Raw genomic sequence first — 72,089 nt, forward strand, 5'->3', positions numbered from 1 at the left:
ATGTGGGAGGCTTCGCATAATAGAAGTCCCGATACCGAAAACCTCGACTAGTCCCTTTCTTAGCCGTTGCTACAGCCGCTGCAACCGCCGCGGCAGCCGTCTCTGCGAAAGCCGCATATCGCTCATCAAACTACTTCAATCATAGTGGTCCTGATCGACCCAAACAATTCTGGCGACTCAACCCGCAACAATGCAGCAACCTCATCACGCCGGATCTCGCGAATCCTCGCATCCTGCTCGCTCGTGCTCGTCCGATCGATAACCGGATAACAAGATAGCCACAAGCATCATCCACTACGAACCATGGTACTCATCCCATGACATCCTTCCTCAACATGCTTCGGTGTATGGTACCTGAACCATAGCACCCTTCCTCAACCTGCTCCAATGTATAGCACTCGAACCACAACATCTATCTCAATCTGTTCCGATGTATGGTGCCCTGACCATAACATCACTCTGTATCTGCTCCGATGTATGGTATCCGAACCATAACATCACCCCTCAATCTGTTCCTTAGGACCTTCAAAATGCCCCCTGTATCAAGTATGGGTCCTCTGCTTTCAGTAGTACGGGCCCATACTACCTGCCACATCTACCCATACTTTCCACACGGACCATTCCAGAGTCCCTAAGTAGCTGATAAACCTGCTCTTTCACCAATCTCATCGCGCGTGCTCGCTTTCCAGCGAAATCCTCTACTCTACCAGCGCACTCATCTGGCTAGGTTTACTCCCTAGTCCCTTCCGCTGTCCTCCCACTTCTTTGCTATCAGCTGCTGAAGAGTTCCCAATGATGCCAGCCCTCTACCTCCTGAGTATCGTCATACTCACTTGGTAGCTGACTCCCATCATCGATAACTCCACAAAGCACAAAGCAAGCAGCATTCGAGCATTGAAGCATACATAGGACTCCCCATCTGTGGTAGCTCCACCTTCTCGGCTCATCCTCGGAAGTACCTCTGTACTCCGTAGCTTTACCCCTTGTGCGTTCTAACTAGATACTCTCACTCATCACATACACATAAAAGCATAACGCACATATAACAGCAAACCCTAGACTAAGGCATCACAAATCAGGCCACTCTAGTCCTAAGATGTGAAGTACCTAGCCTGTCTCTAGCATGCAATAATGTCTCATAAAGTGCATAATAGATATTTCATAATACAAAAGCAAGGGTATTTTGGGAAATCACCGTTTGGCTCTGGCTGATTGTACACACTGCTCCTTCTTGCTTTCTCTTTGAACTCTTATTCACTTTTAGAAAACCATTTATTTGGAAAACTTTTTCTTACTTCCTTAGTTTGAGTCCAGATTTACCCGTAGGCGCGTCCGAATCCCTCAAACCAAGGCTCTGATACCAATTTGTAACACCGTGATTTCCAAAAACAAAATTTTCATTTAAATAATCAATTTAATATTAAAAACACTTGCTTAAAATCTTATTTACATTCGAATTTCCAAAACATAGTTTCTTTTTCATTATAATAGAAGACCAGGATCCTCCAAAACATAACTCTTCCTTCGGTGTGTACAATCGAACCGTTGCCATCCCGCGTTACTGTAAGAACCTGAAACAACATAACATAAACAACGTAAGCACGAAGCTTAGTGAGTTCCCCAATATACCTTACGCACATACGCCTTCCGGCCCGGATCTTTCGATCCACATAATATCGCCTTCCGGCCCGGATCTTTCGATCCACATAACATCGCCTTCCGGTCCATGTGTCTCAGGGGACTTCCGTCCCTGCTGGGTAAACCTTCCGGCCTTACCCACGCCGACCTTCCGGTCCATCACACATCATATCGCCTTCCGGCCCATAACATATTCGCCTTCCGGCCCATAACATACATAGCACATATAACATATAACATACCACATATAGCATACATATCACATATCATATCCGACCTTCCGGTCACACAGTCAAACCCTTCCGGGTACAGTATAGTGAGAAGACTCACCTCGCGGTCACTAGAAGATAGCAACTCCTAAAATGCCTTGCACTTGATCCTCCGAGCTGCAAGCTCCCTGTAACATCATATATCCCTTATTTAATACTTCTATCTTCCACGTTAACTGACCCTAAGAATCACACCAGTCAACTCTGGTCAACAGTCCAATGTCAGCTCGACTGGACTCGGCGAGTTCCCTGGCGACTCGGCGAGTCTGGTCGTCCTTCAATCCTCTGAGATTCCCTTTCTACTCGTCGAGTATCCTCTTTGACTCGACGAGTCACTCCTGGAAGAATCGCGGGGCCACCCCGACTCCACTCGCCGAGTCTGAAGAACAACTCGGCGAGTCCCAGTGAATCTTCAAGCTACTCGCCGAGTCTGATCATCCGACTCGGCGAGTCCACGCCATGCAGTCGATCCAACTGCTTCCTGAGATACGTTTTTCCCGAGATACACACTCATGGGACTTCTGGACCTCTAATCATCCTATTACTAAGGTAGAAACCTTTGCATAACAACATAATAATCCATCAAATCTCCAAATGGGTTTCATAAACCCTAAATTCGTGTACACATCAAAATAACAGGAATGATCCGAAACCTTACCTGAAAACATGCTCTCTGCGTCCCCAAACCTCAAAACTCGACCCCCTTGCTCTTCCTTTGGCCGAAATCCGTCCTCTTCTTGCACCACAATTCCTTCAAAGTCAATAATGGCCTCCAAGTTTTGCTCCAAATGCCACAATCGTCTAGGGTTCTCCACAATCGGCCAAAAGACGTGAAATGACGACATAACAACCCTTAAATACGACCCAATACGAAACGGCTAGGGTTTCTGCTGAATTGCGTCGACTCGCCGAGTCCATACCTGGACTCGTCGAGTCCAGTCGCGAACCCGCAACCAACTCTGCGATCCTACTCGGCGAGTCTGGCTCCAACTCGCCGAGTCTCCCCTTTAAAATACCCCAAAATGCAATTTAACCATACTTGAGATTTTGGGCTGTTACACTTCGGATCCAAAATTCGCACTTAGAGAACTTGGCATATAACTTCTCTGACCGTAGGGTTTCCAGGACTCATCGTAAATGATCCCTGTGTTCTTCCTCGCTTCGAGAGTAAACGAGTATGTCATCAATAAAGACGATGACGAACTGATCTAGATATGGACGACACACCCTATTCATCAAGTCCATGAATACTGCGAGAGCGTTAGTCAGTCCAAAGGGCATCACTACGAACTCGAAGTGCCTGTAACGGGTTCGGAAAGCTGTCTTCGGAACATCTTCCTCTAGTACCCGTAACTGGTGATACCCGAACCTAAGATCAATCTTGGAGAAGTAACTCGCTCCTTGTAGTTGGTCGAATAGGTCGTCAATACAAGGGAGAGGATAGCGATTTTTGACCGTGAGTTTGTTGAGTTCCCTATAATCGATGCACATACAAAACGATCCGTGCTTCTTCTTCACGAACAAGATCGGAGCTCCCCAAGGTGAGAAGCTTGGTATTATAAAGCCCTTGCTAAGCAGCTCGTTAAGTTGACCGGATAGCTCTTGCTTCTCAGCAGGCGCTAGACGATAGGGCGACTTAGCTATGGGGGTAGCTCCTGGCACTAGGTCGATTCTGAACTCAACCTGACGTTTGGGAGGTAGACCTGGAAGATCCTCTGGGAAGACGTCAGGGAAATCGCATACAACGGGGATGTCTTTTGAATCTTCCACTTTCTGACTTGTGTCGACGACGTGAGCCAGAAAGGCGCGGTATTCCTTACGCAAATATTTCTGGGCCTGAATACTGGAGATGATACGAAGGCTCATACCGGGTTTATCTCCATAGATCAATAGGGTTTCGTGACTTGGAATTTCAAGCGTATGGCTTTGTCGAAGCATAGGATATCGGCGCGATGAATACTCAACCAGTCTATACCAACAATGACATCGAAATTCTTGATTGAGATTGGTATAAGATCGATTGGAAATGAGTGATCGTCTAACGTGAGGGTACAACCTATGTAGATTTCGTTAGAGCTTTCGGTCTCCCGTTAGCCATTTCTACGATGAATGTTTTTTTAGTGGTTGTGGGGATTGTTTAAGTAGGTGTTTAAAGTTTTGGTTTATGAAGCTTCTTTCTGCACCACTATCGAATAAGACACAGGCGTAAGAGTTGTTTAGAAGAAACGTACCCGTGACTACTGTGGGATCCGCCACTGCTTCAGTGTGACTGATAGCGAGTAATCTTCCAGTTCCCCCAGCATTCCCAGCCTTCAGACAGTTTTTCTTGAAATGGCCAGCTTCACCGCAGCCGTAACAAGTCTGGGTCACTCCCGAACCTGGAACTTGCGAGATAGGTTTGGGCGGGTCCCTACAAAATTGGACAATATGGCCCTTCCGGCCGCAGTTGGAACACTGTAATTCACGGTAGGGGCCGTTGTGGTGGAAAGGGCACTTGGGACACTTGGGTAGGTTCCCAACATAAGCTTTTGTCGGTGCAGGTGCGGCTGGAGTGGTGGCAGCATGGACCGCCACAATTTGCTGGTCCTTGGAGGAGGTTTGAGTTTTCCTGCCTTTCTTCTTATCCATACGCTTCCTCTTTCTGTCAGATGAATCGGGTGGTGCAGTGGTAGCTGGGGTTGCTGTTGCTGGAGTGGAAGAGACTTACTGGCTGATCAGACTCTGGGCCAATTCCTTGGTGCTGTCGAAGGTGGTAGGGCGTGAGGCCAGAACATTTCCTCGATACGGGGGCATTAGACCCCAGATGTATCGTTTGATCTTTTTGCTTTCGGATGGGATCATGTTGGGACACATAGCCGCCAAGTCGCAGAACCTGGCCGTATGAGCTGTTATGTCAGTCCCTTTCATCTTGAGGTTCCAGAGTTCCTCCTCAAGTTTCTGAACTTCGCCCCTAGGGCAGTACTCCCCTCTCATGAGATCTTTTAGAGTGTCCCAGCCCATGGCATTGGCTGTAACCAAGGAGAGTGCACTGACATGGCCGTTCCACCATGTGAAGGACCTATTAGTGAGGGTGGCTGTCACACCCCCGAACCAGACGGCGGAAACGTCCGGGGGCTGTTGTGACTCAATTGAATACCATCACCATGAATATACATGAAACATAACATCATACAATACCAAGCATTGGAATATTACAACTGGTAGCGTTTACATTCAGTACATAGTTTCAAAACATTACATTCTCAAAAGTAGATTGTTCAATACTAGTTAAACACACAATAAGACATCACTGAGTACATTTTTCCTTCGGTTTACCTGTTACCTGAGAATACAAGTATTTTGAAAAACGTCAACATATGAAATGTTGGTGAGTTTATAAGTACTGTTTGAAATATAGTGGTTTGTATTGTTTTGAAAATCACCAGAAAATCCGATATTTTCTGAAAAGAACTTAGTATAAAAAGTGTGAAGATCCGTAAGTATGCTTGTTTGTTTCTATAAATGTAAAAGAACGATTTGTAAAACTTGGTATGTAACTCGTAGGTGTATTAATTGAAAACCCTAGGAAAACCCGATGTTTTCCTACTACTTTGCATCAAATAATTTATATCTTGTTATATCGTTACGACAGGTGTATTCGTTGAGTCCCGGTGACGTTGGATTAATTGTGGATTGTGAATTGTTATAAACACACATTAATGAAAATGACAAGTTTACAACCATACAAACGATCCCTTAGGCGTCGTTCGCACTATTCACTTAATCCAAACACCCGGACTTCATGTAGCCCCACGACCGAGGAGGAAAAGAGGGTGCGAAGCCCCAATATTTTCCGTAAATCGTTCAAGGCTATCGTGAATGCGAAGGGCCCTTAGCCCGACTTGCATTTGGTGAATTCTCGACTTTACTAGCAGCGCTAGAAGGCCCTTGGGGTCCAACAGCACAAAGCCTGTAAAAGTCCTTTTACACGAAATTAGGTCATGTAAGACCCATCTACATGTAAGCGAGTTTCCTTCGGGCCTAAAGATCATGCCATTGGGCTAGCTAGGCCCAACAAACATGATTTGAAACTTTTGGGCCCAAGGACGGTGTATCGATGTATGGTGTATTCTCACGTGTGTATTGACTTCCCGAAATTTCCGTGTGTGTATTGAAGTTTCGTCGTGTTAGTAATTTCGGATTCACTATTGATTCGAGACCGAATCAAGTCGTTTGACAACGATTTTGGTGTTGAAGGTGTATTATAATTTGCCGATAGTCGAGGTGCTAGTATTTCATCATGACGAGTTTATTATTTAAAACATTAGGATGCTTCATTATTGCAGCCCCTTTTCTTTTGGATAATTTACACATTTAACCCTTTATATAAAATAATTTCTATTTTAGTCCTCAAACTATTTTTCTTGACACTTTAGTATCAAAACTTGTAGAAAAGTTATTTTTCAGCCCAAAGTTATTTGAAAAACAGTTTTAGTCCATCAAATAAAGTTTTTCTCGGCTGAAACCCTTATTTTCGCAGTTTTTACACTTTTGCTCCAAAATAGAAAATTTTTGCATTTTTGGTCCCTTTTAAATATGAAAAGCATTTTTAACCCTTGAAATGGACTTGGAGCACTAGTAGTCCCCTGTTTTACAGAAAATCACAGTTTCAGCCCCTCTAATTTGAAAATCTTGCATATTGGGCTTTATTGGGCCGAAAAATTCATTTTTGGCCCATTATGCTTAAAAATTCACATTTTAATCCTTCTAAAGAGTAAGTTTCTGGAAAATACCTCATTGAAACTGTTTTGAATCATTTCATCCATCAGAATTTGTATTTTGTCATTTTGGGCCCTTTAACTTTTTATTTTTAACATTTTGAGTCCAAAAATGGGATTTTTAGCCCAATGAGTTCAATTTAACCAACTTGGTTATTTCTCTAGAAATGTTTTGTGTGTAATAATATGTTGAACACTTGTTTCATACATCCTAATGCAAATCTCAATTTTAAGGACTTTTTGACTAGTTTCAACACCAAAATCACATATAAACATGTAAATAAGCATAGAAATCATACAAAGCATACATATACTCATAGATCTACACATTTGCTTGTATTCCCCCCCCCCACAAAACTTATAAAACCGAAAAATAGGGGGTATGATGCTCACCTTTGGGTGTGGTTTCGGTTTTGGAGAAAAGATGGAAGAAAATGATGTGATTTTCGGCCTAAGCAACCTTTCCTTGGAAGATCTCGAATTTAGAGAGTTTCTAGGAGAGTGATCAAGATTTTTACATGGATTAGAAGAAGATTTTGATAAAACAAAATACCTAGATCATAGATCCAAACTTGATCTTACCTTAGGTGAAGAATTTGTGGAGATATTTTCTTGAATGCTCCTTAGATCTCGAAATTTTTGAAGAAAGAGTGAGGGGATGTTCTTCAAGACATAGAGAGGATGAAAGGAATTTTTGGTGAGTGTATGTGTGTGTGTGTTCGGCCGAGAGTTAGAGAGAGGAAGAAGAAGAGAGACCTTGAAGTGATGTTTGCATGGATATATGGGATAAGTTGCATGGAAGACCTTTGAATAATTATGAGGTGGCAACAAAGGTCAACTCTCCCTTTTCTTTGGGCTTGGGCCGAGATTGGATAGGGGAGAAGAGATTTTTGGGCTTTAATGCCCCTAAGCCCATATTAGAGTTAGGTTTGATGATTGTTGGCCCTATAAAATATAAGTGTGATTTTTATACTTTGTTGGGCTAGTTTAGGTTAATTATGGTTCATAATATTTAATTTATTTCATTCTAGGCCCAATATGGCCCAAAATGTTGAAATAAATGAATGTGGGTCCAATTAGAGCCCATTTAAAGGTTCTAAGCCCATGATAGTCAAATTGGAAGCTTATTGGACCAATGAGTCCAATAAGGAAGTCATAGCCCAAAATGGACCTAACAAGAACTTCTAGGGTTTCCAATTGCTTGTTGACTATTTGTAGTACTTGTATGGTGTATTGGATTGAATTTTTTTTGTTGTCATAGAGTAAGTATCATACATGCTCTTAAGTTTTTTATTCTACATTTTACTTGAGTGTAGTGATTGCAAGACACAAAATTCCTAGTTGTGACAGTGGCGGTTGCGAACTTGATTTTGCTCTCTTCGGGACAAGAGCACATTTCAAAGACAGCTTCGGTTCTTTCAAACCATTGAGACAATGCCAGAATTCCTGCAGTACCATCGAAGAAGGTAGGTTTACAGTTCATGAAGTCCTTATAAGTGCATCCATGCACTCTTTGGTGGACTTCATCAAACCTAGAGTTACCACCGCTTGCATCACCGGAGTTCATTTGAGCCATGGCTGCTGTTACAGCCGTAGTCACCGCCGTTTGGAACAGCACTGGATCGAACTACGGAGGAGGAGGTGGTGGAGGAGCGGTTTGAGTTGCTGGTCTTCCTCTGCTTGGACGCTTTCGTGGAGCCATCTTTCACTGGAAGACAAGAGAAATGATAGCAATAGTAAGAGTCTATTGCGAATATGAATAGAGTGTTTCATGGATTAAATCAACATAATCCAAGATCAGAATGAGAGTCATAGCAATAGAGTAGTCAACTGCCAATATACTGGTATAAATGATGTAATACAAGTTTATGAAAATTGACCTAACAGTAGGTCTTACATCAAACCATCAGGAAAATGTTGGCAGTTTAGAGGTCTAGTTAGGGTACTTTCAAGCTAGGAATGATTACAGACAAGAGATCTACGGAACATAGAGAGTAAAGGGTAGTCCTTTAAACAAAAGAGTGAGGTACTAGACGTCTTCTACTGGCGATGGTTACTTGTTGGGCGAACCCTCAGATCCGCTATCTGACGCATAACTTCATGAAGGTGTCGATCATGAATCCTTTGACATGCTCGGAGTTCCCTAACTTTGGCTTGGGATGCAGCCAGCTGATGCTGCAGAGCGTCATTGGTTCTCCTTGTCCTGTCCATGGCTTCTTCGAGTTGGCGGATGCGAACAGTGTTGAGATTTGTGTTAGCATCCACTTCTACAACTCGACCAATAGCTGCTTGACCCTGCTCGACATTCCTGGCAATCCTTCGGATCATGATGGGCAGAACCCGATCCCCTGATCCTCCTTCGCTTATGTTGTAGAAGTTTCGGTCTCCATTATAAGGTAAAGGCTGGCCCTGTTCCTCGCTCCATCGGTGCAAGGATATGGCCCACATAGGAGTGGGACCCTGAAATGCCGGACGGGGGTTGGGGTTCGGAGCTTCAGGAGGTTGGTTGTTAACTTCCGGTTCGGAGTTGGAGCTATCCGAGAAGCCTTCAGCATGATGATCATCCAAAGGGATCGGGTGCTCATCGTCTGACTCCTCATCGAGCCATCCTCCATTGCCCTGGTTTGGATAGTACGGATCACCGGGATGCTGGAAGCCAGCCATGCTATCTACGTGAGAAAGGGGGATAGAAAGGTTAATAGACATACTACTCTAAGATACTTATAATTTGAATCGTTATTAGTCGACCCAATACTTGCGTAGTGTAGGGTTGTTCACTATTTGGATAAAACCGAATTGTCCAATTGGACAATTTGGATTGGACTATTTGTTTCGGATATTCGGATTTTTGGATTGGTTTTCAACTCAACCGAATTATTATTTTGGATTTCGGATTGGTTCTGGTTTATAAAATAAGAACCGAATAGTCCAAAAAAACCGAATAAACATTTATTATTTATTTATTTATAATATATATCTATAGTTATCTATTAAATTTGTAATTTATTTTTCCAAATAGGTTCAAAACGTTTCTTCGGATAAAAAAACATCAATATGTATTATCTCTCAAAAGTTTTTTATCTATGAAATATTTCTATAAAATATTTAACTATAATATATCTTTTTAGTAGTTGTTTATAAATTTAAAATCACAACTAAATAATTTGTTTTCGCTTCTTGTGTAAAATTGGGTAATTTATAATTATATGTTGTTTTAAAATGCTTCGGTTTTTGAAAACCGAATTATAAAAACCGATCCAACCGAATTGTAATTGGATCGGATCGGATCGGATTTGAATTTAGTTTGGACTATTCGGATATATGTTTTGAAAACCGAAATCAATTTGGATTCACTTGATTGGATCGGATCAAACCAATCCATCCAAACGAACACCCCTAGCGTAGTGCATACCAATTACATGCAACCGAAGCAAGATAGTCCTTCGAATAAGCAACCCTAACTCCAGATCCCCAATCAAACAAGAACAGGAAATGAAGCAAAGGCTATAGATTCTGAGTCTATAGCGCCCTAGTCATATGTAACTGTGGTGTATCTACTTAGCAACTATTGTCCTACCAGTAACGACCCTTTTAGTTATCACATATGTATGTTTTAGAGATACAGAATACTCCAATAGTATTCTTATGGTAACGTCATTGTGGTAGTGTTGGTAAGTTTTAGACTTGTTGCAACACAACAACCAAGCTTAGGCACATGCTAGTCACTGCCAGGAAAATGTAGTTGATCAGGCTACATCCCCCCAAATGTGACTATATGCCTCTAAGCCCAATTGTGTTGTTCAACAATCTTAATACTTTTGTTCTGTTCTAGTGTGATACTGAGTTCTGTGTTTTATAGAGATGTGTGTATATATATACTTAGTTAAATCTTTTAAATACTTAACAGTATATATTCTTGGTCAGAGTGTTTTAGTCCCGAAGTGTTTATAGTTCGTATATCTTTTATAGGTTGATATACTTGATTCACTATAAACAATGCTCTGATACCAATCTGTCACACCCCAAAACCGATGACGGCGGAATACGTTTCGGGGTGGAGGACGACATGTACAGTATCATCACAATTGCATAATAGTAAAAACAAGAAGCATGCAACCATTTCATTTCATAGTAAGTTTAATTACAAGTGTATTCTGTAATGTTCAACAAACACCAAAAGCAATACAAAAATAAGAGATGGATCTTGTATGCTCCACCTTCTCCAAAATGTTGCACCTGTACCTGTCTATCTTTGACCTGATGATACAAGTGATTTTGAAAACGAGTATCATCATAAAGCTGGTGAGTTCATAAGAGTTTAGTGTGAGTTTTTGTATAAAATGCATTAGAACATATAGTGTGAAAAGATGCAATTTACATCAATAAGTAGTAGAAAACCCTAGAAAATCCTATATTTTCCAGAAATTACTTTGTAAATGAAAACCCTTAAGTTGTATGAAATTTTCATCAGTCAAAACCATTTGTTGTAAAAGTATATTAGTGAATCTCCAATAGGTAGTGTGATAGGAAAAGTTATGCCAGTTAGAGTAATAGTGGTGCAGGCTCCTATTTGTAATAGATACTTATTTACTTCGGGATATTAACTTATACTTTAGTTTTAGTATTTTAGTGTGGAGTTAGTGTATTCCTTGTATGCGACTGATAGTGTGAGTAATAGAGAACCCCATGACCTTCCCGGTCATGTACAGTGTAGTGAAGTAGCGTCATCCCTGGGCTTGCATAGCTCGGACTGAAGTTAACAGTCGGGATGTAATAGTGTCTGCCCCGTATAGATCTATACATGTACCGTCATCTTCCTATCGGAAAACTCTGGGTAGAGTATGTAGCGAGTAGAGTATCTTGTAGTGAATTAGTGTGTATCTTCCTGATTAGTGCTTCCTCTTGTATTATAGTGTAGTGGTCTTTTATATAGTTCGTAGTGTGTTCTCTCATTCTTGTATAGTCTCGTAATAGTGTGTATTATAGTATGTAGAGTAGTGACAGTAGCGAGTAGTAGTGGCCTTAACTATACCTATTATAGTTAACTTAGTGTGTATGGTTCTTGTCAATTTAGTATATTAGGCATCGAATGGAATGAAAATACTCGTATCCAACACCAATATATATGATATATAACTAAGAAATCAATGACAGTCAGACGGATAACAACTACCCTAAGCCCACAATCAAACTAGAACAGGAAATAAGGCGAGCTATCGGTCCTAAGTCCTTCAAGTCTTACTTATATAAATATATTAGTGTGGTTACATTTTATAAGAAAATCTATTTAACAAAAATCTTGTCCAAAAAGAACATTTAGAAAATTGTTTATTTATCCAAAATAGTTTTGAAAACGCAAAGTTCTTTTATAAGGCATAGTGGTAAATCACATGTGATTTGAACTACGAATAGTGAATCACATGTGATTAATTTTTATAAACATGTATAATTGACTTGTATCCCCCCCCCCCCTAAAACATATAACAACATTTGAACGGTTCATTTAAGGGTTATGAACTCACCTGAAACCGAGTAAATCGGGTAAATCGGGTGAAAGTGTCGGTTGAGCGTTTGGTACCAAATAAGGACTTGTACACCTTTTAAGACCCTATTAACATGTGGAATATGTGTTTTACAAGAAATTAATCATTTTATGCTTTTTATTAATACATTTAGACATTCTAGCATTGATTCGGGGTCTTAGGGCTTAGAGGTGGTTCTCGGGGATTGTACAAGGCCAAAAAAGAGTTACGGGGGAGTCCAAGAGTTTACTCCCTTGGAGTTTACGGCCCACAGGCCACTCCTTGGGAGTTTACGGCTGTAAGCCCCTAGGCTTGGCCGTGAACTCTTGTTCACTCCCAAAAATGGATGCTAAGGCCCTTAAATCAATCCCATATAATTTCTAGTGAGTGTCTAGGACCAATTTGGGGGTTTAAGCCTTCATTTGGTGTTGTTTGGGGGAGTTTACAGTCCTAGCTTATGCTTGGGCCGTAAACTCTATATTATCCCTCAAAATGTGTTGTTTAATGGCCCTAAGCATTTCCTAAAATCATGTCTTAATTCTAACATTCCTTGGATGAGTTTTTGGGGCCATTTCTCATGGAAAATGGGTGTTTACGGCCTAAGAATATGCTTGGCCCGTAAACTCTCTTTTGTGCCCTAAAAACTTGTGTTTTGATGTCCAAACCCTCTTAGGTAATTTCCTTAATTAGTACATAAGCCGAAAGGAAGGAAAAATGGGACCTTGGCCATGTTTTGGGGTGTTTACGGCCTAAGGAGCTTCTTAGGCTGTAAACTCCTTGTTTACCCCCCAATCATAGGATTTTTGAGTTATAAATACAATGATGTATGTTTAGAACAAGTTAGGAAGGAAAATCTTACGTTTGGAAGCCGGAAATCGCGGTTTTGGAGTCGAAATCGGGTCTAGAGAGAGAAAGTAGTGAGAGAGAGTGTGTAGGTGGTAAAAAGGATGCAAATTGGTATTCATCTCCTTTATATATGCCTCGGGTATTACACCCGGTACACGACTACCTGATGCTAAAGTTTAACGGGGTTTAAACTTTTTACCCGGGTGAAGTGGTTGAAAAGTAATATAACTTTATTTTGTTTAATGAGATTAACATTAACAAGTTATATTTACTTATACTGAATAATAATGACATGAAATATAAATAAATAAATATGTATTTATTGGCGACTCCAAATATTACGGAACTTTTTATAAAGCGATGAATTCCGTTAGTTAAAACGGGATTATGTAACGGAATTTAATTTGGGTTGTAACATTTTCTAAGAACAAATAGAAATAAGTACAAACATTTATATACACAACATATGTATTACTATGTTTAGTACATCATGTATTTATTTAATGATGTTAATTGTGACTTACAGACAAACATAGATAGTTTTTTGTTTATTTTAGATATAGTAACGATTTTTAATGATGCATACATTTTTTTGTAAGTTTATGTTATGAATAAATTAGTTAAAACAAAGCAATCAAAATATAATTAAGTTGTGAAAAAAAAAACGAAACGAAGAAAATGATATTTGACCTTGAAAGCTGAAAAATATGAAAATACCGTAGGTAATCTGTAGCACTACTAGAAAAACAGCCTTTTACGACGCTCATTGCGCGTCGTAAAAGGCTCAGACGACGCGTAAATGCGTGTCAAGGAAGGCCCTGTCATAAAGAGAGACGACGCGCTTTTGCGCGTCGTCTATAGACGACGCGCTTTTGCGCGTCGTCTATAGACGACGCGCATTTACGACGCTCATTTACGACGCGCAATTACGACGCGCGTTTACGACACGCAATGCGTATCAAGGAAGGCCCTGTCATAAAGGAAGATGACACGCATTTGCGTGTCGTAACCTTACGACGCGCGTGTTAATGACACGCAATGCGTATCAAGAAAGCCCCTGTCAAGAAAGGCCATGTCATAAAAGAAGATGACACACATTTTTGCGTATCGTAAATTTAAATGTTTAAAAAAAATAAATTTATATATTTATTAATTTTCAAATTAAATTTGCATTTAATTTCTCATAATAGAAATAAAATAGCATATACAAAAAATACAATCCATTGCATAATATAAAATAAAATTTCATACTCAAATCATAAAAGGTAAGATGAAAAACAAAATCAAAGATATAGTTACACCAAATTCAGAAAACAATTACCCTAGCTACATTTGTTCTATTTGCTATCCCACTCCAATCCACTTCCCTAGCTGCATGTGCTGTCAAACTCCATCTAATTGTCCTTGCACAACCGAACAAACAAACATGACTATCAAAGATATAGTTATGTGAATTTCAGAAAAAAAAATACCCACCTGAACATTTGTAGAGTCTATATCTATTCGTAGTCGTCTGGTACTTCAGCAAACATGTATTACCTTTGAGGATGAAAAACATTAAGGTTGGATCCATGGAAACTAGAAATCAAATTTTCAACTTATGAGAGAAATTAAAAGGTAGAAATTGAAGCTTACCTACCTGTTGTAGCTTCCACATAATACTCCCACATCCATTTCATATAACATTTTGTACACAACTTCATTTGACCACCATATGTCCTATATCCAAACAAATACAACTCATTTAGCTACAACCAATACATATTATCATAGGTGCGTTAAGAAAAGGTATTACAACTCGTCCTAGTGGTTTCATTTTATGTGCAGCCTTGGTCCCTAAGTCATTGAATCATTAAATCTAACTATTCAATTGTTAGTTTTTTAAACATGACCATTTTGCCCTTGGACCAAACTAATAACAAAGCACCATAGGGTCCAAAATGGTGTGTTTTTTATTTGTAAATATAATTAAATATATAGATATGCATATGCATATACATATAGTAAATTACAAATTTGGACCGTATGGTGTGTTTTTTATTAGTTTGCCCCAAGGGCAAAATGGCAATATTTAATAAAATTAACAGCTGAGTAGTTAGATTTAACGATTCAATGACTCAAGGACCAACGCTTCACATAAAATGAAACCACAAGGACGAGCCATGCAACAAAAATCAAAATTGGATTCCACCAAACTACAAGGTCCATTTATGTAATTTACTAAGGTAGAAAAGTTTTTGCAGTATTTATGGATTTCAATTTTTTTTTCCAGGCAACATATTTTTTTACCATAAGAAAACTTACCTGAGCTGAAAAGAATATAGATTTCATCGAGGAATATTTATCAGCTTCAAAGGACTTCTCGTGGACAAGTATTATCTGGATGAGAATAGAAAAACAAGATTAGAAATTTGGGAACTCCTGTTAACAATTTGACAACTTAGCCAAAGATTACAAGAAGCCACTCCAAGTTAACAATTTGAGAACTTAGCCAAAGATTACGAGAGCTTAGCCAAAGATTATATAAGTTTGTGAATCTCTTCTACAGCACATCAGCTGTGCTTTTTCCTTAAAACTATGCTGCTACTTGAGATAATATAGAAAGGAAATGTGATTTGGACATAAGAGAGAGAGAGGGGGGGGAAAGAGAGAGAGAGAGAAACAAGATATGAATAAACTAGTTACTTATACAAAACTGCAATGGATTCCTCCCCTGATGGATTGTTATCCGAACATCAACCAGATCAGTCTGTAATTACAAAAAATAGAAACTATATAAGGATGAATATGCTAAAAGGTAATTTGATTTTGAAAAAGCTAGAGAGAGAGAGAGAGGAATTTCAGTTGGAATGTCACTTGAATCCATTAAAGTACTAGGCGAAGCATCAAAGCATAAGACTAAGTATCAAAGCATAAGACTGGAATTTCAGTCGACAATCAATTTCTCGTCAATCTCCAATTCAACATTCCAAAAGCCAAATTGACGATCCCAATTGCAAATTGAAGCAATTCCGTTTGGTAAAAACACGTTCCAGTAATGAATTTGGCCATGGGATGGGATCGTCAAAATTAGACTAAGTCAAAATAAGTAAAAATTAGACTAAAATTTTGAAGGCGTGCGCTTCTGAAAATCGTTCCGCCTCAACCGATTCCTATACGCTTCACTATTACGAGGCATACATATCAAATCCTACCACAGAGGCGGCGCCTCTAGTTCGATCAGCAGTCGCTTCGCCTCAAGGCGTGCCTTAAGGCGTGCGTTTCTCACGTTTTTTAGAACGATGTCTCTGTCCAAGATACAATAGTTGAGAAAATGACAAACCATCGGTTGAAGCACCTGACTGCAACCTTCAATAACGGAAACACCAATTGAAGCACCTGACTCCCATGTGATCACAAAGAAGTAGCACATTGGTTCTCTTTTTCACAGGGGCACCATCGATCACATGCTCATCAATTTCACCCAAGTTATCATGTAAAGAAGAAGCAATATCAAGAGCATGCTCATTCTTTTTCAAACTATGAATCAACTTCTCTGAAACAACCATAAATTTTCATACTTTTAAAGAAACAAAACCAATTCAATCTTATTATATAAACCATGAATCAAGAATTTACCTGTAAAAGCTACTAGGTTACCATTCTGGTCAAATTTCATCCGGTTTGATACAATCTTAACAATAACGAATGTGTTATTCATTCAAATTTTTTAATAAATCACAAAAATACAGTGTCCTTTAAATCCATCAACCCAAAACTTTGTCAATGTCTTGTCAAAATCTGTAATAACCTACAGTTTAAACAATGAAATAATTGCAAAAAGTTAGATCGATAATCATTAAATCTAGGAAGCGAAAAACGGCCTACATGCATCAGCATTTCAGTATTAGAATAAAGATCAAGAAAACTGGTGACAACTCATGATTGACGCAACATGTATACACCTGCGCCATCTCATTTGAAGTCGGCAAGGCCTGCATGCATCTTGAAAGTAAGTTAATAATCATCCAATTATAGTAAAAAAAATACAAACGATGAATGAAAGTAGGTTGTTATTACCTGTTACTTTTCCTTTATTCTCTGCTTGATGTGCAGCTGCTGATGGCCATGACTCAAAATTAGTCTTGAATGCCACCGTCTCAAAACCTTGAATTAATCGGGTTACAAGGGTGGATTTTGGTCGACCATGAGTAGTGATATACTCCAAGGTTTTTTGGCATAAATAACTAAAACTTCAATTGAAGATTAGAAAAATTCAATTGCATTTCTAAAAAATAAACACTTGAAGATTTAGTCTTGACTTGTTAATACACTTCCAAGCTCATCCGAATTATTAGGGCAAGATTTCCTTCATACTCAACAGAAAGTCCATAGCACTTTTGAACCTACACAAAAAGTAACAAATTTCACTAGAAATGGTATGATAGTTGAGTGGGGCATTTCATCGAACAGTTGGTGGTCATTGAACATGGGATGTATTCCCATGCCCCTTTTTTATGAGGTTGGAGTCTCCATGCATACTCGAGAATTATGTCATTTTTTTAACCATGTGAAATGTGGATATAAAGTTATAATTATAAACACCATTAACATACCCAGTAGCTATTGGCATCATTACGTTAGGAAAACCTGTAACAGGTTGCTACCCACTGCTTGACCCATATGGCATATCATGTGAATGAAGTCGGAATATTGTCTTTTCATGCATCAAATTCAGTACTGATCCATATGTAATCTACCATATATAGAGTTTCAACAAATCAACATTGACGAAAAGAAAAATCAACAAAAGTGTATACCTCAGAATTCAGATCAGTCTTTTGTGCAATATCAGGTGATATAAGTATCAGTTAACATTATCATCCTCTTGAGATTGCTTCTTAACTAGATCATATATTTGCTTCTTGTATCTGCACAAGTATATGATTTTTAAACGTAAGGTACAAAACAAAAGTAAAGATTTTAATGTAAATTTTTTCAAGGAGATTGATTACGTTAGCTCACGTTGTTCAGCTTCAGTTAGCTTGACACCCTCTAATCAATATTGTTCATCTTCTATATCATCTCTGAAATTGCAAAATATATGATGCTGATAAAATACCAAGTTTGAGTCCCAAATACTCTTTGAAATCATTGGCGAGGGAATATATGGCACCGATCAACGTCTCCAATAAAAAAACCCTAGCTAAGACTTAGAGAAATTAGGAGAAGTAAGAGGCTAGGTCGACGATGTCAACGATTGGGGAAGTAGTTAGCGGTCGATGTGGGAAGGGGAAAGAAGTATCGCCGATTAGGGTAAAGAGGGAAGTGAAAGCGGGCTAAGGTAAAGAGGGAAGTGAAAGCGGGCTTTTCTAATTTTTGGGTTTTTCTTTTTCCCGCTTATTACTAAAGAGCGCGTTTCATTAAAAAATATAAAGCGACATGTTTAGATGACGCATGTTTTATAATTAGTGCCCTCCGTGTTTTTTTTCTAACACTTATTCTAGGGCACGCAAAATTGCGCGTTCTAAATCCTTAAAATTTCTAGAGAGCTGACATTATTTTTAGGTCACGTGCTTTTGCGTGTCATAAATCACCGCGTGTCATAAATTGCGCGTCATTAAAGGTCTATTTTCTAGTAGTGTAGGTAAATACATACGGATTAGCTACAGATTACCTTTATCTGTAGTCAATTCGTAGGTATTTACCTACACACCTATGGTTTTTTTTCTATTTTTCTAACAACGTAAAATTTTGAAAACAATTTTTCATTTTTAAAACATACACATACTCATAAAATATTGTCAAAACATATTGTATCATTTGTTATCATCACAAAACATCTCCCCAGAATCTCAAACATAAACTCCATAAGTGTGTACGAATCATGCCGCCGCCTTCCCACGCTCATCACTAGTACCTGAAACACATAACACACAACTATAAACATAAATGCTTAGTGAGTTCCCCAAAATACCACATACAACATATACGCCACTCGAGGCTATAATACGACCTTCCGGTCGATGTGTCTCAGCGGGACCCTCCAGTCCCGTAGATTCATTGGACCCTCCGGCCCGGTCTAAATCGTTGGACCCTCTGGTCCGGTCTGTATCGTTGGACCTTCCGGTCCGGTCTACACAACCATATAGCATACAAATATCACGTAGAACATAGATTCACATAGTCTTATACATAACACTTAAGACCCTCCGGTCCACATAAATACCACTATAAGTAACGTATAGTGAGAAGACTCACCTCGTGTAGCTCGGTAACTCGCAAATCTCGAAAATCTCGGACTTCGTGGGATAAGGCCAAGCCTCCGCCTAATCATATGAAATAAGTACTCGATATCAACACATTTCCCAAGGCTAGACCATCCCTTCTCTTAATACTCTTATGAGGATAAAAGACCATTTTACCCTTCACATGGCTCAAATACCCTAAAGTTGACCAAACCCTAAAAGTCAACAAAAGTCAACCCTTCGGGTTACGCTGCACGTACCAAACATGTACGCTGGGCGTAACCGATAACATCAGAGGATCGGGATATGCCACCCCCTACACTGTGCGTACTGGAATTACGCGCGGCGTAATACCCAGTTTCAGTCCTTCAGCTCTTGGGGTCTTAAACAGTTAAGACCCACGTCCAACTTTTAGGTCTGACCATATCTAACCCTCCAAAACCAGAAAGTCGATGACCTTAAGCCCTTGCATGGCTGAATAAGTCACTAGCACCCAAAACATCTCATTCTCTAACCCTAGAAGGCGTAGAACTTAAGCATGACCTCATATCATCGACCAAAATGGGGACTTTATGGATCTTGAGAAAAATACTACAGAAAAGGGATAGATCTTGGACCATGGAGCACCTTACACTCATAAAGTCTCCACCTTTGGGGTTTTTAACCCTAGAAATGGCACATGCAACCACAACTAAAAAGAAGAGGAAAGTTTTGAACTTTATACCTCTAAATGCAGCTCCTTTCTCTGTAGATCTCAGATCCAAGCTTACACTTCAAGCTTTTAGTCTCCACAAGCTTCTTTCTTCCTTCTTCAATAACACACCAAGGCACTATTAGCTCCAAGAACACACGCACTCACTAAGGATGACGGAAGGCTCTCTCTTAGGGTTTTACTCACTGATACGGAGGCTTAGGAATGAGCCTTAGCATCCTTTAAATAGTGCACAAGTCTTAATATGGTTTTGCATCTGGGCCGGGTACGCCCGACGTAACGATGGGTACGCCCAATGTACCAAGCGACTCCGCGTCCAAAATAAGTGCATGAGTACGCCCAGCGTACTCACTTGCAAGGTTTCCTCCACTCAAGGACCAATCATGACCAATTGACAAAGAATAAGGGTGAAAGAAATGCACCTGAATCTCGGGGTGTTACAATTTTTCAATGATCTAATGTCGTTTTTTTAGTTTAATTTTTTTTCACAACTAACTTATTCTTTGATTGCTCTGTTTCGACCGAGTTATACATAACATAAACTTACATACAAACGTTTGTATGCACCATTAGAACCCATTACTCATGTAGAAGTTTTTTTTCTTTATTTATTTAAATCCAAGTTATTTTCTAAACACAAATAGAAATAAATACACACATTTACAAACACACCATATGTATGTACTATGTTTAGTATATTGTGTATTTGTTTAATGATGTTATTTGTGGCTTAAAGAAAAACATATATAGCTTTTTGTTTATTATATATATAGTAATAGTTTTTAATGATGCATGCATTTGTTTGTAAGTTTATGTTTTGTATAAATTGGTTAAAACAACGCAATCAAAGTATAATTATGTTGTGAAAAAAAACAATATTTGACCTTTGAAAATTCAAAAATAAAAAAATACCGTAGGTAATCTGTAGGTAATCTGTAGATAAATAACTACCGATTACCTACAGGTTACCTTTATCTGTAGGCAATCCGTAGGTATTCACTTACAGATTACCTACGGTCATTTTTTATTTTTCTATTTTTCAAGGATCTAATGTCGTTTTTTTTTTTCAGCACTTAATTATACTTTAATTGCTCTGTTTTGACCGAGTTATACATAACATAAACTTACATACAAACGTATGCACCATTAGAACCTATAACTCATTTAGAAGTGTTTTTTTTTTAAATCCAAGTTATTTTCTAAACATAAATAGAAATAACTACACTCATTTACATACACATCATATGTATGTATTATGTTTAATATATCATGTACTATGTTTAGTATATCATGTATTTGTTTAATGATGTTAATTGTGGCTTAAAGACAAACATAGATAGCTTTTTGTTTATTATATATAGTAATGGTTTTTAATGATGCATACGTTTGTTTGTAAGTTTATGTTATGTATAAATTGGTTAAAACAAAGCAATCAAAGTGTAATTAAGTTGTGAAAAAAACGAAACGAAAAAAACAATATTTGACCTTTAAAATTGAAATTCGTAGGTATTAACTACATACTACCTACGGATTAGCTACAGATTACCTTTATCTACAGGCAATTCGTAGGTATTAACTACAGACTACCTACGGTCTTTTTTTTATTTTTCTATTCTTCAATGATCAAATTTTGTTTTTTTTGTTTTATTTTTTTCAAAATTTAAATATACTTTGATTGCTTTGTTTTGACCGAGTTATACATAACGTAAACTTACATACAAACGTATGCACCATTAGAACCTATTATTCATTTAAAAGTTTCTTTTTGTTTTTTTTAATCCAAGTTATTTTCTAAGCACAAATAGAAATAAGTACACACATTTACATACACAACATATGTACGTACTATGTTTAGGACATCATGTATTTATTTAATGATGTTAATTATGGCTTAAAGACAAACATAGATACTTTTTTGTTTATTTTAGATATAGTAATGGTTTTTAATGATGCATACATTTTTGTGTAAGTTTATGTTATGAATAAATTAGTAAAAACAAAGCAATCAAAATATAATTAAGTTGTGAAAAAAAAACGAAACGAAAAAAACGATATTTGACTTGTGAAAATTAAAAAATAATAAAATACTGTAGGTAATGTGTAGTTAAATACATACGGATTACCTACTGATTACCTTTATATGTAGTCAATTCGTAGGTATTATCTACAGATTACCAACGTTTTTTTTTCTATTTTTCAATGATCTAATGTCGTTTTTTTTCGTTTTATTTTTTTCACAACTAAATTATACTTTGATTGCTCTGTTTTGACCGAGTTATACATAAGATAAAGTTACATACAAACGTATGCACACCAGAACCCATTACTCATTTAGAAGTTTTCTATTATTTATTTATTTAAATCCAAGTTATTTTCTAAACACAAATAGAAATAAGTACACACATTTACATACACACCATATGTATATACAATGTTTACTACATCATGTATTTGTTTAATGATGTTAATTGTCGCTTAAAGATAAACATAAATAGTTTTTTGTTTATTTTAGATATAGTAATGGTTTTTAATGATGCATACGTTTCTTTATAAGTTTATGTTTTGTATAAATAGTTTTTTTGTTTATTTTAGATATAGTAATGGTTTTTAATTGAGTTGTAACAAAACAAAACGAAAAAAACGATATTCGACCTTTGAAAATTGAAAAATAAAAAAAATATCGGAGGTAATCTATAGGTAATCGGATTATCTACAGATTACCTTTATCTGTAGACAATCCGTAGGTATTTACATACAGATTACCTAGGGTATTTTTTTATTTTCAATTTTTCAAGTATCAAATGTCGTTTTTACGTTTCATTTTTTTCACAAGTTAATTAGACTTTGATTGATTTGTTTTGACCGAGTTATGCATAACATAAACTTACATACAAACGTATGCACCAATAGAACCCATTACTCATTTAGAAGTTTTTTTTATTTATTTATTTAAATCCAAGTTATTTTCTAAACACAAATAGAAATTAGTACACACATTTACATACACACCATATATATGGACTATGTTTAGTATATAATATATTTGTTTAATGATGTTAATTGTGGCTTAAAGACAAACATAGATAGCTTTTTGGTTATTATATATATAGTAATGGTTTTTTAATAATGCATACGTTTGTTTTTAAGTTTATGTTATGTATAAATTGGTTATAACAAAGAAATCAATGTATAATTAAGTTGTGAAAAAAACGAAACGAAAAAACCGATAATTGACCTTTGAAAATTGAAAACTAAAAAATACCGTTGGTAATCTGTAGGTAAATACCTACGAATTACCTTAATCTGTAGGCAATCCGTCGATATTTAACTACAGAATACCTACGGTATTTTTTTATTTTTCTATTTTTCGAAGATCTAATGTTGTTTTTTTCGTTTTATTTTTTTCACAAGTTAATTATACGTTGATTGCTTTGTTTTGACCGAGTTATACATAACATAAACTTACATACAAATGTATGCACCATTAGAACTCATTACTCATTTAGAAGTTTTTATTTATTTATTTATTTAAGTCCGAGTTATTTTCTAAACACAACTAGAAATAAGTACACACATTTACATACACACCATATGTATATACTATGTTTACTAAATCATGTATTTGTTTAATGATTTTAATTGTGGCTTAAAGACAAACATAGATAGTTTTTTGTTTATTTTAGATATAGTAATGGTTTTTAATGATGCATATGTTTGTTTGTAAGTTTATGTTATGTATAAATTAGTTAAAACAAAGCAATCAAATTATAATTAAGTTGTAAAAAACGACACGAAAAAAACTTTCATTGACCTTTGAAAATTGAAAAATAAAAAAGTACCGTAGCTAATCTGTAGGTAATCTTTATCTGTAGGCAATCCGTAGGTATTACCTATAGTTTACGTATGGTATTTTTTTATTTTCAATTTTCAAGGATCAAATGTCGTTTTTTCATTTCATTTTTTTCACAAGTTAGTTATATTTTTATTGCTTTGTTTTGACAGAGTTATACATAACATAACTATACATACAAACGTATGCACCGTTGGAACCCATTACTCATTTTGAAGTTTTATTTATTTATTTATTTAAATGCAACTTATTTTCTAAACACAAATAGAAATAAGTACACATATTTACATACAAACCATATGCATGTACTATGTTTAGTATTTCATGTATTTGTTTAATGATGTTAATTGGGGCTTAAAGACAAACATAGATAGCTTTTTGGTTATTATATATATAGTAATGGTTTTTAATAATGCATACGTTTGTTTGTAAGTTTATGTTATGTATAAATTGGATATAACAAAGAAATCAAAGTATAATTAAGTTGTGAAAAAAAATGAAACAAAAAAAAAACGATATTTGACCTTTGAAAATTGAAAAATAAAAAAATACTGTTGGTAATTTGTAGGTAAATACCGACGGATTATTTACAGATTAACTTTATTTGTAGGCAATCCTTGGGTATTTACCTACGGTCTTTTTTTTATTTTTCTATTTTTCAAAGATCAAATGTCGTTTTTTTCGTTTTATTTTTTTCACAAGTTAATTATACTTTTATTGCTTTGTTTTGACCGAGTTATACATAATATAAACTTACATACAACCGTATGCATCATTAGATCCCATTACTCATTTAGAAGTTTTTTTTTTTTATTTATTTATTTAAATCCAAGTTATTTTCTAAACACAAATAGAAATAAGTAAACACATTTACAAACACACCATATGTATGTACTATGTTTAGTATATCATGTATTTATTTAATGATGTTAATTGTGGGTTAAAGACAAACATAGATAGCTTTTTTTTTTATTCTATATATATATATATATATATATATATATATATATATATATATATATATATATATATATATAGTAATGGTTTTTAATGATGCATACGTTTGTTTGTAAGTTTATGTTATCTATAAATTGGTTAAAACAAAGCTATCAAAGTATAATTAAGTTGTGAAAAAAAAACGAAACGATATTTTACCTTTGAAAATTGAAAAATAAAAAAAGACTGTAGGTAATCTATAGGCAATACCTACGGATTGCCTACATTTATCTGTAGGCAATCCGTAAGTACTACCTACAGATTATCTACGGTCTTTTTTTATTTTTCTATTTTTCAAGGATCTAATATCGTTTTTTTCGTTTCATTTTATTCACAAGTTAATTATACTTTGATTGATTTGGTTTGACCGAGTTATACATAACATAAACTTACATACAAACGTATGCACCATTAAAACTCATTATTCATTTAGAAGTTTTATTTATTTATTTATTTATTTATTTAGATCCAAGTTATTTTCTAAACACAAATAGAAATAAGTACACACATTTACATACACACCATATGTATGTACTATGTTTAGTATATCATGTATTTGTTAAATGATGTTAATTGTGGCTTATAGACAAATATAGATAGCTATTGTTTATTATATAAATAGTAATGGTTTTTAATGATGCATACGTTTGTTTGTAACTTTATGTTATGTATAAATTGGTTCAAGAAAATCAATCAAAGTAAAAAAACGATATTTAACCATTGAAAATTGAAAAATAAAAAAATACCGTAGATAATTTGTAGGTAAATGCCTACGGATTACCTACAAATTACCTTTATCTGTAGGCAATTCGTAGGTATTACCTATAGATTACCTACGGTCTTTTTTTATTTTTCTATTTTTCAAGGATTAAATGTCGTTTTTTACGTTTTATTTTTTTAACAACTTAATTATAGTTTGATTGCTTTGTTTTGATCGAGTTATACATAACATAAACTTACATACAAACGTATGCACCATGAGAACCTATTACTCATTTAGAAGTTTTTTTTTTTTTTTTTTTTTTTTTTAAATCCAAGTTATTTTCTAAACACAAATAGAAATAAGTATACACATTTACATACACACCATATGTATGTACTAAGTTTAGCATATCATGTATTTGTTTAATTATGTTAATTGTGACTTACAGACAAACATAGATAGCTTTTTTGTTTATTCTGTATATAGTAATTGTTTCTGATGATACATATGTTTGTTTGTAAGTTAATGTTATGTATAAATTAGTTAAAACAAAGTGTTAGAACATATTTCTTTAGGATCGATTGATTGTATGCATGTAAATAATTAAGAACATAAATATAAACACTAATATGGCTTGAATATGTTGAATGATTAATGCTTCAACACCTCAGAAGAGCTCGACTAAGAACTTCGACTGTAGAGGTGTTTTAGGGTTACAAATAATCAAACGTAATAAAAGTTGTTAAAATATAATGCACACATGCATGCATATATATAGTCTAACCCTACGAGAAAATCACGGATAGACAGACCCAATCGGGATATAATACAAAAAGCCCAAGACGTAACATAATAAGCCCCAACAATCTCCCACTTTGCGTCTTTGGGACCGAGACTTTAACTATGTTTAACAACCGAAGACTTCTTCACCGTCTTGAATATCCGCGGGATGATAGCAAAAAGATGGTATCGAAAAGTAATATACCACCAAAGCATATAAGTGAAATTTTTCTTGTCAGCATCTGAGTTTTGCTTGCACTGATGTATCAAGTTGATAATGTGCTCCAAGCAGTCAGTAGAAAATAGGTGCTTATCTACCAGAGCAAACAAAAACCTGTGAGCTTCACCTTTAGTAAACATCACAGTCAGATGTGTTGAATCAATTTACCCTATCTTCATATTGTTCACATCCCCTGGCTTTTGAGTAGTCTTGGCAGTCGGCTTCTTGTTCATCACTTTTGCTATCTCCTGATCCATCGTTGCAACTTCATAGATGTAGGAGGCCAACATTCTTTTTAAGTGCTCTAGAATCGGTTCATACTCCTTCGGAGCAGTGACCTGAATGTTGTATAGTAATATCCAATCATGAGGATTGAGATTGGGAAGATCTGCTAAAGAAATCATCGAAACCGAATTTGTAGACCCTCGAGTAATCTTGAAATGCACGTTCACAAACCTTCCAGCAGGTGTCGGTTTCAATACCTTGACAGTTATAATTTTCTGTGCACTCCATGTCAGGTATTGAGGTTGGCCATACTTTAGGTAAAAGTCGATAAGCTCTCAGTCAACCTTTGGACTAGGAAAAGGAACCTTAACAGTTGACTCAAAACAATGGAATGTAAATGCCTTCCTTGTAATTGGCATATCAAACTGTGAGTCCTTTGAATTGTCACAGTCAAAAGAAGCAATCGATTCTAACCAATAAACACTTGGTGACTCTATTGCTTGACTGATTAGCACCTCTCTAGTCCACTCAGGAAACAGAGCCTTCTTACACTTTAAGACATCTTCTTCTTCTTTGTTACGCCTCTCTGTTTCCTCTGCCTCCTCTATTATTTTCAGATTGTCATCCAAATCTTTATCTCTCTTATTCCGTTTGAGGGCTTCAGCAATAGTTTCTTCTGCATCACTATCACTGTCATTGACAATCTTTTTCTGCTTATTTGTTGGACCAGAACCTGAAGCTACATTAACCTTCAGTTCTTTTGTAACTGGGATATTTGGTTTAAGAGTTTCAGTTGTTGCAGTCACTTTCTGTGGTCCACCCTCTCCCCCTTGTTTTGGAGTAATGAAAGGCTCCGAAACACCTTTCATCTCATGAAGTATTGCAAGGGCAGGAAGCAGTTTGCCAGCAAGATGATTTCTAATGGAGTGAGAATTGGATCATGAGCACCAAGGAGATTGGTCACATTGTCCTTGACATCACTTGCACAGCTTCGGAAGACAGCTCTCTCGGTTTTGAACAAGGTAATCTCCTTCTCGACTTGAGCAAGGTGAACTTTTTGAACTTCAATGGTAGAGGCTTGGTGAGCAATTACTTCTCTCAAAGCACTCTCTTTGGCAATATCGGCATGAAGTGAGTCCAGCCGAGAGGAAACTGAACTTATAAGGAAAGTATTTTTGGCTTGGATGGAGGAACGAACATTAGCAAACTTCTTTTGTTCTTCTTGTAGAGACTGTGAAAGAGATTCGACTGATTCACGTACTCTGGCAGCATTCGTATCAGCATACCCTTTTAAAGAATCCAAAAAGATTTGCATTGTTTGAATAACTTCAGCAACATCGACAGAGGCTTTTCTACAAGTAGAATCTGATTCTTTGATTGCATCAGTTGATTCATCCATAGCCTTTGTATATTGCTCTATGGTAGTCTCCACAAAAGCTTTAAGAACCACCCCACCATAAGCTTTGTTATCTTCAAGTAACTGATCCAACTTTTCATGAATGCTCTGCAAATGTTGGCGGTTGACAGGAGCATCATTGTCTTCATCATATTGAAGCCGATATGGACTAAAGTATGTAGAGTCATACTCATCATTGTCTCAACCTAGAGTAGCACCAGAACCGGTTGAGTTGGTTGGTGAAAGTGGTTTAGTGATGACAGGAGGTTGGATGTCAGTAGTTTCCACCATATTAGATACGTTGACCTCCACTGTCTGTTCAGGAAGTGTAGTGGTGGTGGTTTGGGTAATGATAGGAGGTAAAGGTATTGTAGAAATAGGTGTAGAAGAAACTGGTGTACAAGACATAGGTGGTGCTTGTGATATTGTAGTGGTGAAAGTGGTTGTAGGAATGGAAATAGAAGTAACTGGTGGTGTTGAAACAGAGGTTGATGTAAGAACAACCGAAACTGTAACTTTCGATTTCGGTGATGGAGGTGGGGTTGGAAGTTTATGAGAAGGAGATTTGGTTGGAGTGGGAGATTTGGGTGGAGTATTACCTCTTGGAGATTCCTGACGAGATTCCATTACTTCATCATCGTCGTTACCTGAGTCTGGGGGAGTCGGACTCTTGGATTTTCTTGCCATTCTTTTTACCTTCTTCAGCTTAGAAGAACTCTCTTTCTCCGACTTTCGCTTCTTTGATTTGGAAGGCTTAGATTCATCCTTCTCAGTCGTTTCCTTCTTTACCCTTTTTCCTTGGTTTTCTGGCTTGTCAACTGCATCCAAGGCAGCCTGTTGTTCCGGAGATAGAACTCTTGGCTCCATTTAAGGAATTTTCCGATACTCAGCCATCACGTTACTTTCGACAATGACACAACGATACATGGTCTCTGGAATGGAACCATAATGTTGAAACTTGGTTGTATCAGAAAGAATGATCTTCTTTGTATGAAACGTGGCAATGGAAGCGATAAGGACATCTTTCATCACCGAAATTTCCAGAGTATCAATAGCCCTCCTTGTGATAATGGTCCAGAACCTTCCGCATGAAATTTCGGAATGATCAGTTGAAGTATTGAGACTTTGCACAAACTGAGACTAAATTATAGACCCATAATCTAGATTTAAACCGTTGTAAAGACCATAGAGTATGGTCAGAAATCCTTTATTGGCGCCATCAGATCCAGCACTTCGTTCTGCCAAGCTTTTAATCAAAAGAGTAAGAAGCCCGTTCCATTGAGACGGTAGACAATACTTCTTGACCTTTGTAATGGTGGTCAGGACATCTGTATATCCCATTTCATAAAGCATTGAGAATAACTGAGCAGTGTTGATGAAATCAGGAGAGATAACAGAAGAATCCACTGGAAGATGTAGTAAAGAACAAAACCTCCCTTTGGAAATAGAGGCCTTTTTGGAGTGGATTTGAAAGTAGATGCGTTCTTTGTTCATGTTGAAGGTTGTAGTAGAGTAAACTTGGGACAAGAGAGACATGGGAACAACTTCATATTAGGTTAGGGCATGAACCAACGGAGAATACTTCAAACACTCCACAACTTGTAACATATAGGAATCATAGAGGAAGGGAGTAAGTTCAATGATCATGTTTTGATTTGGCTTAATGGAACGAAATGCCGAAGAAGCAGTCTGATCTTGTGTAGAGGAAGAAGTCGCCATTATTGATCAAAGAAGGAAGAGGAACAGTTCAAAGCGCCGCTATAGTAGAGAAACTTTATCACTGGTAAAAGACAAAGAATCGTCGAAACCCTTTATATACCGTTGCTAGGAGAGAGATAAAAATTTGTGATGATAATGACGTGATCACTAAAACGTCTCCTGAAAAAATGCTAGGTGAAAGGTTGGGTGCTCCTAGAAATATGTCAGCATGCGTGCGGATAGGGATCGTTCAAATTCACGCGCCAAATGCTTATCCTTAATCGTCTTTTGAACTTCAATGTGACTTCAAGAAACATGAACTCCCATGTTTAAACAAGACTTGAACCAACAACAACTAGAGTTTTGGAAAATAAAATTGTCGTGCAATAGAGTGACAAATGATAAAGAAATAAAGCAATTGTGTATGGGATGTGCGTGATGTCTTAAGAAAAGACAGAAAGCAGGTGATTCCGGGCAAGAATCGCTTCCTTCAAGGTCAAAACAGACTTGAAGTGCTTGTGTGGATTTCCGAAAAATACGATCAAGTGTTTGGAGAGAAACATTGAAAGGCATCTTTTTCAAGATATAGGCTTAAGGGTAGCTTATCTTCAACCGAACATTAATACTTAACATAAGATCAATTGTTGGAAGAAGTACTTGTGAGACCAATGTGGTCTCTTGAACAAGCAGGTCGGTTATATTATGCAGTGACTAAAGAAGATATATAAATCTTTAAAAAAATAAACTAGATCTTTATGGGAAGCAAAAGCCTTGGTTTAAGACAAATGCATAAAAGATCACAAAAAAAATAAGATTTCAATTGGTAACAAGTAAGAGCTCGTCTATTCTTTATTGGTGTTGAATTTTGGGTTTCACTCAGCATGTGGTATACATAACTAAGATCGTAAACACAGACTTTGGGTAACCAAAAACCTCAGTGGTAAGAACCGAGAGTCTCAAGGGTTACATTGATGAGCCGAAAGTAGATGGAGAATATAAAGGAGGTGGTGAAAGAACCGAAAGTACCTTCTGCTAAAGAAAAACATGACCAAGCAGAAAAACTCTTAACTCATATGAGAAGAGTAAGGTAGCTCTAGACCGAGTTAATGTTAACAACCTTATTGGGAAGAAACGATAGGTATAGATCGAATCAATAAGGCCTGCTCAACGTCGTAGAGGCTTTGGTTAACATGCAGCAGCATGCTTCTAGGGACCCTTAACTAGTTCTTGTAATGGTACCTGCCTTACCTCCAAAGAATGTTGTACTGGTACTCTTGTGACCTAAGCAAACACACCACACAAACACAAAAAAAAATGATGATATGATTTTTCTGAAAATAAAAAATAGAAGAAAAAAATATTTTTGGAATTTTTGATTTTTCTGAAAAAGAATAAAAACAGAAAGTAAAAAATATTTTTGGAATTTTTGATTTTTCTTAAAATGAATAAAAACAGAAAGTAAAAAATATTTTTGGAATTTTTGATTTTTCTGAAAAAGAATAAAAACAGAAAGTAGTTTAACGAGAAGTAATTGAGAAAATACAAAATTTACAACTGAAACTTTCCTTAATGGAATGAGCCGAAATAGACCGAGCGATCGGTGCATTTCGGTTCCAGAAAATTACATAGCCGAAATAGACCGAGCGTTCGGTTCATTTCGGCTGTATAAAATTCCAGAGCCAAAATAGACCGAGCGGTTGCTCTATTTTGCCTCTCTACTTTTAGTTCTAGATTTAAGGATTTGATACTGATTCTGCTTCCATCATACCCAGACCTTGCAAAATGTTATTAAAAGTTGCTTCAAGTAATGCCTTGGTAAATATATCAGCAAGTTGATCAGAGGATCGAACAAAATGTACTTCCACGTTCCCATCTTCGACATGATCCTTGATAAAATGATATCTAAGTGCAATATGCTTAGTTTTGGAATGTTGCACTGGATTTTGACAAATCCTTATTGCACTTTCTGAATCACAAATAGAGGGGAATCTTCTTCATGTTCAGTCCGTAATCTCTTAGTTGACTTTGAATCCATATAACCTGAGAAGTACAAGAAGCTGCAGCTATGTATTCGACTTCTGCTGTAGAAAGTGACACACATGTTTGCTTTCTAGACTACCAGCTAACAAGTTTTCCGTCAAGAAATTGGCATCCACCTGTGGTGCTCTTTCGGTCTAGTCCACACCCTCCAAGATCAGCATTAGAAAAAGCTTGAATAAAGAATCCTGATTTGGAGGGATACCAGAGACAGAGAGATGAAGTTTGCTTTAGATAACGAAAGATGTTCTTTACAGCCACCATGTGAGGTTCTCTTGGATTAGCTTGAAACCTAGCACAATAGCAAATAGAAAACATAATGTCTGGTCTACTAGCTGTTAGATACATAAGGGACCCTATCATTTGTCGATAAAGCGTAATGTCAACAGCAAGTTTCTCCAGAGACGGTGTTAACTTAGTGTCAAATTCCATAGGAACCTTTACTTTAGAGTCACCTATCATGCCAAATTTTGTTCACAGATTCTTTATGTATGCCTCCTGGTTGATAAAGATGCCTTCTGGACCCTGTCTAACATTTAAACCACGGAAAAAATTAATTGGACCCATTGCACTCATTTCAAATTTAGTCTCCATCAACTTTCTGAATTCAGTTGTTAAGCTAGGATTCGTAGAGCCGAAGATGATATCATCAACATAAATTTGAACTATCATTATATGTTCGCCTTCTTTCTTTCGGAAGAAGGTAGGGTCAACCGAACCTTGCTTAAATTTTGACAATTTTAGAAAACGAGTTAGGGTTTCATACCAGGCTCTCGGTGCTTGCTTTAAACCATAAACTGCTTTATCCAGCACATAGCAATGATCAGGATATTTCTCATTCATGAATCCGGGAGTTTGTTCAACATACACTGTTTCTTCTAGTTCTCCATTTAAGAAAGCACATTTGACGTCCATTTGGAAGACTTCAAAGTTTTTATGGGCAACATATGCTAGGAAGATTCTAACTGATTCCAACCTTTCCACAAGAGCTAAAGTTTCCTCGTAATCTATCCCTTCCTCTAGGCAATATCCTTTTACCACCAACCGAGCCTTGTTTCAAATAACGTTCCCTTCTTTGTCCAATTTGTTTCTAAAGATCCATTTCAAGCCAACTATAGAAGCATCCTTTGGTGTGGGAATTAATCTCCAAACTTGGTTACGTTCGAACTCATGGAGCTCATCTTGCATTTCTTGAACCCAATCATAATGATCAAGTGCAACATTTAATGCTTTTGGTTCGATTTTAGAGATGAACGAGTTAAACATACAGAACTCAACTTTAGAGAATAATGCAGTCTATTTCGCTTTTATCTAAGAACGAGTAAGAACGTTCTTAGAAGATTCACCAATAATTTGTTCTTCAGGTTGATTCTTGGTCCATTTTACTAATGGAGGATAATTTGGGTCATATGCCGGATCCAATTCAACATTCACTTCTTCTTCAAATTCTGATTGATCACTCTCGCCTTTGTTAGTTGCCTGTTCTTTCTCCCCCTCGACTGGCGAAGCGAAACCAATTGTAGCATCGAAGTTTGCTTCCTTTGAGAGAGTTGGATTCTCCCCATCAAATGTACCTTTATTAGATGGGGACGGTATAGAATTCTCCCCCTCGAAAGATACCTTGGTTGCACTTGGTGCTGATGAACTCTCCCCCTTGAACGTTGAGTCGTTGATTTGAGAGTCAGCAGAGGATTGATCACCTCCAGATTTGGGAATTTCACTTGTCATTTCCTTTGCCGCATCATCAATAATCTTTTGGAGATTATCAATTTTGTTATCTGCTACTTTTGCCTCTGAGTGTGCCGCTTTCTTCGGTTCATCGAATAACCGGATGTATTCCTCGAACAAGTTGGATATCGGAACCGAGACATGTCCTGATGTAGGAAAAATTTCCCCTAAGTGACTATTGTTTCTTTGAACTTTCTTTATGTAATTGTCATCAAAGGTGACATAATATGTTTCTTCAATCCTTTTAGATCGTTTATTCATAACTTTGTAAGCTTTTGAGAAGAGTGAATAACCAAGAAATAAGCCCCCATCAGTTTTAACATCAAACTTGTTTCGGTTCTCCTTGGAGTTGAGGATGAAACACCATGAACCGAACACATGGAAGAATTTGACATTGGGCTTTCGATTATTTAAAATCTCATAAGGAGTGATTGAGAATCGTTTATTAAGAAAGGATCGGTTTTGAGTGTAACATGCAGTTGCAACAGCATCAGCCCAGAAGTATAAAGGAAGTGAAGCAAAACAAAGCATGGTTCTTGCGGCCTCACATAAGGAACGGTTTCGTCTTTCAACGATACTATTCTGTTGTGGTGTATACGGGGATGAAAAGTTGTGAGTGATCCCCTTATCAGCCAGAAATTCCTCAAAGTCGTTATTCTTGAATTCCAATCCATTGTCGCTCCTGACATTTCTCACAGTCTTTTTCAGTTGCACTTCCACCTGCTTAATAAATGTCTTCAACTTGGGAGTTGCTTCTGATTTCTGTTTAAGAAAGAAAACCCAGGTGAAACGAGAAAAATCATCTACTATGACAAGTATGTACTTACTACCACCAATGCTTTCGATAGACGAAGATCCACACAAGTCAATGTGCAATAGTTCAAGAGCTTCAACAATCTTTGTATTGATCCTAGTAGGATGGATCTTTTTGCTTTGTTTACCCATCTCACAGGCTACACACAGATGTTCCTTGTCGAACCTGAGAAGAGGAATTCCTCTAACATGATCACCAAGCACCAATTTATTTATGTATTTGAAATTCAGGTGTGATAATCTTCGATGCCATAACCAACTTTCATCTCTATTTGCCTTTGATAGCAAACATATTGTTGGTTTACCCTGTATCGGTTTGAGATTTAATGGATACATCTCTCCCTTTCGCTCTGATTTCAAGAGAACCTTTTTGGATTGTTTTTCAATTATTTAAGATCCTTCATCATCAAATGACACTTTCAGACCTGTTCCTACAACTAGTTGAGACACACTTATGAGGTTATGTTGTAATCCTTCTACATAAGCCACTTTTCGAATCGAGAATTCTCCATTTGTTTTCATGCCATATCCCTTGATTGTACCATAGGAATTATTTCCATACTTAACATACCCACCATCTTTCAGGGACCGAAACTCCCTCAACTCTTCCTTCCTCCCTGTCATGTGACGTGAGCAGCCACTTTCGATATAGCATTCATCATCGAACTGCTCGTCACTGATTACCTGCAAATTTAAGCAGATTTAGGAACCCAAAGTCTCTTGGGTCCTGGTGCGTTTTTCAGAGAAAAAGGAATTGTAGTAGAAATATCAACCAAATATGTTCTTTTTATCAAAGTGGTTTGATCTTTCCTTTTAATGGTATACACCTTGATTTTAGTATGATCTTGTTTAAATTTTAGTGTATTGCATTGCTTGTTAGATTGCATTTGTATCCTAGGGTTAGTTGATGATTTCTCATTTTGAAGTTTAGGAACTGATGTTATATTTCCTTTTCCTTTGATGGCTTCCCTAGAAAATGCTTTGCATTGGGACTTGGTGGAACCGAAACTTGACCGGGTATAGAAGTTGGGTTTAGAACTAGTCGGGGGACCGAAAGTGGACTTAGGACCGAAACTAGTCTGCGGACCGAAAGTGGACTTTTGGTTCTGAGCGATGTTCGGACCGAAACTTGAATTTCGGTTCTTAGACTTGGAATAGTAAGAACTTGGGCTGAAATTTTCCTTTACTTTTTCCTTTCCTTTGTCCGTTGAGACCTTCTTAGGAGGAACATAGTTGGGATTTTGGGAATGCCAGTAACTCTTTTGCTCATTCAGATTCTTTGAATATCTTTGATTTCTTAAGCGTTTCTGTTCAGCTAGTTCCTTTTTTGATTTATGTATATTGAAGCTGGCCTTTGGCTTCTCTCTTTGAGTTTTGGTTTTTTTGTTTATAACTTTCGATTCTTTCTTTGGTTCTTCAGGAATCTCTTTAGTTACACTTGTGCTTGGTTTGTCGAAGCTTGAGGGTTTGTTGATGGCTTCAGCGACGTATCTTCCTTTAACCCTCCATGAAGTTTGCTCAGACAAGCCTTTGGTTTCATTTGCGCTGTCAATAGGGGCAGACCAGAAGAAATCTTCGCACCCTTCTGCATTGTCTTTTTCCACCAAGACTCTTAGTTCTACTGTTTCTCTAGAAGTGACTCCTTTAGCTGCATATACCTGATTCGGCACAGTTTGAACCTTTTGATAAACCACATCCTTTTCAATAAACCACATCCTTTTCCTTGAGTTTTTGTGGCTTGTCTTTTGACATGTGAACAAATTCAACCGAATTTTGTGAAATGAGGGGTTTCTCATTCTCAGTTTCACTTTTTTACAAACTCAGAGCAATCAATAACATCTTCTACCAAGATTTCACTCATCCCGCTTTCTTCATCAAATTCAGATGTAGTATGTAGGTTCATTCTATTTTCGGAGTTCAATTTGGCATTGGACATGTCAAATGATTTTAAAGTGTCTGACTTTATTCTCAATTTATCATTTTCATCTAAAATATCTTTTAGATTACACTTATGTTCCTTAGAATCAATGAATGTTTCTATTTTGTCCAGTCCAATTTTGTAAGACACGGATGTTTCATCTGATGACACTTCTGATTCACATTCTGCTATGATCTCGTCTTCCTTAAATTCAAGAAAGGGCAAAATCATTTTGTGAATATTCTCTCCTATCTCACAACTTAAATGTAACTGAGCAATATTTGTATATAAACGCTTAGCAATTAAACAAAAAACATTTCTTTGTTTGAAAAACTTCAAATTGTCTTTTTGCAAATAAAAACTTTCATCCCTAGCTCTAATTAACTCTGCCTCCTTCATCTCAATCCACATCCTTCTCTCCTCACTCTTTGAAGACACCCTATTGAGTTGGTCGGTTAGGTTAGAATTCGCTAAGCGAGTTTGCATGAGACTACCACTTAAGTTAGAAAATTTAAATTTTAATTCATTTAATTCTTCTTCATAATCTGTCAATGGAACTTTAAGTGATTCAAGGATGGATTGTACCTTTTTGATCAACCGATCGCAGTCGTTGATCTGCTCACTTACTGGCTTTGCTGCAAAACATTTGTTTTCAGTCATATTCAGTTCCTCGCTTGCACTTTCGGTTGATGAACTGGCCGAGACGATCAAGCACTTTCCATCCGAACCTACTTCCTTTGCCACACAAGCCTTTCAATGATTATGCTTTCTCACCTCTTCGTCTTCAGAATCGGTTGACCAAACTTCGACGCCACCGAACTCATGTTTATCTAGATTCTCCTGCACAATCAAAGCATTCATAGAACTGTTAGTTGCTTTCTTTTTCTTGATCTCCTCCAACTTGCGTATATAGTATGCTTCATCATCTTCTCCGTCTCTTTTCTCAGCCAATTTCCTTAGCATGCAATCTTTGGCAAAGTGGTTCTTGTCGTGGCAGTAATTGCAGTTGTATCCTGAGTCTCCTGCAAGCTTGCTCTCCTTCTTTTCTTCATCCTTTTGAGAGGAGATCTTTGCTTCATCCTTCACTTTCTCAGAGCTATAACTTCCCTGCCAGTTTCGGTTCATGTTGATAGGAAATTTTCTCCTTGCGAACTTCTTTGGATTGGTGACCATCATAGCATACTCCTCGCTTGTGAGGTCACACTCCGACATATCAGCTTCTTCATCTTCTTCTGCAATACCATTTCCTTTAGAGACAAGAGCCAGCGATCCTACACCAGAAACCACTTTCACTTCTTTGGTTACTACACTTTCATGGGACTTAAGTATTCCCACAAGTTTCGCTAGCAAGTAAGACTTCAACTATTCATGCGCTTTTACTATAGAAACAACAGCCATCCATTCTGGTCTGAGCCCATCCATGAAAGTCACTTTTTGCTCAATCAATTTCCTCTCTATTCCATGCTTAATCATCTTACTTAGGAGATTATTGAACCAATCGAAAGTTTGTATAAGCTTTTCGTCAGGTTTCTGTTCAAATACTCTAAATTCTGACAGTATTAAGGTTTGAATGGAGTGCTCTAGATCTTCATCGGTCGAATATAGTTCTTTCAATCTATCCCAGATTTCTTTGGCCGTCGTGCATGAACCAACCAACCTAAAGGTGTCAGATTGTAAGGCGAATTTGATCATCCTCATGGCTTTCACATTACATAGCAATTTGTCTTTCTCGTACTGCGGCATCTTGTCTACATCCGCTACCAGCTTGTTATATTCCTTTTGGGATTTGACAGTAGTGTTCGTTCCTGAGTGAACAAACGGCCCAAGTGTGAAAGCTTCCCAGATCAGATAGCCATTATCTTCAGATCCAACCACGTAGTCTTCGAAGTGATGTGCCCATACTTCGTAGTCTTGAGTGTAGAGAATGGGTATCCTGGTTGTAGATCCAATGCTGTTTGAGATGTTGATTGGGTTTGTTTGCGAATCATCGTGAGACATGGTGAGCTGCTAGAATCAAACCTGTAAACTTGAGATTAGGATTTTATCTAAAATTTAGTTGTCGTCGAAACAAAGAAGACGACTTCTTATTTATACGATAAAAGCGGAAACCCTAATGAATCCTGAACACAGAAGGAATGTGTATTGATCACACATTCTCCTGCTCTGATACCAATTGTTAGAATGTAGTTCTTTAGGATCGATTGATTCTATGCATGAAAATAATTAACATAAATATAAACACGAATATGGCTTGAATATGTTGAATGATTAATGCTTCAACACCTCAGTAGAGCTTGACTAAGAACTTCGACTGTAGAGGTGTTTTAGGGTTACAAATAATCAAACGTAATAAAAGATGTTAAAATATATTGCACATATGCATGCATATATATAGTGTAACCCTACGAGAAAATCACGGATGAACAGGCCCAATCCGGATATAATACAAAAAGCCCAAGACGCAACATAATAAGCCCCAACACAAAGCAATCAAAGTATAATTAAGTTGTGAAAAAAACGAAACGTAAAAAACGATATTTGACCTATGAAAATTGAAAAATAAAAAAAATATCGTAGTTAATCTGTAGGTAAATACCTACGGATTACCTACAGATTACCTTTATGTGTAAGCAATCCGTAGGTATTTACCTACAGATTACCAACGGTCTTCTTTTATTTTTCTATTTTTCAAAGATCAAATGTTGTTTTTTCGTTTCATTTTTTTCACACGTTAATTATACTTAGATAGCCTTGTTTTGACCTAGTTATACATAAAATAAACTTATATACAAACGTATGGACCATTAGAACCCATTACTTGTTTAGAAGTTATTTATTTATTTATTTATTTAAATCCAAGTTATTTTCTAAACACAAATATAAATAAGTACACACATTTACATACACACCATATGTATGTACGATGTTTAGTATATCATGCATTTGTTTAATGATGTTAATTGTGGCTTAAATACAAACATATATAGTGTGACAACCCGTAATTTATTCCGTCACAATAAATCGTTCCCGTTAATAAAACCGTTCGTATTCCAATTTTTCCGTTAGCTTTTGGTTTAAATTAATTAAAGTGGGACTTTTATTATGACCTCGTGAGTGTCCAAACCCATTGAAAACGCGTAAAAATACCCTCGTTATTTATTTGGAAAAAATTTATTTACGACTAAGTCGTAATTACGGCAAATTAATCGGGTAAAATTTTAAACCCCGTTTAACGTCAGTATCGGGTAGATTTCCACCGGGTCTCAAACCCAACCCCTATTTAAAGGTTCAGTGGTCATCTTTGATGATTTTTTACCCACTCTCAAAACTTTCTCTCTCTACTCTCTCTCTAAAACTCGAGTTTGAGCCAAAAACACCACTTTCAAGCTTCAAATTGGTAAGTAATCTATCCTATCATGTTTCTAAGCTTGTTTGGCATGCAAATCTATGTTTAAACTACCCAAAACCATCAAAAACTTGTGTTTACGGTTTGGGAACATCTCCCAAAACCATAAACTCCCTTAAAGGGGTTTTGAAGCCCCAAACCCCTTCCAAGTCCCTTCTAGTGCTTAGATATGGCTTAAGGTCTTTCATGTACGAGATTTGAACACCAAAATCACATGATTTGGGTAGTAAACATGAGTTTACGGCCCAAGAACATTCTTGGACCATAAAAACATCTTCAAAGACCATAAACACCTTTTAAGGTGTTAAATTGCCCCTTAAACACCTCCAAAAGCTTCCATGAATCTCTAGAACCTTATATTCCTTCATGAGATGCACGGAAACATATACAAATGTGTCACACTTGAGTTTACGGTTTGGGAAGGTCTCCCAAAACTGTAAACACCTTCAATGGGGTGTTTAAGTGCCCTTAACACCTTATATGACTTAGATTTGGATCTAGAACCTTGTATGCTTAACCTACAACCACCAAAGCACATGATTCATGGACAAACATGAGTTTACTGCCGTAAAATCATGTGTTTACGGTAGTAAACTCCCCAAGTGCCATTCAAGAACCGTAAACTCCTTTTCCAAGGTCAATTCAAGTCCCGATCACTTCCTAAGCCATGGAATCAACCCTAGAACCTTCCTTTGTGCATTGTAAGACCTTTAAACATCCAAAAGCACACCACCCATGAGTTTACGGCCGTAAACTCATGGGGATATGGTCTTTGGACCATAAACTCCCCTAAGGGCTTACTCTTGAAGAGTAAACTCCTTATCTAGGCCCTACAGATCCTTAGATGCTACCCGAATCGCTCCTAACACTTGAAATGAAGTGTTTTCGTGCCTTGGAGTGTATATTCTTATCTAACTAGTATTTCAAGGTCAAATTAGATACAATTATGTATCTCTTCATATTACATAGGAACCTCGCGTGTTTTCAAGCCCCGAACTGACACTTAGCATCCTACCGGACACATTTCTCGACTGGTGAGTTCATACCCCTACACCTTTTTCCGTGTTTTCAATGATTTCAGGGGGGGGGAATACAAGCAAAAGTACAAGAATATCGTGTACTCAAACTCATTAATTCATTTGAAATGTTTCATATTTCGTATGCTTTTAACACTGGAATCCGTAATAACCAACTGTTTAACTTGCAGAGTTAGTTTTCAAACTATTTGTGAAACTTGTTATAAAATGTCATATTTTACATTTCACAAATGATTTTCCATGTCATTACTGTTAAAAGCATTAGCTTAGTACTTTTGATTCGTCCTCGGTAACACTCCACAGAGATGCGCGAGTGGAGGACCACCCTTCTTGTAATAGGGTTTTCCACATTATTACTTGTAAATTTTTTATTCTTAAAAATTGGAGACACGTCCTCTGAAACACTCCACAGAGATACGCGAGTGGAGGACCGCCCTTGTAACCAGAATCTCCTGGGGGGAGAACGTGACTTGAGTGTATAGATCTATACGGGGCTGACTACCCCGCACCTGACTGCTAGCTACAGTCGGACTGAAAGGTCCAAGGGTGACAAAAGTCATAAAATGATATTGGACTTCTTATTGCCATATCTAGTATATCGTATGGTTATGGAACTCGCAATTTAGATAACAGAGATTTACTTGTTAGTAATAATGAACCTAGTAATTGGTTTACTTCCTACTTATTAGTTTTATATACGTGTTAAAGCTAATGCACTTTACAAGGATAACCAGGTTTTTAGAATACTTCTCTTAACACTGCAAATATGGTAGATACTTGTATATTTCATTCCAGACTGGCAACCAACTTTTAGGAAAACAAGGGTTTTTCCTGGGATAACATAACTATTCTTAACCAGACTGTATAAAATTGGATAACTATACTTTTCTTATAAGAAAATATGGGGTTTTCTTGGATAACAACTTTTTCAGGGAACCAAAGGAAACTTGTTCATTTTCAGAAAACAAATCGCTTATGAACTCACCAGCTTTATGCTGATTTTCAAACTGCTTGTATTCTCAGGTCCGTATTAGACAGGTACTACATGATCTTTTGGAGAAGACGGAGCGTTTAGATGTCATGTCTTAACTTTTGTTCATTTTGGGATGTACATATAAACATGTATAACTTTGTTTTCAAACAAATGTAAATACTTCTATGTAATGTAATGGTTGTGTTACTACGCTTACTATGTATATTGGTTGTGATACTACATGACGTCCTCCTCCCCGGAACGTTTCCGCCATCGGTTTCGGGGTGTGACAGATTGGTATCGGAGCCCTTGTTTATAGTGAACTAGTATACCAAACCTTACATGGTAAAAGACTATAAATAGTAAAGGGGCCGAAGTGCTCTAAACTAAAAGTATAGTTTAAAATGTAAGTATTTTTCAAAAGTATACAAGTATACCTAACCGCCGAAATCTGTAACCTCGAGTAGAACAAAACATAAGTATTTGGGTGTTGTACGCTGCGGTTAAACCTGGGCAGTTATGTAGTCGTGTCTAGGTTCAATATAGCCTGATCAACTATATTCATTCGAGACACGGCCAACATGTGCTTGGGAGTGACTATGGTATACAACATGCCTAAAACTTACCTAATACCCAAACAACGAGTTGTCGTCACAGCGAAACATAAAATACTATGGGAGTATTTTAGCCGAAACCGCATACGTTGTAGAAATTCATTCCGAGTGTTGCTACTCATTCCGTCTTTACCGATAGTTTACCTGCTTTGATAGCTCTTTCCTGTTTTATCGCTTAATAGGACTTTATATATGTCATAATGAGATATCTCTTGTTCCATATCTCTTGATTAAATTCAGAGGACTTATAATCCTCTCTTTCTTGATCATTTTAGATCAAGATGCCTCCAAGGAAAAGACCTAGCTCAAAGAACAACAATCCTCCTCCTCCACCACCTCCTCCTCAATTTGATCCCGCCATGTTCCAAGCAGCTGTTGCTGCTGCTGTGGCTGTCGCTATGTCACAAATGAACCCCGGTGGTTCAGGCGGTCCAGGAGGTGGTACTCAGCCCCAAAACCAGGAAGGTAGCTAAGGACACCGGAAGGAGTGTTCCTACAAGGATTTTATGAACGTGAAACCCACATCTTTTGACGGCATTGGAGATATCATAACCCTAACTCGATGGTTCGAGAAAATTGAATCTATTTTCGAAATATGTGCCTGCTCCGAATCTGACAAAGTAAAGTTCACCACCTGCACGTTCACCGATAAACCCTTGACTTGGTGGAACGGCCGAGTCAAATCCCTAACCCTACCTGTAGCCAATGCTATGGATTGGGAAGTTATGAAGGAGCTTTTACTTGCAGATTACTGCCCTCGGGGCGAAATGCAGAAGCTAGAGCATGAACTCTGGAACGTGAAGATGAAGGGTTCCGATATTGCCGCTTATACTTCAAGATTTGATGACTTGGCGCTACTCTGTCCGGGAATGATTACCCCAGAGAGTAAAAAGATTGAGAGGTTCATCTGGGGGTTGACCCATCCAACCAAGGGTAACATTTTAGCTGTGAAGCCAGATACCTACGATAGCGCCAAATGCTTAGCGCAAACTTTGATTGATCATAGTGATGACCTTGAGGAAGCGGCCACCACTCCTGAACCGACAAAGAGGATTGGTGATAAAAGGAAATTCTGGAAGAAGAAGAAGATTCATCCTTCTCAGGAGTCCTCGAAGAAGCAGCAAACGGTGGCAGTCCGCGCTGCTACTGCCCCTGCTGTTGTTTCTGTTGTTGGTTCTACAGCTCAAGCACCTACCAGTGGGTATGCTGGTACCCTTCCCCGATGCGATAAGTGTAACTTCCACCATAACCCCGGCCCCTGCCATGATCTGTCATGCTCCAACTGTGGTAAAAAGGGGCATACGATTCGATTCTGCAAAACTCCAACCCAATCAACCAATCAAACTTCCGGAGCGGGTGTCGGTCAGGCCTGCTATGGATGTAGTGAAGTCGGGCATTTTAAGAGGAACTGACCCAAAGCGACAATAGCTGGTAACACTGGGAGAGTCCTAGATTTGGGACGAGAGGAGGCAGTCGCCGATCCCACCGTTGTCTCGGGTACGTTCCTTCTCGACAACTCTTATGCTAGTATCCTTTTCGATTCTGGTGCTGAACATAGTTTTCTTAGCCATTCATTGAAAAGCCTTTTTAAACATAATCCCTAACCATTAACCGAAACATTCACCATCGAGATGGCTAACGGTGAGAAAGAAAGTGCTAGCGATATATTCATAGGTTGTACCCTTACCATGAACGATCATTCTTTTCCCATTGACCTAATGCCAGTTTCCATAAAGATCTTTGATGTTATCATTGGCATGGATTGGTTGAGTCCCAATCATGCTGATATCCTTTGTTATGAAAAGCCATCTGTCTCGATCTCCCCTCTGGCCAGACTCTCATGATCTATGGCGATAAACTTAGTTCTAATCTCTGCATCATTTCCTGCATCAAAGATCAAAAGCTTCTACGAAAGGAGTGTCACGCATTCCTAACTCATGTAATCAATGAGAAACAAGAAGCTAAAGACCTCGAGAGCATCCCCGAATTCTGCAACTTTCCTGATGTTTTTCCCGAAGAGCATCCAGGAATTCATCACGTACGTGAAGTTGAGTTTCACATCGACCTAATTCCTGGAGCTAATCCTGTAGCCAAGTCTCCGTATCGCTTAGCTCCAATAGAAATGAAGGAGTTATCCAGTCAGCTTAATGAGCTACTCAGCAAAGGGTTCATCAGATCGAGTTCCTCACCCTGGGGAGCCCCGATATTGTTTGTAAAGAAGAAAGATGGATCCTTCCGGATGTGCATCGACTACTGCGAGTTGAACAAATTGACCGTCAAAAACCGTTATCCTCTTCCTCGAATATACGACCTTTTCGATCAACTTCAGGGAGCCAGTTACTTCTCGAAGATAGACCTCAGATCAGGGTACCATCAGCTTCGAATTCACGAGAATGATGTTTCCAAGACGGCATTCAGGACTCGATATGGACACTACGAGTTCGTAGTGATGCCCTTCGGTCTAACCAATGCACCGCTTGTGTTCATGGACCTGATGAACCGAGTGTTTCACCCCTTCTTGGACAAGTTAGTCATCGTGTTCATTGATGACATACTTATCTATTCCCGCAACAAAGAAGATCACAAACAACACTTGAGGTTAGTGTTGGAAACTCTTAGAACGGAGAAGTTGTATGCGAAATTCTCCAGGTGTGAATTCTGGATTCGGAAGGTAGCTTTCCTTGGTCATGTGGTAAGCGAGGAGGGTATACACGTGGACCCATCCAAAATTAAGGCGATAGAGAATTGGTCAGCACCGAAGACACCCATAGAAATCCGTCAATTCTTGGGTCTCGCTGGCTACGATCGCAGGTTCATTCAAAATTTTTCCAGAATCGCCAAACCCCTAACTACTCTGACACAAAAAGGTGTACCCTCTTGTTGGAGTGAGAAGCAAGAAACAACATTCCAAACGTTGAAGCGAGCCTTGTGCAGTGCACCTATCCTGTCCCTGCCCGAAGGAACAGAGGACTTCGTTGTTTATTGCGATGCGTCCAATCAAGGTTTAAGCTGCGTGCTTATGCAGAGAGGAAAAGTTATCTCTTATGCCTCGAGACAGCTGAAAGCACACGAAGTTAACTATATGACTCACGACCTGGAGCTAGGAGGAGTGGTCTTCGCACTGAAGATTTAGAGACATTATCTCTACGGAACTAAGTGCACAATCTTCACTGACCATAAAAGCCTGCAACACATCTTCAATCAGAAAGACTTAAACATGATGTAGCGGCAATCGGTAGAGCTGCTCAGTGATTACGAGTGTGAAATCCGCTACCATCCCGGAAATGCCAATGTGGTAGCAGATGCCCTTAGCCGAAAGGAGAGTTCAAGCCGCAAGGTAAAGACATTGACGATGACTATCCATTCCCACTTATCTGCATAGATCCGAGAAGCCTAGTTGGAAGCCCTAAAACCAGAGAACGTGTTGAATGAAGCCTTGAGGGGAACGGATAAGAAGCTTGAGATCAGAGGTGACAGAGTCTATTTTATCATGGATCGAATCTGGACCCCAAAGTTCGGAGGTTTTAGGGAGGTTGTCATGAACGAAGCTCACAAGACCAAATACTCTGTTCACGCGGGTTCGGACAAGATGTACTTGGATCTCAAGAAACAATACTGGTGGCCAAACATGAAAGCCGAAATCGCTACATTTGTGGGCAAGTGCCTGACTTGCGCCAAGGTGAAGGTCGAGTACCAGAAACCCTCGGGTTTGCTCCAGCAGCCCGAGATACCTGAATGGAAGTGGGAGATGATTACCATGGATTTCATCACCAAGCTACCCAGATCTCCGAGTGGGTACGATACAATTTGGGTAATTGTCGATCATTTGACAAAATCCGCTCACTTCATTCCGATCAAAGAATCATTCAAGATGGAAAGACTTACACGAACCTACATCCAAGAGATAGTCCGACTACAAGGTGTGCCTGTGTCCATTATCTCTGATCGAGATAACAGGTTTACCTCAAGGTTTTGGCTGTCCCTTCAGAAAGCTCTTGGAACTAAGCTGGATATGCATACAACTTATCATCCTCATACAGATGGACAAAGTGAGAGAACTATTCAGACCCTGGAAGACATGCTGAGAGCATGTGTCATCGATTTCGGAAAGTCGTGGGATATCCATTTACCTTTGATTGAGTTCTCATATAACAACAACTACCACACCAGTATCAAGGTTGCACCATTCGAAGCCATCTACGGTCGTAAGTGCAGATCCCCTCTGTGTTGGGCTGAGGTAAAGGACACGCAGCTAGCCAAGAGTCGAGTCCCCGACAGTGCTCTCACTGGTTCTGAAATCATCCGCGAAACCACCTAGAAGATCATCCAGATCCGAGAACGACTGAAAGCTTCACGAGACAGACAAAAGAGTAACGTTGATAAACGACGAAAACCTTTAGAATTCCAGGTTGGAGATCGTGTCATGTTGAAGTTCTCACCTTGGAAAGGCATGATACGCTTTGGAAAGCGCAGAAAGCCTAACCCGAGGTACATAGGACCTTTCGAGATCCTCGCTAGGATCGGTCCTGTAGCCTAAAAACTCCAACTACCTCAAGAACTTAGCAACATCCATCTTGTCTTCCGCGTCTCTAATCTTAAAAAGTGTCTATCCGATGAGACCCTCGTGATCCCTCTTGATGAGATCGAGATCAACGAAAACCTAAACTTTGTGGAAGAATCCATCGAAATCATGGATCGAGAGATCAAACGTACGAAACAAAGTCGCATCCCGATAGTGAAGGTTTGCTGGAATGCCAAGCGAGCACCCGAGTTCACTTGGGAGCGCGAAGACTCGTTCAAACAGAAATATCCGCATCTCTTTCCAAATCCATGATTTGTATCTTAATTTTGAATTTCGGGACGAAATTCCCTCTAACGGGGGGATAATGTGACAACCCGTAATTTATTCTGTCACTATAAACCGTTCCCGTTAATAAAACCGATCGTACTCCAATTTTTCCGTTAGCTTTTGGTTTAAATTAATTAAAGTAGGACTTTTATTATGACCTCATGAGTGTCCAAACCCATTGGAAACGCGTAAAAATATCCTCTTTATTTATTTGGAAAAATTTTATTTATGACTAAGTCGTAAATACGGCAAATTAATCGGGTAAAATTTTAAACCCAGTTTAACGTCAGTATCGGGTAGATTTCCACTGGGTCTCAAACACAACCCCTATTTAAAGGTTGAGTGGTCATCTTTGAATATTTTTACCCACTCTCAAAACTTTCTCTCTCTACTCTCTCTCTAAAACTCGAGTTTGAGCCAAAAACACCACTTTCAAGCTTCAAATTGGTAAGTAATCTATCCTAGCATGTTTCTAAGCTTGTTTGGCATGAAAATCTATGTTTAAACTACCCAAAACCATCAAAAACTTGTGTTTACGGTTTGGGAACATCTCCCTAAACCGTAAACTCCCTTAAAGGGGTTTTGAAGCCCCAAAACCATTCCAAGTCCCTTATAGTGCTTAGATATGGTTTAAGGTCTTGCATGTACGAGATTTGAACACCAAAATCACATGATTTGGGTAGTAAACATGAGTTTATGGCCCAAGAACATTCTTGGACCATAAACACATCTTCAAAGACCATAAACACCTTTTAAGGTGTTAAATTGCCCCTTAAACACCTCCAAAAGCTTCCATGAGTGTCTAGAACTTTATATTCCTTCATGAGATGCACGAAAACATATACAAATGTGTCACACTTGATTTTACGGTTTGGAAAGGTCTCCCAAAACCTTAAACACCTTTAATGGGGTGTTTAAGTGCCCTTAACACCTTATATGACTTAGATTTGGATCTAGAACCTTGTATGCTTAACCTACAACCACCAAAGCACATGATTCATGGACAAACATGAGTTTACTATCGTAAACTCATGTGTTTACGGTAGTAAACTCCCCAAGTGCCATTCAAGAACTGTAAACTCCTTTTCCAAGGTCAATTCAAGTCCCGATCACTTCCTAAGCCATGGAATCAACCCTAGAACCTTCCTTTGTGCATTGTAAGACCTTTAAACATCCAAAAGCACACCACCCATGACTTTACGGCCATAAACTCATGGGGATATTGTCTTTGGACCGTAAACTCCCCTAAGGGCTTACTCTTGAAGAGTAAACTCCTTATCTAGGCCCTACACATCCTTAGATGCTACCTAAAGCCCTCCTAACACTTGAAATGATGTGTTTTCGTGCCACGGAGTGTATATTCTTATCTAATTAGTATTTCAAGGTCTAATTAGATACAATTATGCATCTCTTCATATTACATAGGAACCTAGCGTGTTTTCAAGCCCCGAACTGACACTTAGCATCCTACCGGACACATTTTTCGACTGGTGAGTTCATACCCCTACACTTTTTTCCGTGTTTTCAATGATTTCAGGGGGGGGGGGAATACAAGCAAAAGTACAAGAATATCTTGTACTCAAACTCATTAATTCATTTGAAATGTTTCATATTTCGTATGCTTTTAACACTGGAATCCGTAATAACCAACTGTTTAACTTGCAGAGTTAGTTTTCAAACTATTTGTGAAACTTATTATAAAATGTAATATTTTATATTTCACAAATGATTTTCCATGTCATTACTGTTAAAGGCATTAGCTTAGTACTTTTGATTCGTCCTCGGTAACACTCCACAGAGATACGCAAGTGGAGGACCACCCTTGTTGTAATAGGGTTTTCCACATTATTACTTGTAAATTTGTTATTCTTAAAAATTGGAGACACGTCCTCTGAAACACTCCACAGAGATATGCGAGTGGAGGACCGCCCCTGTAACCAAAATCTCCTAGAGGGAGAACGTGACTTGAGTTTATAAATCTATATGGGGCTGACTACCCTGCACTTGACTGCTAGCTACAGTCGGACCGAAAAGTCCAAGGGTGACAAAAGTCATAAAATGATATTGGACTTCTTATTGCCATATCTAGTATATCGTACGGTTATGGAACTCGCAATTTAGATAACAGCGATTTACTTGTTAGTAATAATGAACCTAGTAATTGGTTTACTTCCTACTTATTAGTTTTATATATGTGTTAAAACTAATGCACTTTACAAGGATAACCAGGTTTTCAGAATACCTCTCTTAACACTACAAATATGGTAGATACTTGTACATTTCATTTCGGACTGGCAACCAACTATTAGGAAAATAAGAGTTTTTCCTGGGATAACATTAGTATTCTTAACCATACTGTATAACATTGGATAACTATACTTTTCTTATAAGAAAATATGGGATTTTCTTGGATAACAACTTTTTCGGAGAACCAAAGGAAACTTGTTCATTTTCAGAAGACAAACCGCTTACGAACTCACAAGCTTTATGCTGATTTTCAAACTGCTTGTATTCTCAGGTCCGCATTAGGCAGGTACCACAAGATCTTTTGGAGAAGACGGAGCATTTAGAAGTCACGTCTTAACTTTTGTTCATATTGGGATGTACATATAAACATGTATAACTTTGTTTTCAAACAAATGTAAATACTTCTATGTAATGTAATGGTTGTGTTACTACGCTTACTATGTACATTGTTTGTGATACTACATGACGTCCTCCGCCCCGGATCGTTTCCGCCATCGGTTTCGTGGTGTGACATATAGCTTTTTGTTTATTCTGTATATAGTAATCGTTTCTAATCATTCATACGTTTGTTTGTAAGTATATGTTATGTATAAATTGGTTAAAACAAAACAATCAAAGTATAATTAAGTTGTGAAAAAAACGAAACGAAAAAACGATATTTGACCTTTGAAAATTGAAAAATAAAAAAAATACCGTAGGTAATCTGTAGGTAAATACCTACCGCTTACCTACATATTACCATTATCTCTAGGCAATTCGTAGATATTTACCTACAGATTACCTACGGTATATTTTTTATTTTCTATTTTTCAAGAATCAAATGTCGTTTTTTCGTTTCATTTTTTTCACAAGTGAATTATAGTATCATTGTGTTGTTTTGACCGAGTTATACATAACATAAACTTACATACAAACGTATGCACCATTAGAACCCATTATTCATTTAGAAGTTTTATTTATTTATTTACTGATTTATTTATTTAAATCCAAGTTATTTTCTAAACACAAATAGAAATAAGTACACACATTTACATACACACCATATGTATGTACTATGTTTAGTATATCATGTATTTGTTAAATGATGTTACTTTTGGCTTAAAGACAAACATAGCTAGCTATTGTTTATTATATATATAGTAATGGTTTTTAATGATGCATACGTTTTTTTGTAAGTTTATGTTATGTATAAATTGGTTCAACCAAATTAATCAAAGTATAATTAAGTTGTGAAAAAAAAACGAAACGAAACAAACGATATTTGACCATTGAAAATTGAAAAATAAAAAAACACCGTAGGTAATCTGTAGGTAAATGCCTACGGATTACCTACAGATTACCTTTATCTGTAGGCAATCCGTAGGTATTTACCTACATATTACCTACGGTCTTATTTTATTTTTCTATTTTTCAAGGATCAAATGTCATTTTTTACGTTTTATTTTTTTCACAACTTAATTATACTTTGATTGATTTGTTTTGACCAAGTTATACATAACATAAACTTACATACAAACGTATTCACCATGAGAACCTATTACTTATTTATAAGTTTTTTTTTAAATCCAAGTTATTTTCTGAACACAAATAAAAATAAGTACACACATTTACATACACACCATATGTCTGTACTATGTTTAGCATATCATGTATTTGTTTAATGATGTTAATTGTGGCTTAAAGACAAACATAGATAGCTTTCTGTTTATTCTGTATATAGTAATTGTTTCTAATGATGCATACGTTTGTTTGTAAGTTTATGGTATGTAAAAATTGGTTAAAACAAAGCAATCAAAGTATAATTAAATGGTGAAAAAAACGAAACGTAAAGCAACGATATTTGATCCATGAAAATTGGAAAATAAAAAAATACCGTAGTTAATTTGTAGGTAAATTCCTACAGATTACCTACGGTATTTTTTTAGTTAATATTTTTCAAGGATCAAATGTCGTTTGTTCGTTTCATTTTTTTCATAAGTTAATTATACATTGATTGATTTGTTTTTACCATGTTATACATAACATAAACTTACATTCAAACGTATGCACCATTAGAACCTATTACTCATTTAGAAGTTATTTATTTATTTATTTATTTATTTATAAATTTAAATCCAAGTTATTTTCTAAACACAAATAGAAATAAGTATACACATTTACATACAGACCATATGTATGTACTATGTTTAGTATATCATGTATTTGTTTCATGATGTTAATTGTGGCTTAAAGACAAACATAGATAGCTTTTTGTTTATTATATATATAGTAATGGTTAAAACAAAGCAATCAAAGTATAATTAAATTGTGAAAAAAACAAAACGAAAAAAACAATATTCGACCTCTGAAAATTGAAAAATAAAAAAATACAGTAGGTAATCTGTAGGTAAATACCTACGGATTACCTACATATTATCATTATCTCTAGGCAATTCGTAGGTATTTATCTACAGATTAGCTACGGTATTTTTTTTATTTTCTATTTTTCAAGAATCAAATGTCGTTTTTTCATTTCATTTTTTTCACAAGTGAATTATAGTTTGATTGCGTTGTTTTTACCGAGTTATACATAACATAAACTTACATACAAACGTATGCACCATTAGAACCTATTATTCATTTAGAAGTTTTATTTATTTATTTATTTATTTATCTAAATCCAAGTTATTTTCTAAACACAAATAGAAATAAGTACACACATTTACATACACACCATATGTATGTACTATGTGTAGTATATCACATATTTGTTTAATGTTAATTGTGGCTTAAATACAAATATATGTACTATGTTTAGCATATCATGTATTTGTTTAATGATGTTAATTGTTGCTTACAGACATAGATAGCTTTTTCTTTATTCTGTATATATAGTAAATGTTTCTAATGATACATACGTTTGTTTGTAAGTTTATGTTATGTATAAATTGGTTAAAACAAAGCAATCAAAATATAATTAAGTTGTGAAAAAAAATGAAAAGTAAAAAACGATATTTGACCTATGAAAATTGAAAAATAAACATATACCCTAATTAATCTGTAAGTAAATTCCTAAGGATTACCTACAGATTACCTTTATCTGTAGGCAATCCGTAGGTATTTACCTACAGATTACCTACGATATTTTTTTATTTACAATTTTTCAAGGATCAAATGTCGTTTTTCATTTCATTTTTTTCACAAGTTAATTATACTTTGATTGATTTGTGTTTACCATGTTATACATAACATAAACATACATTCAAACGTATGCACCATTAGAACCTATTACTCATTTAGAAGTTATTTGTTTATTTATCTATTTATATATTTAAATCCAAGTTAATTTCTAAACACAAATAGAAATAAGTACACACATTTACATACACACCATATTTATGTACTATGTTTAGTATATCATGTATTTGTTTAATGATGTTAATTGTGGGTAAAAGAAAAACATAGATAGCTTTTTGTTTATTATATATATAATAATGGTTTTTAATAATGCATACATTTGTTTTTAGGTTTATGTTATGTATAAATTTGTTATAACAAAGAAATCAAAGTATAATTAAATTGTGAAAAAAACGAAACTAAAAAAATGATATTTGACCTTTTAAAATTGAAAAATAAAAAAATACCGTAGGTAATCTATAGGTAAATGCCTACAGATTACCTTTATCTGTAGGTAATCCGTAGGTATCACCTACAGATTACCTTCGGTCTTTTTTTATTTCTCTATTTTTCAAGGATCAAATGTCGTTTTTTCGTTTCATTTTTTTCACAAGTTAATTATACTTTATAGCTTTGTTTGGACCGTGTTATACATAACATAAACTTACATACAAATGTATGCACAATTAGAACCCATTATTCGTTTAGAAGTTATTTAATTATTTAATTATTTATTTATTTATTTATTTATTTAAATCCAAGTTATTTTCTAAACACAAATAGAAAGAAGTACACACATTTAATACACACCATATGTATGTACTATGTTTAGTATACCATGTATTTGTTTAATGATGTTAATTGTTGCTTAAAGACAAACATAGATAGCTTTTTATTTATTATATATATAGTAATGGTTTTTAATGATGCATATTTGTTTGTAAGTTTATGTTATGTATAAATTGGGTAAAACAAAGCAATCAAATTATAATTAAGTTGTGAAAAAAAAAACGAAACAAAAAAAACGATATTTGACCTTTGAAAATTGAAAAATAAAAAAATACCGTAGGTAATCTTTAGGTAAATACCTACGGATTACCTACAGATTACTTTGATTGTTCTGTTTTGACCGAGTTATACATAACATAAACTTACATACAAATGTATGCACCATTAGAACCCAATACTCATTTAGAAGTTTTTATTTATTTATTTATTTAAATCCAACTTATTTTCTAACCACAAATAGAAATAAGTACACACATTATATACACACCATATGTATGTACTATGTTTAGTATATCATGTATTTGTTTAATGATGTTAATTGTGGCTTATAGACAAACATAGATAGCTTTTATTTATTATATATATAGTAATGGTTTTTAATGATGCATACCTTTGTTCATAAGTTTATGTTATGTATAAATTGGTTAAAACAAAGCAATCAAAGTATAATTAAGTTGTGAAAAAAAACAAAACAATATTTGACCTTTGAAAATTGAAAAATTAAAAAATATCGTAGGTAATCTGTAGGTAATACCTAAGGATTGCCTACATTTACCTGTAGGCAATCCGTAGGTATTACCTACGGTCTTTTTTTATTTTTCTATTTATCAAGGATCTAATATCGTTTTTTTCGTTTCATTTTTTTCACAAGTTAATTATACTTTGATTGATTTGTTTTGACCGAATTATACATAACATAAACTTACATACAAACGTATGCACCATTAGAACCCATTATTCATTTAGAAGTTTTATTTATTTATTTATTAATTTATTTAAATCCAAGTTATATTCTAAACACAAATAGAAATAAGTACACACATTTACATAGACACTATATGTATGTACTACGTTTAGTATATCATGTATTTGTTAAATGATGTTAATTGTGGCTTATAGACAAACATAGATAGCTATTGTTTATTATATATGTAGTAATGGTTTTTAATGATGCATACGTTTGTTTGAAAGTTTATGTTATGTATAAATTGGTTCAACCAAATCAATCAAAGTATAATTAAGTTGTGAAAAAATGAAACGAAAAAAACGATATTTGACCATTGAAAATTGAAAAATAAAAAAATACCGTAGGCAATCTGTAGGTAAATGTCTACGGATTACCTACAAATTACCTTTATCTGTAGGTAATCCGTAGGTATTACCTACAGATTACCTATGATCTTTTTTTATTTTTCTATTTTTCAGGGATCAAATTTCATTTTTTACGTTTTATTTTTTTCACAACTTAATTTGTCACACCCTCGGCCGACGGCGGAAATGCCGAGGTGCACGACGTAAACCAGTAATCACAGTTATTGAACATACATTGAACAATAGAAATATAATCTTTTATTACTACCGAAATGGAAATTACATTGACAATAGTTATTGCTGAAACGCTACACACGCCTAACAATCCGACGTTCACATTTGTATGATAAGAATATCGGAGAATCTTTTGTACAAACTCTTCTGACCTTATAAATAACCTGAGAATACATGCATTAAGATATGTCAACAAAAATTGTTGGTGAGTTCTACAGGTTTTGACACAAAGTATTTTTACACCCAAAAATGTTTTATAAAATTTATCTGGTTGACCAGCTTTTATAAACACATATTTTTCTATCGAAAGTATAAAATAATTGCGTCATAAAAGTATATTTAAAGTCATTTAGAAATGTCATTTTCTCAAATCCAAAAATACACCATTTGTAAAATATATAAGTAAACCAAACTTATAACAAATTCTTACGGTTCTCATGACCGAAATGCTCTTTATATAAAGATTTTGAAACCAATTTATATAAATAAAGTCATATCACACTTTGTGTAAACATAAATTAGCCAAGTTTTCTCTTAAAACTTTGTACAAATCTTCGTATAGTTTATATGTAAAACTCAAAATTTTGAATTTTATAAACTTTGTAAATCCGTGTCATATTATTAATTAAGCATTATCTTACTTAATTTGGAAATCAACACTTAACCAGTGGGGCAAACTCATCCCAAAATACTTTTCAATAACCGATAAATTATAAATGCATATTTTTACCACTCGTATAATTTCAACAACAAATATTAACCATTATCTTTACAATTATATTCTTTCAAACGCCTCTGCTTACAGAGAATTGAGTCATAGGGAGAGGTAGTTAAATACCTAAACACTCTTACACACTCGGCCCAAATTGGGAGGATTGACTCAATTTAGATCTATACTTCTTCGAATAAAATCTTCAATATATCAATCTGCCTATAACCGACACTATTCGTCGCTCCTCCACAAGCCAAAAGGGCACAATAAACAAGCCACACAGGCACAATATAAATATAAATGGAGGAATCGAGATCATTACTAACATTTAAAAGCATTCGTATAGTAATGAAGAAAGAAACACTTGATGCCTGTTGCCTCGTCAGACGAAGTTGTAGCTAGCAACCACAGACGGAAAATAACCATTCACATAAATCTTTCCATAATAAATAAATCTACACCAAGGTTCTTTATTATAAATCTATGCCGTGTGCATAGACCTATAATATATGATTCCTCCTGGATTAACGGTTATAGAGCTAGGTGTCGATTCCAGGATTTGATCCCTACAAAGGAAAAATACACCATCATAAAACTCTCTCTTTCACCCCTTTCGATACATTCCTCCCACAAACACACACGAGATACACAATTCAGAAAATCCATGATGACGATTCTTCAACTCATAAATTTGTCGTTCACTAGGGTCACTAACGCGAATCTTAGATTATTAAGATTTTTGAAGCTTAGTGAAATTAGTTAAATAGTGAGATTAACGTAGCGTTCGACTATTGTGGCGGTAATAATTTGTATAGTTCTTTACTTCAGCCTATAAGGAGGATGTTCGTTCGCGCAACCGAATACTCATTTATGCAAATATTCGATAAATTACGTAATTGATAATATATATTATTTATTAGGTAATAATCCCCAAAAATCAGAGAATTAATTATATTATCATATGTGACGAGTTTCGTATCACAACTATAATAATTATAAAAATAAATTATATCATTTATTTAGCAATCGTTTCCACGTTATGATCGGGAGTATAATCATAATAATTGAATTTTGGTATATTTTCAATTAATTATTATATATTTGTCAAATCTTCGTTTATAGTCGCTTAAGACAATATACATTTCCTTTGTACACAATTATGTTGAATAACATATTTTGTTATGTATATAAGGTCTTTTTATGCTTTTTCAATACTTTCATGTACATATATACGACGAGTATTAAAGTTTATAATTCGTCGAATAACTTATATCTTCATATCAATCTACTTATAATCGTGTGATTTTTATTAATATTAATTAATATATGACAACCAGGTATAATTATATCATTCATAGCGTTCTACTAGTACTTACTACTTTTTAGATTGTTATTTTCATAAAATCTTAACCAATAATAAAGTTTGATGTTATTTTATGTATAAAACCTTGAAAATCATAAAAACTTTAAATAGACACTCATGTATTCTCCCCCAAAATTAAAATTGTCAAAGAGGGGTCGTAGAAACTCACATTCGATGCGTGATCTCGATCTAGGCTCGGTTTGTGAAGGTTGTCGTGAGGAACCGTAATTTACACCTTCATGAATTTGGAACAAACCATCGGGACTATTTTGATTAAAGTAAAAGAGAACCGGGTTTGATTTGTAGTTTAATTAAACAAAATGATAGTTTTGGTGAATCAAAACAAATGAGAGAGAGCTTTGGTGTATTTTAGCAACTGTAGGGCTGTTTTGGGAAATAATTTAACAAATGGGGGCTGTGTAGTATATTCATTAATCAAAAGTGACTAGATTTGATCAATCTTTTTAAACATGGTTTAATTTGATACCACTTAGCATTTGTAGGGCCTGATGTGGTTATTTATAATAATAAAAGGACTTTAGGGCTTTTGTGCCCTCATATTTTACCCGATCGATCAAAAGAAAGAATCAGATGTGAGATAGGAGCGCAAACGACACCATGTACGTCTTCAGCGGTTCATCCGTCGAGCGAAGGGAAAAGAGATCGAAGGCGGAACCAGGTGGCTCGGTGGAGGAAGTCCATCGTGAAGAGGGAAAAGGGGTAGCCTATCTCCAGCAAACCTTCTCAAGGCTCTTTCTCGTCGCCGACAGCTGGAAAACGAATGGGCAGCAACAGCAGCGACTGGCGGCGGTGGAGCAGGTGTCGAGTTGGCTGTTCCGTAGTTGAAGAGGAGGAACACCACCAGTGCTAGGCCGATCGAAGGAGGCAGAAAAAGAGGGGTAGCAACAAAGCTGTTGCCGACAGTTTGTGGCACCGAGGCTTCTCTGGCGACTCTTGGTTGTCCCTTCTTTGGTCCGACAGCAAAAGCAAAAGATAAGGGAGAAACTAGCAGCAACTGTGACGATTTCAGGGGGTATTTGGCTTGCTCCGATTAGCAGCAAGGAGGCTGCTACCTCTTCGATTTCACAGAAAGAAAAATACATTTTGTGGGGTGATTTTTTTGTTGTTTCAATCGATAGGTATTGCACAAGGAAGTACAACAAAAATTTTCTTCTTTCTTTGATTGTTTAGATAGCACCTGATGAAGCATTGGATATTTGGGGTTTGTTTTGATTAAAAGGGAATGAGTAAGGAAAAGAACCAAAAGAAGAGGTTGATACCTCTTGTTGTTTCTTGGCAGCCACGATCAAAGAAGAAAGAAAGAAGAAGATGGAAGAAAAGGTTGCTGACTCTTTGGTTTTAGACAGCCACAATCGTAGAGAAGAAACAATAATAAAACAAAGATCAAGTGTTTTCAATTGTGTGTAGCCTTGGATAAGTTGAAGTGTAGAAGAAACATAATTGTCAATTGCATTTATTGGTTGTACTTTTAGATAGATTTAGAAGCAATGTAATGCTTCAATCATTCTATGTATTGATGTATATATTATGTGTATTTGTATATCTATAAACATATATTTTTGGTATTATTGACAATGTGGTAGAAAACATAAATATAGATGTTATAGTTATATTGTTGAAAGTTTAAATTCAATTATGTATGATTCAAAGTATCAAAAGTACAATGTCATGTTTGAATATTTAAAAATGATGATATTTTCTATCATTCTTGATTTTGTGCCCTCGATCCGGATATCAAATTATTTTTCTGAAAATGACAAATAATAATATCTTTAGTATACTTTATAAACATAAAATTTCACGCAATTGGTCTTTATTGCATAAGGTTTGCGGTGGTTTGACCGCCAAACTCTGAACAATTTTACCGGTTGTTACATAATTATACTTTGATTGCTTTGTTTTGACCGCGTTATACACAACATAAACTTACATACAAAAGTATGCACCATCAGAACCTATTACTCATTTAGAAGTTTTTTCTTTTTTTTTTCTTTTTTTTTAATCCAAGTTATTTTCTAAACACAAATAGAAATAAGTATACACATTTACATACACACCATATGTATGTACTATGTTTAGCATATTATGTATTTGTTTAATGATGTTAATTGTGGCTTACAGACAAACATAGATAGCTTTTTCTTTGTTCTGTATATACAGTAATTGTAAAATAAAAAAAAATACCGTAGTTAATCTGTAGATAAATACCTACGGATTACCTATAGATTACCTTTATATGAAAGCAACCCGTAGGTATTTACCTACAGATTACCAACGCTCTTTTTTTTATTTTTCTATTTTTCAAAGATCAAATGTCGTTTTTTCGTTTCATTTTTTTCACAAGTTAATTATACTTTGATAGGTTTGTTTTGACCGAGTTAGATATAAAATAAACTTACATACAAACGTATACACCATTAGAACCCATTACTCGTTTAAAAGTTATTTATTTATTTAATTAATTATTTATTTAAATCCAAGTTATTTTCTAAACACAAATAGAAAATAAGTACACACATTTGCATATACACCATATGTATGTACGATGTTTAGTATATCATGCATTTGTTTAATGATATTAATTGTGGCTTAAAGACACACATATATAGCTTTTTGTTTATTTTGTGTATAGTAATGGTTTCTAAAGATTCAGACGTTTGTTTGTAAGTTTACGTTATGTATAAATTAGTTAAAACAAAGCAATCAAAGTATAATTATGTTGTGAAAAAAACGATTACCACTATCTCTAGACAATTCATAGGTATTTACCTACATATTACCTACGGTATTTTTTTTATTTTCTATTTTTCAAGGATCAAATGTCGTTTTTTACGTTTTATTTTTTTCACAACTTAATTACTTTGATTGCTTTGTTTTGACCGAGTTATACATAACATAAACTTACATACAAACGTATGCACCATTAGAACCCATTATTCATTAAGAAGTTTTATTTATTTATTTATTTATTTAAATCCAAGTTATATTCTAAACACAAATAGAAAGAAGTACACACATTTAATACACACCAAATGTATGTTCTATGTTTAGTATATCATGTATTTGTTAAATGATGTTAATTGTTGCTTAAAGACAAACATAGCTAGCTATTGTTTATTATATATATATATATATATATATATATATATATATATATATATATATATATATATATATATATATATATATATATATATATATATATATATATATATATATATATATATATATAGTAATGGTTTTTAATGATGCATACGTTTGTTTGTAAGTTTATGTTATGGATAAATTTGTTCAACCAAATCAATCAAAGTATAATTAGGTTATGGAAAAAACGAAACGAAAAAAACAATATTTGATCATTGAAAGTTGAAAAATAAAAAAATATCGTAGGTAATATGTAGGTAAATGCCTACGGATTACCTACAGATTACCTTTATCTGTAGGCAATCCGTAGATATTTACCTACATATTATCTACGGTCTTTTTTTATTTTTCTATTTTTCAAGGATTAAATGTTGTTTTTTTCGTTTTATTTTTTTCATAAATTAATTATACTTTTATTGCTTTGTTTTGACCGAGTTATACATAACGTAAACTTACATAAAAATGTATGCACCAGTAGAACCCATTATTCATTTAGAAGTTTTTTATTCATTTATTTAAATCCAAGTTATTTTCTAAACACAAATAGAAATAAGTACACACATTTACATATACACCATATATATGTACTATGTTTAGTATATCATGTATTTATTTAACGATGTTAATTGTGGCTTAAAGACAAACATAGATAGCTTTTTTTTTATTATATATATAGTAATGGTTTTTAGTGATGCATACGTTTGTTTGTAAGTTTATGTTATGTATAAATTGGTTAAAACAAAGCAATCAAAGTATAATTAAGTTGTGAAAAAAAAAACAAAACGATATTTGACCATTGAAAATTGAAAATAAAAAAATACCGTAGGTAATCTGTAGGTAAATGCCTACGGATTACCAACAGATTACCTTTATCTGTAGGCAATCCGTAGATATTTACCTACATATTACCTACATTCTTATTTTATTTTTCTATTTTTCAAGGATCAAATGTCGTTTTTTATGTTTTATTTTTTTCACAACTTAATTATACTTTGATTGATTTGTTTTGACCGAGTTTACATAACATAAACTTACATACAAACGTATGCACCATGAGAACCTATTACTCCTTTATAAGTTTTTTTTTTTTTTTTTTAAATCCAAGTTATTTTCTAAAGACAAATAAAAATAAGTACACACATTTACATACACACCATATGTATGTACTATGTTTAGCATATCATGTATTTGTTTAATGATGTTAATTGTGGCTTAAAGACAAACATAGATAGCTTTCTGTTTATTCTGTATATAGTAATTGTTCTAATGATGCATACGTTTGTTTGTAAGTTCATGTTATGTATAAATTGGTTAAAAAAAAGCAATCAAAGTGTAATTAAGTTGTGAAAAAAACGAAACGTAAAAAACGATATTTGACCTATGAAAATTGAAAAATAAAAAAATATTGTAGTTAATCTGTAGGTAAATTCCTACGGATTACCTACAGATTACCTTTATCTGTAGACAATTCGTAGGTATTTACCTACAAATTACCTACGGTAATTTTTTATTTACAATTTTTCAAGGATCAAATGTTGTTTTTTCGTTTCATTTTTTTCACAAGTTAATTATATTTATATTGATTTGTTTTGACCATGTTATACATAACATAAACTTACATTCAAACGTATGCACCATTAGAACCTATTACTCATTTAGAAGTTTATTTATTTCTTTATATGTTTAAATCCAAGTTATTTTCTAAACACAAATTAAAATAAGTACACACATTTACATACAAACCATATGTATTTACTATGTTTAGTATACCATGTATTTGTTTGATGATGTTAATTGTGGCTTAAAGACAAACATAGATAGCTTTTTGTTTATTATATATATAGTAATGGTGTTTGATGATGCATACGTTTGTTTGTAAGTTTATGTTATGTATAAATTGGTTAAAACAAAGCAATCAAAGTATAATTAAGTTGTGAAAAACACGAAACGAAAAAAACCATATTTGACCTTTCAAAGTTGAAAAATAAAAAATACCGTTGCTATTCTGTAGGTAAATACCTACTGATTACCTTTATCTGTAGGCAATCCGTAGGTATTTATCTACAGATTAGCTACGGTATTTTTTTATTTTCTATTTTTCAAGATCAAATGTCGTTTTTTCGTTTCATTTTTTTCACAAGTTAATTATACTTTGATTGCTTCGTTTTGACCGAGTTATACATAACATAAACTTACATACAAACGTATGCACCATTAGAACCCATTACTCACAAGTTAATTATACTTTCATAGCTTTGTTTTGACCGAGTTATACATAACATAAACTTACAAAGAAACGCATCCACCATTAGAACCCATTACTCGTTTAGAAGTTTTATTTATTTATTTAAATCCAAGTTATTTTCTAAACACAAATAGAAATAGGTACATACATTTACATACACACCATATGTGTGTATTATGTTTAGCATATCATGCGTTTTTTAATGATGTTAATTGTGGCTTAAAGACAAACATAGATAGATTTTTGTTTATTATATATATATATATATATATATATATATATATATATATATATATATATATATATATATATATATATATATATATAGTAATGGTTTTTAATGATGCATATGTTTTTTTGTAAGTTTATGTTTTTTATAATTTGGTTAAAACAAAACAATTAAAGTATAATTAAGTTGTGAAAAAAACGAAACGATAAAAACGATATTTGACCTTTGAAAATAGAAAATTACCTTTATCTGTAGGCAATCCGTAGGTATTTACCTACATTTTGCCTACGGTCTTTTTTTTTATTTTTTATTTTTCAAGAATCAAATGTCGTTTTTTCGTTTTATTTTTTTCACAAGTTAATTATATTTTGATAGCTTTGTTTTGACCGAGTTATATATAACATAAACTTACATAGAAATGTATGCATCATTAGAACCCATTACTCTTTTAGAAGTTTGTTTGTTTTTTTAATTTATTTAAATCCAAGTTATTATTTAAACACAAACAGAAATAAGTTCACACGTTTACATACACACCATATGTATGTACTATGTTTAGTATATCATGTATTTTTTAATGTTAATTGTGGTTTAAAGACAAACATGGATTGCTTTTCGTTTATTATATATATATATATATATATATATATATATATATATATATATATAGTAATGGTTTTTAATGATGCATACGTTTGTTTGTAAGTTTATGTTATGTATAAATTGGTTAAAACAAAGGAATCAAAGTATAATTAAGTTGTGAAAAAAACGAAACGAAAAAAACGATATTTGACCTTTGAAAATTGAAAAACAAAACAAAACTGTAGGTAATTTGTAGGTAAATACCTACAGATTACCTTTATCTGTAGGCAATCCGTAGGTATTTACCTACAGATTACCTACGGTGTTTTTTTAAATTTCTATTTTTCAAGGATTAAATGTCGTTTTTTGTTTCATTTTATTCACAAGTTAATTATACTTTGATCAATGTTTTAAAAACCGGTTTGAACCGGCCGGTCGAACCGGTTGGACCGGGAACCAGGAGAGGGAGCGGTTCAACTATCACCGGTTTTACATTGATTTCGGAAACGGATTGAACCGGCCGGTTTTTAGAAAAAACCGGTTGAACCGGTCAAAATAAACCGGTTGAGCCGGTTAAACCAAATAAAAACACATGAAAAGAACCATTTACATAATGAACTTTGCTGATTTTTTTAAAATCTATTTAGTTTTCTCTAAATAAAAACATATGGTAAATGTTATAAATTCTTTTGATGTGTTTGTATTCATCAAGAACTATATTTCGTTTCGGTATTATACTTTATTTTTTATTTTTGACGTATATGGATTGATGTAAAACACTAAACTTTTGGTTATGTGTTATTTTAATGTATTTGAATTCATCTACAACTTATTTGTTGTGTATTTTTAATATTTAAACTTGTAAACATCAAATTCATAATTTATATACGTGTTGCAATGTTTTTGTGTCTTTTCGTGGGTTCCGCACAAATAACTTTCCTATTTAATGGTCAAAGAAAATTTGGTTTTGAAAAAAAAAACAAAACAAAATCATGAGTTTGATGTTTACAGAAAGAAAACGCATGGGGAAGGCAAAAACTCACGGTCATTTTTTTGACCCATGCCATGCCAACGAGATTTTTAAATTTTTTTTTTTTGCACGACCTAGCTCCAAATAGCATGGGCTTGAAAGGAAAAACGCACGGCCTAAAGCTAGACCGTGCGTCCATATCGCAATCTATTCCTCAAAGAAAAAAACTCACGGCCATGGTTAAAAAAACGCATGGCCCGTGCATATTGTATCTAGCTTCCGAGAAACACAAGAAACGCATGAGCAAATCTCAAAACTCACGGCCATGCCTATGGATCGAAATCGCACAGCCAACGAATGGAATGCCTAAACCGATCGACATCGTGCACCTCACGTTCAATTTTCTCTTGTTCTCAAACCCTCACGACCGTGCGTTTGCTTCCCCTCCTCACCATTCTCGGCCGATCCCCACAACCCTAGTGTAGGGTTCGAATATTTCTTCAATTAATCCAATAAAGATCAAAAGGTATGCCAATTTGGGTTCCTAACTTCATCAGCTTCATTATCTAGGTCGAAATTCATCAATTAGTGGCTAAAATTGAATCTTCCTTCGTAAACCTGTAAAACCTATAAACCCTAGTTCTTGATTTGTAAAGTTTGAATTGATTCTTTTATTGGGTTTCAAAAATTCTTGTATAGGGTTCAAGACCAAGCTTGGGGAGGTGATTTTGGAAGGAAGATTAGAAGCTTTCATCTCCAATTGGACATTCCACCATTGAAGTGTTCAAGCCTTCTTGAGGTTGAAGATGAAGTGAATAATATAAGCCAACACCACAAATCCAAGCATTTAAATGGTACACTCCTTCCATATCTCAAGTTTTACGCATTGAATTTTAATTTGTTTGGTTCGAATAGTTGTGAATCCGTTCCTGTGCTTCATATAATTGTTCATTTGTGCTTGTCTAGTTGTGTTATCATTTTTGGGAACCACCCGTTTGTCATAAGTCCGGTTTGTCACCATGCCAAAACGAAAAAACCCACAACCAAAAGAACAATTGGAATCCAAATATGGTGTCACCACCATTATTCACAACTCTCTTGAGCAGCGTGAGCGATTCCTTCACCTCAAGGACCGCGAATATTCTCAACAACGGTTTGTATATATTCCCACTCTCCAAGAACTAGGAGTTTATGATGGCGTCCATAGATTGTTTAGCAACATCGGTTGGGAGAAACTTCTCACTTTGGCACCAATGGAATCGTATAAAAACACAACCATTGAATTCTTACAATCTTTGGAATTCAATGACAATGCCAAATGTCTCTCATTTCGTCTCATGCGTTTGAAATTTAAACCGAGTCTAGACGATCTTAGTGGGTTTGTTGGGATTTCTAAATTCAATACAAATGGTCCCAAATTAGGCTACATGCGAGAGAAAAATAATCCTTTTAAAGCCCAGGCCAAAGCCTTTTGGAAGGAAATCGTAGGACTTGATGTGTATGAGGCTCGATCTGCCAAAGCATCTCATATCATCCATCCAATCTGAAGGGTGGCTCTCTGATTTATTTCTAACATTGTCTTTCCCCAAGAAGACGTTAGCAGAGCTGGTAAGATGGAGTTAGAAATTCTTTGGTGCATGGTCACCGGCTTGAAGAGACCTCATTTTGGCGCCTTCCTTGCTTCCAAACTTCTTAAGGTTTCTACCAGCGATTTTGGCCCTATTCATTGTGGTGGGATTATCTCCTATCTTGCCACCCGCCTTGCTTGTGCCGATCTTTTTTAGAGCAAGCGCCCGAACCTCGAGAAAATCACACAAGGCACTATACCATCACATCCAATGTCCTTGTAGCATCGTCTTTCTTTCGGAGAGAAGGTGATTGTTAGAACAAAGTTCTTTTAGGATCGTATGATTCTAAGCAGGATATTAAATAAGAACGTAATAAAGAACACAAGTATGGCACTGAATATGTCGTATGATTAATGTGATAACACCTCAGAAGAGCTCGATAAAGAACTTCAATCTGTAGAGGTGTTTAGGGTTACAAGAATCAACGTGATTAACCACACTATTTAATATATGCATACATGCATGCATATATATACTATAACCCTAACAGCTAATCTAGATAACAACGAAACTAAGCTAGATAGACACGGATGGACAGGCCCAACAGAAACTTGAGTCCTCCTCCTTTCGTGAACATGACAGTTAGATTTGTTGAATCTATCTGTCCCAATTCCATCATGTTTACATCTCCAGGTTTAGGCGTTGTCTTCACAATTGGCTTTTTATTCATTACCTTTGCTATTTCCTGATCCATAGTTGCAAGCTCATGGATATAGAAGGCCAACATTCTCTTAAGATGATCTAAAATTGGCTCATACTCCTTAGGATTAGAGAGAAGAATGTTGTATAGCAGAATCCAGTCATGAGAATTGAGGTTAGGAAGATCTGCTAGAGAGATGATAGACACCGTGTTTGCTGAACCACAGGTGATTTTGAAATTGACATTTACGAATCTCCCAGCAGGTGAAGCTTTCAGTACCTTGACTTTCATAATCTTCTGTGCACTCCAAGTCAAGTACTGTGGTTGACCATACTTCAAGTAAAAATCGATCAATTCCATGTCAACCTTCGGGTGTGGATGCGGAAACTCAACAGTCGCCTCAAAGCAGTGAAATGCAAAAGCTTTTCTGGTAATAGGCATATCAAACTGCGAGTCTTTCGAGGGTGGTGCACCTGTTCCTGATCCACTAGGGGCAGGAGCGTTGATTGCTGACACAGCAGCTGCAAGTGCTGCTGTGAAAGCTGTCTGGAACATATTGGCATCGAAAGGATTTGGTGGTTGAAGAGGTACAGGTGGCGGTGGAGGTGGTGGTATTGGTGCTTCGTTGTTTGGGTTCCTCCTTGGATTCCTGCGTGGCGGCATCTTTAACTATACGTTTAAAAGATGACGAAATGGATAAGAATAAATGATTAATGAACATGTCTCATGGACTAAATCCCCATAACCCAACAACAGAAAGAATAGTATCACTAAATGAAGAAGATAGCATTTGGATGGAACATTTTGACAGATGTAACAAGTTCGGGAAAAATGGCCTAGAAGTAGGCCTTACATCAACCAAGATGGAACATTTTGACAGAATTAAGACTAGATCAAGACCCAACAGGTCTAAGATTTATACAGATAGGAAATTTGACCAAAGTTTTACATAAACTAGCTTATATCCAAAAGATGAGTCAATGAGATTCTATCGGCGATGAGAACTGCTAGCATGAGTCCTCGATCCCGACAGTAGACATTCAATGTCCCTTATACGCCTGTCCGACCTTGTTTGCTGAGCTCGAAGTTCTCTAACTTCAGCTTGAGTTTCAGCAAGTTCCCTTTGCAGGTTTGCATTGCGGACCGGAGTCCTTTCATGAGCAGACTCTAGTTGGCGAATGTGGACAGTGTTAACACCAGAGTTGGCGTCAACTTCCAAAACTTGATTGATAGTCGCCTGAGCTATTATCGAGTTCTGAGAAATCCTACGCACCATGATTGGTAGGACTCTATCAGCAGAACCTCCTTTAGAGAGGTTGTAGAAACTTCGATCCCCATTGTAGGGAATGGGCTGACCGTCTTCATGACTCCAGGTAATTAAGTTAGTGGCCCACAGAGGTGTGGGTCCTTGAAACACAGGGTGAGGGTTCAGGTTTGGGTTTTGAGCATTTGGGGGTAGGTTGTTGACTTCTGTCTCCGAGTCAGAACTATCAGAAAAACCTTCAGCATGGTGATCATCCAAAGGAATTGGGTGATCATCTTCTAGTTCAGCCTCTAGCCAACCAGCATTGCCTTGGTTCAGGAAGTACGGATCGCCATGGTGAAATCCAGCCATTTTAATCTACGCGAGAAAAGGGACATAAGAAATAGCTAAAATAGACGAACTAACTAAGATAATTACAGTAAGACCAAATACCCCTATGGTATTTCTTTATGGTTGTGTTGATAAGTTTTTAGACTTGTTGCCATATCACAACCATTCTTGGGCATATGCTAATCACTCCTCGGACCAGCATAGTTGATCAGGCTATGCCATTCCCAAGACTGACCATATATCCCCAGGCTTACTTGTGACATTCAACAATCGTAATACTTTTGTTCTTGTCGTTGTGACACTGATTTTAGTATGAATGTAGGCACGTATACTTACTTAAATATTTTATTATTTAAAAGTATAACTCTGAGACAGAGTGTTTTAATACCATGTATTTATAGTTAGTATATCTTTTATGGGTTGATATACTTAATTCACTATAAACAATGCTCTGATACCAATCTGTCAAACCCCAAAACCACGAACGGCGGCAACGTTCACGGGTGGAGGACGTCATGTACAGTATCACAACAGCGTAATATAATAAACAAGCAACAACATCATCCATTGCATTATAAGTAAAGTTTAATACATGTGTGTTCTTTCATTGTAATAAGACACCAAAAATATACAATCAAAATGAAAGACGAGACTTGTCTGCTCCGTTTTCTCAAAACCTGGCCTCCGTACCTGTCTACTGATGACCTGAGAATACAAGTTATTTTGAAAGCGAGTATCAGCTTTAAAGCTAGTGAATTCATAAGTATATAAGTGTCATTGCCTTGTTTGTGAAAATCTGTTATGAAGGCCATGTAAAACGTTAAATGAAAATGTTGAAGTACATATGAAAAACCCTAGAAAATCCCTTATTTTCTATCAGTTTGAGATGTAGTCTTCTACCAAGACCCGAATGTTTTGTGAGTATGAAGTGTAGTCTTCTACCAAGACCCGAATGTTCTGTTTGTAAAATGATAGTTTTTCCTTTGTATTGACTAGTACTAAAAGTGCTTAGTCTAACTCATCGTTTATGTGAATGTATCACAAAATAAAGTAAACAGGAAAATGTACTACTGTAAGGGTTGTCACTGGGTACTAGGACCAACACAGCATCGCATTAAGCGAAATGTATAACCTAATGAACATCCGAAGATTGTCCAATTGTCCTCTGTAGCAGCAGCAGGTGGGTGGAAGGGTTAGTCCCAAATCGATCTTCCTAATATAAGTAGTAACCTTAGACCTCCGAAGATGGTCATCGACCACTGGTGCTAATCAGTGGGGTTCGGAATGGTAAGTCCCGTCTAGCTATCCCATGAACCGGGATAGGAAAGACAATTTACACAGTAAGTACTAATAAATCATCCTCGTAGTCCTAAGTACAAGTGTCCAGGTAAGTGAATACAGAATAATGCACCTATGTAAAAGTGTTCCTGTATGGTATTCATGTATGTGTGTCCATGTAACAAGTAACTATATGTAAACATATTCATGTATCAGGTAAACCTCTGTAAGTACTCATGTATCAGGTAATGTACTAGTATAGACTCATGAATGAACTAACTCTTGTGTGATTCCTTGTAATAGAAGTAATGTTTGATATCTTCAAATTATCCCTATGATAATTTACTGTAATATAACTGGTTGATCATGTAGGTTTGAACACTCTTACTACTCAAGGGTGTGGGAAACCAAATGAAAGATGTAAACTATAACATCAATACATATATAAGAATATAAGTGTATATGCATAGTTTAGTTCAAGAATGAAAAATGGTTTTTGTAAGACATCTTATGGGTTTTGAACAATAATTAACAATGACTTGATGTCATTTTAATAAACATTTCAAAGGTAAAACATTTGGTAACAATGTGCTTTTAAGATGTAAAACCATTTCATGCATCACATTTTGTAACATGTGAAATCTGTTAAATGACAAACACAGTTATAAAATACATATCAATGATTTAATAACATGTTTGTTTCTACTTGTATTCCCCCCCCCCCATTAAAGCATTTAAAATCATTTAAAATATTGATTAGGGGTATGAACTCACCTGTAGTTGGTGATTGGGATGAACTGAATGGTATAGGATGGCTAGGTGTCAAGCGAGGACTTGTACACGCACTACGATCCTAATGAACATATAATCACACAAATATGCATTCAATTAGTCTTAAATCACTAATTGATAAAGTTAAGACATCCTAGACATAATAAACACTTTATATAAGTGTTTTAAGCCCTAAGGATTGCATCTAAGCTATTGTGGGACAGGGTATTTGTGTTTAGGGTTTCCAAAGGACCCTATAAGTCAGTTTACTCCCCCTAAACCATCACACATGGAGTTTACGGTTGTAAACTCTTGAGTTTACGGCCGTAAACTCCCAAACATGTGTGTTTGGTGTGTTTTGAAGTCCAAATGCTTTCTAGAATTATTCTAACTTGGTGGTTCCATTCTTGGACGGGTTTAAGGTCTAGAAATACTCCAAATAGGAGTTTACGGCCCTGAGGCCAATCCCCTTAGAGTTTACGGCCGTAAACTCTAAGTATGGGGTGTTTTTGTTGTTTTCAAGCCTCTTGCTTTTGAAGGATATGCTCTATACAATTGTTTAAGGCAAATGAGGACCCTCGGCACACTTTGGTGCCATTCTTTCATGTTTACGGCCCAAGAGCATCCTCTTGGCCATAAACTCACTTTGTTAAGTGATTTGGATGAGTTTTGGTCCATCAATTAAGTGGAAACATTTCATTGTAAAGGTCTAGGGCTTTAGGTGTCATGAAAACACCCCTTTTGTCCATTTCAATGGACTTTACGGCCTAAGATACACTTGGGCCGTAAATTCTCATTTGTTTGTGTTCTTTGATGTGTTTAATGCCTTACACTAAATGGGATCTAGTCTAGATAAAAGCCTTAAAGTGTTAGAGTCCTTAAAACACCATTTTGAGTGTGAAAAGGGAGTTTACGGCCTATGAATCTCTTGGGCCGTGAACTCCCAAACTTAGGTGGATTTTTGGTTGTTTTCTTGTCCCTAACATGCATACATATGAGTCTAAGGCTTTAGCATAACACGAGGGTTGGTTTTGGCTTCGTTTCGGGAGTTTACCGCCCAAGAACACCTTGGGGAGTAAACTCCTAGATCTAATGATTTAGCCATCTAAATCATGTTATAAGCATCTAATAAGCATTCTAATCACTACTAGAAAGAGTTACTCACGTTTTGGTATAAAAACCCGAAGATCCGTGAGAGAGAAAATGGCTTTTCTCTAGTTGGAAATGTGAATAATGAATGAATTTGGTTTAGAAATCTATTTATAGTCCTGAAATATTTTTGGCAGAAAATATTTTTATTCCTGAAATGATCTCTAATATAATAGAGTGTTGGAATAACAGTGTTGCACAAAACCCTAGTGCACCCACTCTCCTGATATTTCCTGAAGTGTAAACCCTGAATTACTCAAACTTGTGTGAAAAAGTCTGAAAATTAACAGTGACCACTATAACTTCTATTGAAGTGACATAGATTGTACAGAATGGAAATTTAGGGTTGTCACATCATCCCCCCGTTAGAAGTAATTTCGTCCCGAAATTAGAATTTAAGCAAGTAAGAAATTACAAATAACTAAGCAAAAAGGTGAGGGTATTTCAGTTTCATCTGATCCACGTTCCCAAGTGAATTCCGGTCCACGCTTTGCGTTCCAGCGCACCTTCACTATCGGGATACGGCTCTGCTTTGTTTGCTTGACCTCTCGGTCCATGACCTCTACTGGTTCCTCCACGAAGTTGAGGCTCTCGTTGATCTCGATCTCGTCAAGTGGAATAACAAGAGTCTCGTCGGATAGACACTTTTTCAAGTTTGACACGTGGAAGGTAGGATGTACGTTACTGAGTTCTTTCGGTAGATTGAGCATGTAAGCCACAGGGCCGATTCTTGCGAGAATCTCGAAAGGCCCTATGTATCTTGGATTGAGCTTCCCACGCTTTCCAAAGCGTATCAAGCCCTTCCAGGGTGA

The 72,089-nt window shown here is 35.9% G+C and overlaps 2 protein-coding genes across 2 annotated transcripts; both read right to left on the minus strand.

The window, feature by feature from the left end:
* Positions 1-27,610: 27,610 nt before the first annotated feature.
* LOC111919857 (pectinesterase inhibitor 10-like) lies at positions 27,611-29,008 on the minus strand. Its single transcript, XM_023915419.1, has 2 exons — positions 28,348-29,008; positions 27,611-28,284 (listed from the first exon to the last, which is right to left on the minus strand). The coding sequence occupies exons 1-2, from the start codon at positions 29,006-29,008 to the stop codon at positions 27,611-27,613; spliced, it is 1,335 nt and encodes a 444-aa protein (XP_023771187.1).
* A 7,213-nt stretch (positions 29,009-36,221) lies between these two features.
* LOC128128391 (uncharacterized) lies at positions 36,222-38,078 on the minus strand. Its single transcript, XM_052767235.1, has 4 exons — positions 37,716-38,078; positions 37,254-37,655; positions 37,110-37,175; positions 36,222-36,605 (listed from the first exon to the last, which is right to left on the minus strand). Exons 1-4 carry the CDS (start codon positions 38,076-38,078, stop codon positions 36,222-36,224), a joined length of 1,215 nt encoding a protein of 404 aa, XP_052623195.1.
* Between the last annotated feature and the right edge of the window lie 34,011 nt (positions 38,079-72,089).

This window comes from Lactuca sativa, chromosome 1 (genome assembly GCF_002870075.4).
Source record: "Lactuca sativa cultivar Salinas chromosome 1, Lsat_Salinas_v11, whole genome shotgun sequence".
NCBI classification, from domain to species: Eukaryota; Viridiplantae; Streptophyta; class Magnoliopsida; order Asterales; family Asteraceae; genus Lactuca; species Lactuca sativa.

Coding starts and splice junctions, on each gene's coding strand:
- LOC111919857 (XM_023915419.1), bottom strand. CDS start 29,008: ATGGAGCCAAGAGTTCTATCTCCGGAACAACAGGCTGCCTTGGATGCA. Junction 28,285..28,347: donor CGGTTCTGGTGCTACTCTAG/GTTGAGACAATG, acceptor AATATGATGAAG/ACAATGATGCTCCTGTCAAC.
- LOC128128391 (XM_052767235.1), bottom strand. CDS start 38,078: ATGCCGCAGTACGAGAAAGACAAATTGCTATGTAATGTGAAAGCCATG. Junction 37,656..37,715: donor GGATGGCTGTTGTTTCTATA/GTAAAAGCGCAT, acceptor GGAATACTTAAG/TCCCATGAAAGTGTAGTAAC. Junction 37,176..37,253: donor GAGACGGAGAAGATGATGAA/GCATACTATATA, acceptor TTGATTGTGCAG/GAGAATCTAGATAAACATGA.